Source organism: Argopecten irradians, chromosome 12, assembly GCF_041381155.1.
Source record: "Argopecten irradians isolate NY chromosome 12, Ai_NY, whole genome shotgun sequence".
NCBI classification, from domain to species: domain Eukaryota; kingdom Metazoa; phylum Mollusca; class Bivalvia; order Pectinida; family Pectinidae; genus Argopecten; species Argopecten irradians.
The window spans coordinates 33,352,976-33,425,064 of record NC_091145.1 but is presented as its reverse complement, the minus strand read 5'-3'; the positions used below and the strand labels follow the sequence as shown (position 1 = coordinate 33,425,064).

The 72,089-nt window shown below is 37.6% G+C and overlaps 1 protein-coding gene across 1 annotated transcript; it reads left to right on the top strand.

The window, feature by feature from the left end:
* The first annotated feature begins 26,242 nt into the window (after positions 1–26,242).
* Positions 26,243–69,793, top strand: LOC138304677 (uncharacterized). The gene is made up of 6 exons (XM_069244882.1): positions 26,243–26,473; positions 48,812–48,968; positions 52,615–52,769; positions 56,745–56,874; positions 65,518–65,659; positions 68,339–69,793. The coding sequence occupies exons 1-6, from the start codon at positions 26,383–26,385 to the stop codon at positions 68,477–68,479; spliced, it is 816 nt and encodes a 271-aa protein (XP_069100983.1). The 5' UTR covers positions 26,243–26,382; the 3' UTR covers positions 68,480–69,793.
* Positions 69,794–72,089: the final 2,296 nt, after the last annotated feature.

Sequence of the window (72,089 nt, the reverse complement as noted above, 5' to 3'; positions counted from 1 at the left end):
GGCGTCACATTACAGGTCATTCTGTTGGAATGGCGTCACATTACAGGTCATTCTGTTGGAATGGCGTCACATTACAGGTCATTCTGTTGGAATGGAATGGCGTCACATTACAGGGTCATTCTGTTGGAATGGCGTCACATTACAGGTCATTCTGTTGGAATGGCGTCACATTACAGGTCATTCTGTTGGAATGGCGTCACATTACAGGTCATTCTGTTGGAATGGCGTCACATTACAGGTCATTCTGTTGGAATGGCGTCACATCACAGGTCATTCTGTTGGAATGGCGTCACATTACAGGTCATTCTGTTGGAATGGCGTCACATTACAGGTCATTCTGTTGGAATGGCGTCACATCAAGTCATTCTGTTGGAATGGCGTCACATCACAGGTCATTCTGTAGGACATCACGGTCATTCTGTTGGAATGGCGTCACATTACGGGTCATTCTGTTGGAATGGCGTCACATTACGGGTCATTCTGTTGGAATGGCGTCACATCACAGGTCATTCTGTTGGAATGGCGTCACATTACAGGTCATTCTGTTGGAATGGCGTCACATCAGGGGTCATTCTGTTGGAATGGCGCACATCACGGTCATTCTGTTGGAATGGCGTCACATCACGGTCATTCTGTTGGAATGGCGTCACATCACAGGTCATTCTGTTGGAATGGTGTCACATACAGGTCATTCTGTTGGAATGGTGTCACATTTACAGGTCATCTGTTGGAATGGTGTCACATACAGGTCATTCTGTTGGAATGGCGTCACATCACAGGTCATTCTGTTGGAATGGCGTCACATTACAGGTCATTCTGTTGGAATGGCGTCACATCACAGGTCATTCTGTTGGAATGGCGTCACATCACAGGTCATTCTGTTGGAATGGCGTCACATCACGGGTCATTATGTTGGAATGGCGTCACATCACAGGTCATTCTGTTGGAATGGCGTCACATCACAGGTCATTCTGTTGGAATGGCGTCACATCACAGGTCATTCTGTTGGAATGGCGTCACATCACAGGTCATTCTGTTGGAATGGCGTCACATCACAGGTCATTCTGTTGGAATGGCGTCACATCACAGGTCATTCTGTTGGAATGGCGTCACATTACAGGTCATTCTGTTGGAATGGCGTCACATCACAGGTCATTCTGTTGGAATGGCGTCACATCACAGGTCATTCTGTTGGAATGGCGTCACATTACAGGTCATTCTGTTGGAATGGCGTCACATCACAGGTCATTCTGTTGGAATGGCGTCACATTACAGGTCATTCTGTTGGAATGGCGTCACATTACAGGTCATTCTGTTGGAATGGCGTCACATTACAGGTCATTCTGTTGGAATGGCGTCACATCACAGGTCATTCTGTTGGAATGGCGTCACATCACAGGTCATTCTGTTGGAATGGCGTCACATCACAGGTCATCTGTTGGAATGGGTCACATCACAGGTCATTCTGTTGGAATGGCGTCACATCACAGGTCATTCTGTTGGAATGGCGTCACATCACAGGTCATTCTGTTGGAATGGCGTCACATCACAGGTCATTCTGTTGGAATGGCGTCACATCACAGGTCATTCTGTTGGAATGGCGTCACATCACAGGTCATGCTGTTGGAATGGCGTCACATCACGGGTCATTCTGTTGGAATGGCGTCACATCACAGGTCATTCTGTTGGAATGGCGTCACATCACAGGTCATTCTGTTGGAATGGCGTCACATCACAGGTCATTCTGTTGGAATGGCGTCACATCACAGGTCATTCTGTTGGAATGGCGTCACATCACAGGTCATTCTGTTGGAATGGCGTCACATCACAGGTCATTCTGTTGGAATGGCGTCACATCACAGGTCATTCTGTTGGAATGGCGTCACATCACAGGTCATTCTGTTGGAATGGCGTCACATCACAGGTCATTCTGTTGGAATGGCGTCACATCACAGGTCATTCTGTTGGAATGGCGTCACATCACAGGTCATTCTGTTGGAATGGCGTCACATCACAGGTCATTCTGTTGGAATGGCGTCACATCACAGGTCATTCTGTTGGAATGGCGTCACATCACAGGTCATTCTGTTGGAATGGCGTCACATCACAGGTCATTCTGTTGGAATGGCGTCACATCACAGGTCATTCTGTTGGAATGGCGTCACATCACAGGTCATTCTGTTGGAATGGCGTCACATCACAGGTCATTCTGTTGGAATGGCGTCACATCACAGGTCATTCTGTTGGAATGGCGTCACATCACAGGTCATTCTGTTGGAATGGCGTCACATCACAGGTCATTCTGTTGGAATGGCGTCACATCACAGGTCATTCTGTTGGAATGGCGTCACATCACAGGTCATTCTGTTGGAATGGCGTCACATTACAGGTCATTCTGTTGGAATGGCGTCACATTACAGGTCATTCTGTTGGAATGGCGTCACATTACAGGTCATTCTGTTGGAATGGCGTCACATTACAGGTCATTCTGTTGGAATGGCGTCACATCACAGGTCATGCTGTTGGAATGGCGTCACATCACGGGTCATTCTGGGATCACATCAGGGTCATTATGTTGGAATGGCGTCACATCACAGGTCATTCTGTTGGAATGGCGTCACATCACAGGTCATTCTGTTGGAATGGCGTCACATCACAGGTCATTCTGTTGGAATGGCGTCACATCACAGGTCATTCTGTTGGAATGGCGTCACATCACAGGTCATTCTGTTGGAATGGCGTCACATCACAGGTCATTCTGTTGGAATTGGCGTCATATCACAGGTCATTTGTTGGAATGGCGTCACATCACAGGTCATTCTGTTGGAATGGCGTCACATCACAGGTCATTCTGTTGGAATGGCGTCACATCACGGGTCATTCTGTTGGAATGGCGTCACATCACAGGTCATTCTGTTGGAATGGCGTCACATCACAGGTCATTCTGTTGGAATGGCGTCACATCACAGGTCATTCTGTTGGAATGGCGTCACATCACAGGTCATTCTGTTGGAATGGCGTCACATCACAGGTCATGCTGTTGGAATGGCGTCACATCACGGGACATTCTGTTGGATTGGCGTCACATCAAAGGTCATTATGTTGGAATGGCGTCACATTACAGGTCATTCTGGTGAAATGGCGTCACATCACAGGTCATTCTGTTGGAATGGCGTCACATCACGGGTCATACTGTTGGAATGACGTCACATAACGGGTCATTCTGTTGGAATGGCGTCACATCACAGGTCATTCTGTTGGAATGGCGTCACATCACAGGTCATTCTGTTGGAATGGCGTCACATCACAGGTCATTCTGTTGGAATGGCGTCACATCACAGGTCATTCTGTTGGAATAGCGTCACATCACGGGTCATACTGTTGGAATGACGTCACATTACGGGTCATTCTGTTGGAATGGCGTCACATCACGGGTCATACTGTTGGAATGACGTCACATCACGGGTCATACTGTTGGAATGACGTCACATAACGGGTCATACTGTTGGAATGACGTCACATTACGGGTCATTCTGTTGGAATGGTGTCACATCACAGGTCATTCTGTTGGAATGGCGTCACATCACAGGTCATTATGTTGGAATGGCGTCACATCACAGGTCATTCTGTTGGAATATCGTCACATCAAGGGTCATTCTGTTAGATAAATCCTCGATTTAAAATGATGGAAAACATCCTCAAATATTGGAAAAAAACCTTCAAATTCGAGACATTTCAATGACTACAGCTTCCAGATTTCAGATTTATTAAGGATTAATTTAAATTGATGTTAAGAAGATGTAACATAAAAATCTGAATGTACTCTAAATAGACCGCAAAGTGGGTGGTTTATGATGAGAGTACACTCAGAGTTTTGTTTTACATCCCCATAACATGAAAATCTATTCAAATCAGTTTTTATTATCAGATTTAATTTAGATTATCTCTTCAAATTTTCAAAATTGCTATTATTTTGGGACTATGAAATCATAAAGCCGTTATAACAGCCAAATAAAAACGGCGCTGCAAATTGCGACGTAACACATGTAAAGTTCCTTCATATAGGGATTGGATTTCGTTTTTTATGTTTAGCGCCCCCATATTGAATATATTCTTAGAGGAATTGCTCCATACAAGCATGGTTAACATAAAAACGAAATCCAATCCCTATATTTACACTCACACGACTTTTTATTTATATTTTATGCAATAAAATCGTCATTTGAAAGTGACGTAATTATTCAATAAAAGTCGGTCAAAAGTGGGAGGAGCTTACTCAATTGAACAGCGAATGATGACGCTTCACGTAAGGTAGAATTATTCATCCGCGACGACAAAAAAAATCAATATTTTAGTGTAAAATAAACATGACAAACAAAGTAAATTTCAGAGATAATTTTATTTAATCAGATCAGAACTTTAAATATATATTCAATTTTGCTAAAAGTTAATATATAGCGTAATAACATAAAGAATTTGTACACGGCCACATGTGTGAACTCGGTGACCGTTATTGTGCAGCGAGGCGAAGCTGACGCACGCTTACACACTTTAGTTTGCCGAAGTTGTGGAACACCGATTTTCAAGTAGCTCAATGTGTTTGAATTGTCGTCTGACTTGACGGTATTACATGCTTGGGAGCCATGTGATTATATAATCTACGCTTAGATCCATATTGCCATCGATAGATAAAACAAATTCACTTGTGTTCGATGGATACAATGTATTTGTGGTGACGCGGAACTGTCAACACGTGGATTATTAGCGGTGCATGTTTTATAATACACATGATTAGATACTCAAAGAACAAAGACAAGAGGATATGTTTATAACTGACCTCTATCACAGGGTCTCACACCCGTCTACCCCAAAGACTCGATCGAAGGACGAACATAGGCACAGAGGTAATGTTTACATTTGACACCCATCATTTTTAACAAAAATGAAAGCACGTCGCCCCGGTCGGGATATTTTTCCGTTTCTTTATACAATTGTTAATTTAAAAATTGTTTGAATCATATATAAATATAAAACATGTATATATTGTTTACATTTTTCCAAAATTCTATGAAAAACAACAATATACACGTAATGTTGCGTCAAAATGTAAACAAAGCCATGTGTTTCTTTTTAAAAAAAAGTAGTCCTTTTACGTTGCACAGAACATTTCCTTACGCAAGTTCAAAGTTCAATGTTACCATGCAGTTATGGTAAACAAAATCGGCTAGTATTAAAGTATAGTGACCAAGCCTAGTAAAGTTCCTTCATAGGATGATAACGTATTTTTAACCCATTGGGAAATGAAAAATAATTAAGATAATAAAAAGCATCGGGTTGTTCAATTTATTATACAATCCTTCATTTTACTTATGCATGACTATTTATAAGATACATATATTTTGTATATCCTTATACATATTGACGTAATAACTATTTATTGATATATTATTTACTTTGTATTACTCTTCTATTTAAAATGCTTTGTATATATGTGTTTATTGTTCATGCTTTTGTTTCATGTCCGGTATTTATTCGTGGAATGGCATAACGTCACATGTCAGATTTAAAAAAATTTAATATGATAGTTCACACTATGACAAATTTACATGTATTAAACAATGGTTTTCATTCTATTGACCGTTTAAATAAACTATGATCTGGACGTCATTCAGTCCACAACAATGCATACCCCCTGATAACATTAGTGGTCAAGGACAAACAGGGATTCATGGCGTATGTGGCATATATCTGTGGCCTCAGATACGGTACTGTTTCAGGACTTAAGATACGGTACTGTTTCAGGACCTCAGATACGGTACTGCTTAGGGCCTCAGATACGGTACTGTTTCAGGGCCTCAGATACGGTACTGTTTCAGGGCCTCGGATACGGCACTGTTTCAGGGCCTTAGATACAGTACTGCTTCAGGGCCTCAGATACGGTACTGTTTCAGACAGGGCCTCAGAAACGGTACTGTTTCATGCCTCAAATATAAACAGTACTGTTTAAGTGACTCAGATACAGTACTGCTTCAGGGCCTCAGATAAAGTACTGGTTCAGACAGGGCTTCAGATACGGTACTGTTTCATGCCTCAAATATAAACGGTACTGTTTCAGTGCCTCAGATACGGTACTGTTTCATGGCCTTTGATACGGTACTGTTTCAGGGACCCAGATACGGTACTGTTTCATGGCCTCATATACGGTACTGTTTCATGAACTCTGATACGGTACTGTTTCAGAGCCTCAGATACGGTACTGTTTCATGGCCTCAGATATGGTACTATTTCATGCCTCAGATACGGTACTGTTTCGAGGCCTCAGATACGGTACTGTTTCATAGCCTCAAATACGGTACTGTTTCAGACAGGGCCTCAGATACGGTACTGCTTCAGGGCTTCAAATACGTTACTGTTTCAATGCCTCAGATACGGTACTGTTTCAAGGCCTCAGATGCGGTACTGCTTCAGGGCCTCAGATACGGTACTGCTTCAGGGCCTCAGATACGGTACTGCTTCAGGGCCTCAGATACGTTACTATTTCAGGGCCTCAGATATGGTACTTCTTCAGGGCCTCAGATAGGGTACTGCATCAGGGCCTCAGATACGGTACTGTTTCAGGGCCTCAGATACGGTACTGTTTCAGGGCTTCAGATATGGTACTGTTTCAGACAGGGCCTCATATACGGTACTGTTTCATGCCTCAAATATATACGGTACTGTTTCAGTGCCTCAGATACGGCACTGTTTCACGGCCTCAGATACGGTACTTCTTCAGGGCCTCAGATACGGTACTGTTTCAGGGCCTCAGATAGGGTACTGTTTCAGAGCCTCAGATACGGTACTGCTTCAGAGCCTCAGATACGGTACTGCTTCAGGGCCTCAGATACGGTACTGTTTCATGGCCTCTGATACGGTACTGTCTCAGGGCCTCAGCTACGGTACTGCTTAAGGGCCTCAGATACGGTACTATTTCATGCCTCAGTTACGGTACTGTTTCGAGTTCTCAGATACGGTACTGTTTCAGGGCCTCAGATACGGTACTGTTTCAGACAGGGCCTCAGATACGGTACTGCTTCAGGGCCTCAGATACGGCACTGTTTCAGGACCTAAGATACGGTACTGTTTCAGGACCTCAGATACGGTACTGCTTAGGGCCTCAGATACGGTACTGTTTCAGGGCCTCAGATACGGTACTGTTTCAGGGCCTCAGATACGGTACTGCTTCAGGACCTCAGATACGGTACTGCTTCAGGGCCTCAGATACGGTACTGCTTCAGACAGGGCCTCAGAAACGGTACTGTTTCATGCCTCAAATATAAACAGTACTGTTTAAGTGACTCAGATACAGTACTGCTTCAGGGCCTCAGATAAAGTACTGGTTCAGACAGGGCTTCAGATACGGTACTGTTTCATGCCTCAAATATAAACGGTACTGTTTCAGTGCCTCAGATACGGTACTGTTTCAGGGCCTCAGATACGGTACTGCTTCAGGGCCTCAGATACGGTACTGCTTCAGGGCCTCAGATACGGTACTGCTTCAGGGCCTCAGATATGGTACTTCTTCAGGGCCTCAGATAGGGTACTGCATCAGGGCCTCAGATACGGTACTGTTTCAGGGCCTCAAATACGGTACTGTTTCAGGGCTTCAGATATGGTACTGTTTCAGACAGGGCCTCATATACGGTACTGTTTCATGCCTCAAATATATACGGTACTGTTTCAGTGCCTCAGATACGGCACTGTTTCACGGCCTCAGATACGGTACTTCTTCAGGGCCTCAGATACGGTACTGTTTCAGGGCCTCAGATACGTTACTATTTCAGGGCCTCAGATACGTTACTATTTCAGGACCTCAGATACGGTACTACTTCAGGGCCTCAGATACGGTACTGTTTCAGAGCCTCAGATACGGTACTGCTTCAGCGCCTCAGATACGGCACTGTTTCAGGGCTTCAGATACGGTACTGTTTCAGGGCCTAACATTTGAAAATCAATATAATATTTTTTTTTGAGTTTGGGAGAATGCCGACCCGAACATCTCCAGTTAATACCGTCCTATCATTTGTCTATGAGCATGTCTGTTTTATATCCAATGGATGATAGATAGTACTACACGCCCAATGCTTCACAGCTATGATCAATGAAAAAGAATAAAGATTAAAATAATCATATTATAGTAAAAATAAAAATATCCAGGCACGTACTGTATCACCGGGACTCCACAATAAAAAGTTACCTGTAGATACATGTATGTTAGTGGGGCACACATCGGCTGACTTGTGTCTTAGATAATCAGCCACAAACAGCACAAAATGCAGCCATTTTATACAACTGTAAAAAATTGTATTCCACCATGCAATCTTTGGTCTGTCAAGTGTTTCTGATAAGGAAGGTTGAGTGGAACCCGGAACATTTCAAACGTAGGCGATATTAATGTCGGCACCTCCTGGCACAGTCTTGTTCTCCATCAGAACCTGTTTTTGTTATCCACTGGAATTCTTTACCGATAAAAAAGCAGTTGTGTCCAGAAAGACCAGTGGTGTCCGCAGAGATCAGTGGCGTCCAAACAGATCAGTGGTGTCCATACAAATCAGTGGTGTCCATATAGATCAGTGGCTATTATGGACTGATGAAGGAAATACATTATTGTACCTTTTCAAAGAGAGAACAATAATTGATACACAGGTATACCACTTCACTTTGGTCGATTTCATAGATTTGACTGTAAACAACTGACAAGGAACTCTTCTGGGTAGAAGGTAGAAAACGTTGATTTAGTCACGTGACCGCGAAAAATTTAGGGCACATTTTCCGTCATGGCAGTGACACTTATAGGCAGAGAATACCAATGTCCGAGAAAAGGTCACTGTCGGTAATACTTGCTCGATAATGGAACTAAGATATAATGTTATGTTTTGTTTTTCTTATTTGTTATTGATTTTTGGAAAAAAAACCCAGGTAAGCTATGAAATATTTGTGAGTGAGACGTCAGATACCGGTGATTTCCAACTGCTAGGCGACAGCTCCATTTGATGCTGTAATTTACATATCATTTCCTTGTGAAGTGTCTAAATTCAATTTTCGTGCATATTTAGATTATATTTAATACAATTTGTTTTGATAATTAATTCTAAGTGTTCTGTCATGATATGTAATTTTCCACCAGTGTTCAATCATTACATATGCCGCCATTTTGTTTCAAATGTGTCCTAAATAAAGTCATGTGGTGATGAAAGTCACATGACTATACTGACTTAATGTTGTATCCCGGAAACGGCGTATTGATTCAATTTATGATTAGTGCCTGGTTAGATCAACAAACTGGAGGGAGATTTAACGCATTGGTTCCCTACATCTGTAAATCAAGGTGTTGTTAGATATCTAGGCACACATTTTTCATCTTCTTGTCCTTATCATAACCGTATTACTTACAAATAAAAAGAAAACAAAAAAAGACCGACCATTTGCCTTGTGTGAATACAATATATGGTATAATATCTTATTTACATATACGTGAATCTACTTTATTTCTAGAATATTCAACAGAGATACAAATAGTTCCATTATTTCTCAGACTAATGCAGTTAAAACTTTATCATCATCACATTGTTCCTTATATGTCATGGGCTAGGCGGGTCCCACATGAACTCCCCTCCCCTCCAAACCTCCGAACCAATATTTTTCTGAACTCTTATTGCCCATTGATCACAAATTAAAATGTTAATATTGCATAAGTTGGGATGAACTTCCGGTTATGACTTCATCATGATAAATTGAAACTAGTCATATCATTGACATTTTTCAGCCGAAGTAGACAACTGAGAAATCAAAATGACCACAATAAAACAACAAATACATATCAGGACCAAATAATCCTATTTATCCTGCAACTGCCCCAGACACTGACGGATAACTACTGCTTGATAAACTTGTGCTTTATCCGTCAATACGAAATGCTTTATCCATCAATACGATCACGTGAATTTGTTCCACATCTGACGGAACATTTTCTAACTTGACCCCGAACTTTAACCTTACGGTGAATGAAACGCCATTCAGTCCCGCTAAAAAGTGACGTCACATTCACCGGAATTACTTCATTTTTACGATATCGCAAATCTCGAATGGCGGTGTCGTCTTTTTCTTGGCTCATGGTAACAAAAAACTCTACAAGAAACCTTTTTCGTCTCAACTTGGCAAGAAATGTTTTCAGTAACAGGATAGTGGAGTCCTGAAATTCTCTCCCTGTTGATGTGGCCAATGCTGAGAACCTGAATATTTTCAAAAACAGACTAAACAAGCACTGGAAAAACCACGCCACGAAATTTTTACCATCAACCTAGGAAAGACAGTATATTATACATAAACCTAGGACATACTATTAAGGATTTTAAGCAATCACTTTAAATATTTTACCATTATTGTAAATATCACTTTACATCTCTACAAGCCTTTTGTGGCTTCTCAATAATGTTGAACTGATGAGAAACTGATGAGAATAAAGGTATGTACTGTAAAGTAACTCTTTGATGGGTAATTATTGTATTTTCAATGTTTTCACATTGTTTCAGGGATATTACACACTGAATAGAAATACTACTACTGTTTGCAAATGCGCTTATATATTTCCCACGGCAGTTAAAAGGACGATACTTTCATTCGGTTTAGTGAAAGCGTACTTTCATTCGGTTTAGTGAAAGCGTCTCGCTTCGAGCGAAACCATGTAAACAACTGGCAATTTGCTTTCGTTTTGAATGTCAAAATGGTTGCAGGATAAACAAAATACACAGCTAGTATCTTACAATACAAGGTTTATTTTGATGCTCGACACGCAAAACCGAGCTGACTCGGCAAAGCCTCGTCATCTCGGCTTTCCTATTGTAAGATACTAACCATGCATTCTCTAAGATACTAACCATGCATTCTCTAAATATGTAGTGATTTTTGCGCAGGAAACGAAAAAGTCGGATTTTTAGCTCAAAAATGGTAATTTTTTAGCATTTTTTTTTCATATTTAGCTTGATGCAGGAAAAATATTTCCCAACAGCAAACTACTATTTCTAATAAGTTTTTTGACCACTTATTAATCCGTTTAAACAACAACAAACCAATGTTAACATTGTAAAAGTTCCGGTTATGATGTCATCAAAATGTCCGCTATCTCGAATTTCACAAAAAAAAAAAAAAAAAAAAATGAAAAAAATATCCATAACATTGACATTTTTCAACCGAAGTAGACAAATGAGGTATCAAAATGACAACAACAAATACATATCGGGACAAAATTATCCAATTTATGTAGTGATTTGTACTCAGGAAATAAAAATAAGATTTTAAGCTCACAAATGGTAATATTTCAAAACAAAAATATATAGAAATGTAAAAGAGAATTAATGCTACACCTTGATGTCATTAGTAAGGTTTACAAAACATCACCGGTTACGTATTATAGGCATACGCTATTTTTTCGAGCTCCAAACCGCTGACACTACAGTTTCCTGGTTTATTATACATGTACTTTCCTAAAAAGAACATTGACTGTTGACGATTTATAAGTAGAAAAACAGTTATTTTTTGAAGTTGACAGATTATCTAGGCGGGACAAGTCACAGTTTCCTAACATAATCCATTTTCATGTTTGAAATTTTGTAGATTAGCAGCGTCTCAAAAATAACACCTAATGATAGCGTAACAAATGTAACCTAAGCTAAGCCTGTGTTTCCGTTAATATCATTAATTGATATCATCCATTTGGAACGGATTTGTATAGGCGTTGCCTGCTATCCAATGCAATTGCTAATGCATTGCACTTTATTATATTTATGATCTATATTAAAATTATGTTTATATTTATTGTATAACCAATAAAATATTTTTGAAATAATATCATTAACTGTTTCAAAAACGAAATCAGAAATGACTTTCATCTTCGAAGGAGTTCACAAAGGTCACAGAATTTGTTATTGGTTAAGTTGTAAGAATGTCTATGTTTGTTTAAAGCACTTAATACCATCCTTATTCTTGTGTGATTGATTTACCTTTCGCGTGTCCATATGTATATAAATAGATTTTTTGTGGAGTGGATAGATTTGACTGTGCTAGAGAGAAGGACGTAAGTGAAGAGCTATTTTGGCAGGATAGAGAGAATAGTATTAGAATTTCTAAAGTTGTAGTTTTGTGTTCTATGAGTCTGATTTGGACAGATAGTTTTCAAATATGGTGGACACAGATCATGCTTAATTTTAAATAACATTTTAAGTCTGCAATTAGAGTCCATTAGAGGCCAGAGTTCATATCATGAACAACAGGTTCAGGAATGCGGATCTCCTTAAGATTCTAACATATCATATATATATACTTCTCCGGCATAATTGAAATTACACCAGATCCACATTTTTTTGAATGGTGGAATTGGTTCTCCTTAGCACATAGCTCCATAATTCATATGAAGTAACGTTTATCAATATTGTGGAACCTCGTACGACCGTAAATGGCACATCAAAGCCATTAATGAGGTCAGAAATGTTAAATGTTTTTCATTGGTTTGACTTTTCCCACTCCCTTTAAGGTACTACTTGTATCACATGTGGTGTATGCATAAAGAGACCATTGGAGACTCTCCAGAAAAAAAATTCTCTTCAGTGCAATCAAGACATGGGAAAGAGTGGAACTTCAATGCAGACCTCATTTATGAGCTCAAAGAATCCACTTGTGCCATCTATGGTCACTGAGGGTTCACATTTGAATGAGGAAGTGTGGTTTATACGAATTAAGGGGAACCAACTCAACCCTTCGCATAATGTGAATTTGTATCTTGTCCATCATGCTGGGGAAGTCTGGAACATCATATACAATAATTGAATCACTAGGTTGGAAACATGAAGAGCTCCCACATCACTGAACCCGATGTTCCTGATGTTAACTCTGGCCATGGACGGTTGACAAGTTAAAACCAGGGTTCTAAACCAGGGTTCTAACTTGACAAGTTAGAACCTGTAATGTAATGTCACCTCAACTCATCAGCTCATCGACATGAACGAGGACACTGTGGCGAGAAAGCACGAACAATGATAATGATTATCAATGTTATATTCAGGAAATTCTAAGACATTATATTTCGAAAACAATAATAACCATATGCCAAATATACGCACCCGGAGATGTTTTGTAAACCAAATGAAGGTATAACAATGTTTTTGTTGTTGTTTTTGATAATTGGCAAGAGATCAAATAATTGATTACGAATAAAAAATTGTTGTTTGGAGACATTTTTACTGCGTCAAGCCAAGTATGAAAAAATTGCTGAAATATCACCATTTTTGAGCTTAAAATCTTATTTTCTTATTTCCTGCGTACAAATCAATACACATATTGGATAAGTTTAAAAATGTTCCATCAGGTGTGGAACAAATTCACGTGATCGTATTGATGTTTAAAGCATTTCGTATTGACGGATAAAGCACAAGATTATCCGGCAGTAGTTATCCGTCAGTATGTGGGGCAGTTGCAGAATAAATTTGATTATTTGGCCCTGATATGTATTTGTTGTACTATTATGGTCATTTTGATACCTCATTTGTCTACTTCGGTTGAAAAATGTCAATGTTATGAATATTTTTTTCAATTTTTAGTGAAATTCGAGATGGCGACCATCTTGAAGACGTCATTACCGGAACTTATACAATGTTAACATTGGTTTTTTTGCTGTTGTTGTTTAAACTGATTGATACGTGGTCAAAAAACTGATTAGAAATAGTAGTTTGCTGTTGGGAAAGATTTTTGCTGTGTCAAGCCAAATATAAAAAACAAATTGCTAAAAAATTACCATTTATGAGCTTAAAATCCGGTTTTTTCGTTACCTGCGTAAAAATCACTGCATATATTGGATAATTTGGTCTTCATATGTATTTGTTGTTCTATTAGGGTTATTTTGATACCTCAGTTGTCTACTTCGTATGAAAAATGTTAATGTTATGACTATTTTTCAATTTTTAGTTAAATTCGAGATGGCGGTCATCTTGATGACGTCATAACCGGAAGTTCACCCTAACATATGCAATTTTAACATTTTGATTTGTGATCAGTGGGTCATTAGGGTTAAGAAAAATATTCGTTCGGAGGTTTGGGGGGTGCATGTGGGACCCTCCTAGTCCATGGCCTATAAACTTTGATGTCATCATCAGTATAATAAAATCCGTTCTATACTAGAGGTGTACCGATTGGTTCGTACAGCGCCGAAACAGCACGGAGGGACCCCCAACTGAACCAATGGCCATATGGTTTGTGTATCCCCTGAACACAACAGACGGCCAAAGATGACAGAATGTATGTATCTTTATTTTATTCCAACATTTCTCCCAGCTCCCGATGATGTGATTATCTGACCTTTGACCTACATGTCCAAATTGACTCACTGGTGAGTTATATAGTTATGTAGAGTTCATCAGTGCTCCTGTATCGATCTGTTAAATATATGGCCTGCATACTTTAACTGTGGAGGTCTAATTACCGACATAAAATGAGTGGTCGGGATGCACATCCGTCACGTGCCTAAAGGACACACTAAAGGACACGTAGCTTCTACAGGAGCAATTCTCAGCCACATCATTTTCACTTGGTTAATAAAGTATCGATTTTAATGGTATCATCATAAAATAGAAATTTTGTAAAGTCATAAAACTTCATTTCAGGCGTATATTACCGCTGACAGTCTACTTTAATAGTACGACGAATGACGGGCTCGCCAAGATGTCAACTTCATGAAATCCGAGAACGTAACAATAGTTCGCTAATAATAGGATCTTACATGACTGTTCATTTCATATGAGATTTTATGAAACGAATCTAAGAAGTTTTTTAATTTTTTTGCAAGCCTTGGCGACCAAAAATTAAATCTTTAAGACGAGTTTCATAAAATTTCATATGAAATGAACACAAATTTAAGATACTTTTTATCACATAACTACAAATGCCTACGTAACAAAGAGTTTCACTTCAAAATGTATTCTGGAAATCCAGCAAATACCGCCATTTTGTCCCTCCGTCCTCGTAATTCTGATGTCACGTCATTTTTCCTGACGTCATTTTATTGTTTCTGTCTGACGTCACAATGAATTTCTTGCCAATGAAAATCGCTCCAGGTCATATTACACTAGTGACATAAGCAAAAATATTACACGGGCGAAATCACTGGATATCAGGCGGATTATGTGATAAAATATTTTACTACTCATTCCTCACACTCACTCCTCACTCACTCACTCACTCACTCCTCCACCCACTCACACTCACCATCACCACTCCCCCACTCACTTCCACATCTATAACTCACTCCATTACACCACCTCCCACACGCTCCCTCCTCCACTCACTCATTCACACACTCACTCGTCATTCGTCATTCACCCATCCACTTACTCCCTCAACTCATTTATATAGACCTCCCTTAGTAATGCCATGTCACTTGCTCTCTCATCAGGTCACCGTGTCCTCACATGACTCTCGAGTACCACATACATCAAGTCCCTGTGTCCACCATAGCTTCCCATGGTTTATAACATAATATTGATCTGTTTCACAAGATCTCGAGACCCTGTGTCCATATCAGGCTTACCACACATAGCCAGACTGTCGTCACCGCTACTAATCAACAGTATATCCCTATAAACGATCACAACTAAAACACAGTCTAATTAAGCGTTAACGATTTATTTCAACACATACAAAATGTATGTGTGTGTTAAATGACCGAACACAATCAAGTGTTTTCATTCACTGTACCGACCCTGTCCCAGACCATTTCCAATGTCCTTCTTACGCACGAATGACCAGTACACAATACCTTTTTTTCAAAAAAAAGTTTTAGACGATTTAAGTTGAAACAGTTCACCCGTGCCTGTAATAGTAAGGAGCGAGACATAGCTTCACTATTACTATAGCTCAGGGCAGAGATTAATTCAAATAGTCGGCTTGTGTGGTAGATATAGTCCTTGTCGGGACAAGACCGCTTAAAGTTATATATGTGCCGTAACTGGGCGAAAAATGCTATTATCTCTTCAGTAACCTTTTGAAAACCACAAGGTTTGAGCTGTGAAAATCATTCAAATGGGCAGTCAAACATGTATGATGCCTTATAAACATTAGTTATAACACAAAATTTATGCATAGTAAAATTATTTGTTATGCCTTATGTATGTTTAAATGGAAACATCTATGCAGAAATCACTTTACAATTATCAATATATAACACTGTAAAAATTCAAAATGAAATTGTAGACCAAAACTTGACCGTATGCACGACATTTCACTGCGCTGTAGATGTAAATCTGATTTTTGGCAGAACATCATTGTAAGTATTTTCAAAATGGTTGTAATTTGTGATGGTGCATGTAATATTAAGCGAGAATAAAAAATACGGCATATATCTGTTTGGTTGACAAAGATACACAGAATTTACATATATACACGTACATGTAACCTACGATGACACATTTACACAAATAGACCAGGCGTTAAGGAATGGCCAGTTCTTTAATGAATTCATGTATCACAATCACCGTTTAAAATCATAGGATATGCGTGTTGAGATTTTACTACAAAAATGATTAAAAATTGCAAGGGGAATATTTCATATTATCATATTCACCATGTCTTAAATTTATAATCGACTGTATACACAAGTCTTACACCGTATTGGTACAAAGGTAGCCTTCACAGGTGATAATGGCTAGGGAAGAGTTCATTAAGCGGGATGCTACACGCCGTAGGGAGCATCCTGAGCGCCGTTGAGAGGTATTTTCCTTATATTTTATGATGAATTTTTAACATTGAAGATTTAACTTCCGAAAATCACGTGGTCGACTGGTTAATCCTCACAGTTTAGGTTCATTAGTTCCCATGGAACCCATTATCACATCCCGATATCTCTGATATAGTCGGTCCAGTTCTGGCGTCATCTCTCAATCCGATCCGCGGGGGTCGGGGATTTCCTGTGTATGGGACATATCATCACCTTTAATATCACTCATCATCCCCAGGATTTATCACAGATATCTAAATATAATTATTTTATACCGACTCGTAGTAAACGGATTCCTGGTTTATAATAGACCCTTATCAAAGCTTTGAGGAAAGAGGAATAGGTCTATAACATTCTTTTTAAACAATGCCAACAATCGAGGATGAAAAATTGCATTGTCTGGAAAAAGAGCAAGAGGCCAAACGGGTCACCTGTTCCTAGGGCTTTTTATTTGAACTTAATCTATTCATTCCTAAAGAAGGATTTTGAAGAATTTTCTACATTTCCCATATTTGGCCCGCCCCTTAGCTTCCTGAATCACCAGATCAACCGTTTATTCAAAATTGGTTCATCTTTACCCAATGAAGCTTCAGATCAAATTAGAACAAAACCGTTCATTCCTATAGAAGAAGATGAATATTAAAGAAAATGTTATATTTCCACTATTGGAACCGCCCCTCATGCCCCTTGGGGGACCAGACCAACCGTGAATTCAAAATTGGTTCCTTATTTCCAATGAAGCTTCAGACCAAATTAGAATAAAAACCCTTCATTCCTACAGAAGAAGAAGGATTTTAAAGAATTTGTTATATTTCCCCTTTTGGGCCCCGCCTCAAGCCCCTAGGAGCAAGGCACATCAGTTTTACAAGATTAGTTCCTATTCACCCAAGGAAGCTTTAGACCAAATTTGGTCAAAATCCATGCAGCCATTTATGACTAGTAGGGATTTTTGAGAAAAGGTGACGGACGACGGACGCCATGACATAAGCTCGCCGACCCTTCAGGCAAGGTGAGCTTAAAATAAAGTGTATTGAAGAGAAGGGAAATCATTAGATATCTAATTATTGCAATACGCGCGGGAAATATGACCGTTATTTTACCGTCAGTGGGACATTGATGTTCTTAGAGTGGGGCGGTGAGGAAAGAGGATGCCACAGCCAGCAATGACGTTAGGGAATAACAGAACATTAATGGCCTTAGAGTGGGTTATGAGGAAAGAGGATGCCACAGCTAGCAATGAGGTTAGGGAATCACAGAACATGTATGTCCTTAGAGTGGGGTGTGAGAAAAGAGAATGGCACAGCTAGCAATGAGGTTAGGGAATCACAGAACATGTATGTCCTTAGAGTGGGGTGTGAGAAAAGAGAATGGCACAGCTAGCAATGAGGTTAGGGAATCACAGAACATGTATGTCCTTAGAGTGGGGTGTGAGAAAAGAGAATGGCACAGCTAGCAATGAGGTTAGGGAATCACAGAACATGTATGTCCTTAGAGTGGGGTGTGAGAAAAGAGGATGGCACAGCTAGCAATGAGGTTAGGGAATCACAGAACATGTATGTCCTTAGAGTGGGGTGTGAGATTAGAGGATGGCACAGCTAGCAATGAGGTTAGGGAATCACAGAACATGTATGTCCTTAGAGTGGGGTGTGAGATTAGAGGATGGCATAGCTAGCAATGAGGTTAGGGAATCACAGAACATGTATGTCCTTAGAGTGGGGTGTGAGAAAAGAGGATGGCATAGCCAGCAATGAAGTAAGAGCATTACAAACATTGATATCCTTAGAGTGAGGGTGTGAGGATGGCACAACCAACAATGTAGAGAACTACATTTTTAAGTATTAACTTTAAGAGCTTTAGGATATTCAAATGCCCATAAATAATATAGACGTTCAATAAACAGAATAGACTGATATAAATATAAAAGTTTCATTAGGAATAAAACAGAGACATTTTGTCACATTGAGATGAATATCCTTGGGGACGTGTAACCCAATGCAATTAGCAATGTGATCAAGAAGCGCACCACAACATACATGGTATTGCTACAGTTCATCCGTAGACTGTTAAAAATACAGGGATCAATGGTATACTGGAAGGATAAAGGAATTATGCTAATCAAAATATCCTTACTCCAAGTTTGCGAACCCTGGCTAATGTTAACAGTTATCTTAAAAAGTGGAAATATTTTAAAAAATCAAAACATATTGTTTGTATCTTTGGATACGCTTATAGGTACTCATATGAAAGATGTATCAGAACTTACATAAACAAGGTGTTTTGGCAATTATCAGGTCTACTATGTAAATGTAGGCTTCAAACTTTCTAATATATGTTTGGTGTGAAGCGTAAGAGTTCCATCTTCCCCTTATATGGAGTATCGGAGGATACACATAGTGAAACTTACTGGAACAAAGAGACAAACTTTGTGAGACGGAAACTGAATGTCAGTGGCGTCAAGTTGTGTAAATGACAAGAAGATAGCTAGGTCTACACCAGATAATTTTACAGGAAGAAGGAACCGTCACCGGTGTTACTCAGTGCACACCGACAGTCATGGTACATTGTATATGGCGTAGGACAGGTCTGAGTGACGGCAGCGTCATATGATAGTGTAATATTGACAATTATGGGAATCATCATCGACTTGACGCGGCCTGACAGGTGAGATAGCATCATCATATGTACATTACAAATATCACCTACTCGCCTGTATCGTCCAACAGTCCGTGCCAAGCCCATGTGATACCTTACAACACGCCAAATCAACACTAGACCTGACGATATGTCATTAATTGATCACAATTAACACATAGCATCACAAAACTTAGTTATGAAGTTCATTTAAGTTTAGACCTAGCTACCATACCAAACACTATTGGATGTGACAAAACCTTTTATTGATGTTAGGGATGGGTCATAACAACAATGTATATCTAGCTATACAGTTCGATGTTTTCTACCTGTTTTCATTCCTATTATAGGCCAGGAAGATAACTTGTATATCAAAGGCACATCTTTTTTTTAAATAATTATTTCTTTTTTCATATAACATTACGAAAACCTTTGCTGACAATGAAGATATTGTCTTGTAGAACAACAAGAGAGCCATTTTGCATTAAAAACAAAACTATTTCATTGATGAATAGTTTTTTATTTGTAAATCTATCGGAAAACAAAACAATTTTATAAATTCTCTGGTACCCCAATTTGTAAATCAATTGAAGAACTATGTTTTAAATCAATTGTATTGTGCAAACATATCGGAGAATCATATTGTTAATTCATTGGAAACGTATTTTGTAAATACATGTATATCAGAAAACTGTGCTGTAAATTTATCGGAGAGCCTTTTGTAAATTCATTCAGCTATAAAAACCCAGTTTATAAACAATACGTAAACAGATATGGCAAAACTATTGGAAACCTTATTTGTAAACCTTTGATTTTCGAAACATTTGTAAATCCTTTGAAAACTATCTATTAAACCCATTGGAAATCTTTGAAAATATATTGGAAACACACTTTGTAAAAATTTTAGAAACAGATTTTGTATCTCCATTTATGAACCATGTTAACCTAGTGGCGACCCTTTTTACAACACTGTAAACCGCGCCAGAGTATATCATTACTAAATATCAACAGATTTTATCATGAACAGTTGTTCGATAACAAAAGAAAATTTTAATTGAGAAGTTTATCACCATTATTTTATAACAACAAACATAAAGATATCGCCTCGTCCATATTTTGTGCTATTTTTCTAGCATCCTAACATTAAATAATGAAAATACCATAAAAATGCTAAATCGTACTTAACTGTACCAAAACAATCTTTATTGTACAGAGAGCAATTGTAATAATATTCTATCACCTTGCCCGTATTGGCCCCAATCATGAAGAGTCGTTATGCGCATGTACTCTTGCCTAATGCGCAGGATCTGTGCGCAGTATGTTGCCTTGTGATGAATGGCTGTCTCGTTTAACTACACGTGCTGTGGATTCCAAACCAAATGAAATGGCAAGCCGCAAAAACTTCAAGGGGCAGACCTTTCTTTTAAAATAAGATGTATACGCGTGCAATCCCCCGTATTATGCGGAATGCTTTTGTGGTGGCGGGGATGTTGGGCTGCTGACAGCAAACTCAATTGGTTAGTAGGTGAATTATGGCCTTTATACCTGCACGTTAGATCATTCCTCTGAGTTTAAGTAAACTCAACGGTATTGTAAGAGGTCTTTTATTTATGAGAGAAAAACCCAGTAAGGTTTATAAACACATTTTCGTAAATTAGCAAATTCCTTATTTAAGCAAAAACCGTAAACTTAAAAATGTGTGGTTGGGGATGAACTGGCTGTTAATACTTCACATGGGCTGCGATTTGAACAGCGATATTACCATTGGTAGTGAGTGGGATGTTTGTGTATGGTTTAGGCAGTGGTAAATCAGCTGTTAGTGTCATTTTAAGTCACTAACAATGTAACTACACCTTGGTCATACACATACCAGTATGATGGCCACTTTATCATTGCTCCGGCCCAGCTAACACATGACGCACACGGAGAAAAAAACGCTCGTTTTATGAGCAAAAAGATTTTATAAAAAAGATTTAGAAACTAAACTTTTTCTACTTGTCCAGAAACTGAACATTTTTCCGGAGGCTTGATGTTTAGAATCTGAGCTTTGCTTTTACTACAGCTTGATTTTACAAACTGGATCATTAGAATTAATCTAGCCTATGTTTACATGGACTGGATGTTTAGAATCTGCATGATTTTACAATGTTTTGATATTTTAGAACCTAGACTATGTTTACGAGGAATGGATGTTTAGAATCTGCATTATTTTACAGTGGCTTGTTATTTAGAACCTAGACTATGTTTACGAGGAATGGATGTTTAGAATCTGCATGATTTTACAGTGGCTTGTTATTTAGAACCTAGACTATGTTAACGAGGAATGGATGTTTAGAATATTTAGAACCTAGACTATGTTAACGAGGAATGGATGTTTAGAATCTGCATGATTTTACTGTGGCTTGTTATTTAGAACCTAGACTATGTTAACGAGGAATGGATGTTTAGAATCTGCATGATTTTACTGTGGCTTGTTATTTAGAACCTAGACTATGTTAACGAGGAATGGATGTTTAGAATCTGCATGATTTTACTGTGGCTTGTTATTTAGAACCTAGACTATGTTAACGAGGAATGGATGTTTAGAATCTGCATGATTTTACTGTGGCTTGTTATTTAGAACCTAGACTATGTTTACGAGGAATGGATGTTTAGAATCTGCATGATTTTACTGTGGCTTGTTATTTAGAACCTAGACTATGTTTACGAGGAATGGATGTTTAGAATCTGCATGATTTTACTGTGGCTTGTTATTTAGAACCTAGACTATGTTAACGAGGAATGGATGTTTAGAATCTGCATGATTTTACTGTGGCTTGTTATTTAGAACCTAGACTATGTTTACGAGGAATGGATGTTTAGAATCTGCATGATTTTACTGTGGCTTGTTATTTGTAACCTAGACTATGTTTACGAGGAATGGATGTTTAGAATCTGCATTATTTTACTGTGGCTTGTTATTTAGAACCTAGACTATGTTTACGAGGAATGGATGTTTAGAATCTGCATGATTTTACTGTGGCTTGTTATTTAGAACCTAGACTATGTTTACGAGGAATGGATGTTTAGAATCTGCATGATTTTACTGTGGCTTGTTATTTAGAACCTAGACTATGTTTACGAGGAATGGATGTTTAGAATCTGCATGATTTTACTGTGGCTTGTTATTTAGAACCTAGACTATGTTTACGAGGAATGGATGTTTAGAATCTGCATTATTTTACTGTGGCTTGTTATTTAGAACCTAGACTATGTTTACGAGGAATGGATGTTTAGAATCTGCATTATTTTACTGTGGCTTGTTATTTAGAACCTAGACTATGTTAACGAGGAATGGAAGTTTAGAATCTGCATGATTTTACTGTGGCTTGTTATTTAGAACCTAGACTATGTTTACGAGGAATGGATGTTTAGAATCTGCATGATTTTACAGTGGCTTGTTATTTAGAACCTAGACTATGTTTACGAGGAATGGATGTTTAGAATCTGCATGATTTTACTGTGGCTTGTTATTTAGAACCTAGACTATGTTTACGAGGAATGGATGTTTATAAGGCTTGTTATTTAGAACCTAGACTTAACGAGGAATGGATGTTTAGAATCTGCATGATTTTACAGTGGCTTGTTATTTAGAACCTAGACTATGTTTACGAGGAATGGATGTTTAGAATCTGCATGATTTTACATGGCTTGTTATTTAGAACCTAGACTATGTTTACGAGGAATGGATGTTTAGAATCTGCATGATTTTACTGTGGCTTGTTATTTAGAACCTAGACTATGTTTACGAGGAATGGATGTTTAGAATCTGCATGATTTTACTGTGGCTTGTTATTTAGAACCTAGACTATGTTAACGAGGAATGGATGTTTAGAATCTGCATGATTTTACTGTGGCTTGTTATTTAGAACCTAGACTATGTTTACGAGGAATGGAAGTTTAGAATCTGCATGATTTTACTGTGGCTTGTTATTTGTAACCTAGACTATGTTTACGAGGAATGGATGTTTAGAATCTGCATGATTTTACTGTGGCTTGTTATTTAGAACCTAGACTATGTTTACGAGGAATGGATGTTTAGAATCTGCATGATTTTACTGTGGCTTGTTATTTAGAACCTAGACTATGTTAACGAGGAATGGATGTTTAGAATCTGCATGATTTTACCGTGGCTTGTTATTTAGAACCTAGACTATGTTTACGAGGAATGGATGTTTAGAATCTGCATGATTTTACTGTGGCTTGTTATTTAGAACCTAGACTATGTTTACGAGGAATGGATGTTTAGAATCTGCATGATTTTACTGTGGCTTGTTATTTAAACCTAGACTATGTTTACGAGGAATGGATGTTTAGAATCTGCATATTTTACTGTGCTTGTTATTTAGAACCTAGACTATGTTTACGAGGAATGGATGTTTAGAATCTGCATTTTTACTGTGGCTTGTTATTTAGAACCTAGACTATGTTTACGAGGAATGGATGTTTAGAATCTGCATGATTTTACAGTGGCTTGTTATTTAGAACCTAGACTATGTTTACGAGGAATGGATGTTTAGAATCTGCATATTTTACGTGGCTTATTAACCTGACTATTTACGAGGAAGATGTTGGTTTTAGCTTGTTATTTAGAACCTAGACTATGTTTACGAGGAATGGATGTTTAGAATCTGCATGATTTTACGTGGCTTGTTTTTTAGAACCTAGACTATGTTTACGAGGAATGGATGGATGTTTAGATTGCATTAACTAGTTTTACGAGATGGATGTTTGACTTGATTTTACGTGCTTGTTTTTAGAACCTAGACTATGTTAACGAGGAATGGATGTTTAGAATCTGCATGATTTTACTGTGGCTTGTTATTTAGAACCTGGATATGTTTACGAGAACTCGCTTTTTACAAAATGACGGTTTTGTGTTTAGAAACTGAACTTTTTATCACTATGATTTGATATTTAGAAACTGAAATTTTCATTTGCCTGACGTTTGGACAATACGAGGACTAAATGGTTAATACTGGACTGTTATTACGAGGTTTGGAGGATAGAAGACCGAAACCTTAGAGGCATACGAATGCTGTGATGTTTGAATGGTTACATAAAGACGGTTTAAGAGAAATCGTAGATGCTTGTTGATGTGGTATATGGGTGGGCTAGACGACTTCAATCGTTGGTCTAGATTTATATCGGCCAACTCGAATTCAAACGATGATCCCCTTCTCTGTGTTAAAACAGATTATAAACCTTATAACGGCTGCGTTTGTTTTATCTCTATTTCTACAATTTCCGTATAGTCATGTCTGGAGTTTCCGTGCATTCATGGTACCTTGTTATTACGTAACATCTACTCTTTTGACAACAATCCGCGAGATCATATCGGCAACCATATTGAACAGTGTCATGTGATCAACCAATGGACCGCCATTAAATCAGCCTCGTTACCAGTCTCGTCGGGGCAAAGGTTAGACAGGAAACCCATAAAGGCTATGTTACGGTAAAACTGACATTGTCTGGCACTCAAAAGTACAGAAAATCACTAGATTGTGACAACGATAAAAGTTTCTTTTAATCTGTAAATCGGTTTGGAGATACCATATTCGATCCGGGGGCGGGACAGTCGAGGTACAGCAAGGAAAAAAAACATGTCTTGTTTTACAGAGTGACAGCGACCTACAGTTAAGACTATTAATTAATAGCAGTTTATCAGGCTTGTGGTTGTGCCACTCATCTTTAGATTATACACTACACTTAGATATTTAAATTGCGCGGAAAAAACGCTAGCCAGTGAGAGAGGATTCCTAGTCTATTTAAGTGGGCAGGTAAGGAGATGGAGAGATAGCAGTAAGAAGGATCTGTACTTTAATCTGCAAAACTATACCAGAAAATAAAATCACGAATAGCGGTTTATAATTCGCAGGCCGGCTTCTATGGTGTGAGCGTTATTCGCTTGTAACCCACATCAGACCTGCCTATCTTCTGACAATTTACAGTACATTTGTTTCATGTTCCCCTTACTCAAGTTTTAAACGCTCTCCCATAATCTACATACACACGATTTGTGCAATGGTTTACTGAGAATCTTCCCACAGAAGCTATCCAGTACATTTGTTTCAAATTTCAACCAATAAAACAGGGCTTTATAAGGGGTATCGGAATCATTCGCACTCGCGCTCCCTCATCAAATGTCACGTGAGGCTGTCAGACGCTTCATATAACCTTTAAAAGACATCCCTCATACCAACTCTAGCTCATTTGTAAAACATGATTTAATAGAAAATGTGACAAAAATCTTTGTACTAACGAGATTGCTATTCTCGCTGGAATCTTCTATCATGTAGATGTCATGTTAACTCTCGTTTTACCCTGACAACAGGGGAAGGCTCACAAAACCCAAAACAAATTTCATCAAATTTCACCGAGAAATTAAAACAACACGCAGTCAGTTGATGCTTCCCTCGATACCAAACCTAGTGACAGAGGTAAATTGTTTCTACAACTCTAATAATGCTTACTCTGATCATCAAACAAAACAAGATAAAACTGCACAGAGGTTCCACTGAACCGGCACTAGTATTCCATGGTGGCACTTTCATTGTGGCACCGCAGTGGCACCAGAGGCCACACGCATATTAACAACACACATTGCCTAACAGTATTATAAATCATAAACAAGCTATGATGAATGCTTGTTAAGTTGCTAACCTGAAAGGTTTCGGGTCAGTTACTATATATCAACACAGCCTGACAGCGGTAGTAATAAGGCGGGCTCTGATTGGCTGACTGCCTGATTGCTGGCTGTAATAGCGGGCCGTCTGACGAGTACTACAGCACACTACCACGAGTCTCCCACACGAGGACAACATGGTGCCTCCCTGATCCTGGACATGAATTCGGACGATGACACTTAAGTGATATTGGATATAATTATATTTCTTATTGGAGTGTTGAATGTTATGGCTCTGGAACGAGGTATATTGCGGACTGCAGGACGGGTACGATCCGGACTTTACCGTGAACTTATTGTCGTAGCAGTTATACTTCAGCGTGAGTATTACTTTCGCTTTCCACTGCTGACAGTTGTCGCGGCAGATAACAAGCTTAGACGGAGAATTTGACAAATGGCATCACGCATGTTCATTAGACTCTAAATAGATCTTATAAACAAAGGCAGTAACATATTCATATGCAAACAAATTATTAAACTTATTTAAACTAATATCGCACGTTAAGTTATTTCCAGTGTATCGAGATAAACATCAAATCGATCAATCATTCTTTATTTACAAAACATGAAATTCAATAAAAACGGTCAACTTTTTAAAGCATTAAACCATTCATCAGTATTTTAATGTAACTTTTACCTGTATAAAACGTGAAATATGCAACAATTATCTGAAAACAATTAACACTAAGTAATCGTTAAATTATTAATGATAAATAAATTCCGAGAAAACCATGGCATTGTTCTGTCAGAAAAACGTTGACGGACTTTCATTTCAGTTATTTCTGGTGGTATATTTATCGGGACGTTTAAGTAGTTTAATATGTTCTATATAAATACTGCTTTGTTGGGCCCTATAACCTGACTCCAGTTGTTTAGATACGACATTCTAGTAAATCTCTCACCTGTTGAGAGGTTGATCTGCCAACTTGTGGAGTGTGAGGGTGACGGGCTTGCCCAAAATATTGACTTTTAAAACGTAATTAGACCTTTATCAGATGTACTGGGATATCTTGAGTAGATCTAGGTGGGCCATGGCAGCCTAAGCTAACTATTTTATCACATGGCATTTATCAGATTGTAATTCCATCAAGCAGACCATTATATACCGACGTTTTAGTACGAGTGTCAACGCCAGTCTCTGCTGGGTGCCAGGTATGCAGTGCGGATTACACACCAAATCTGAATGCAGGCAACAGAACCGGTTCTCTGTCCTACTACTGACATACGTAATGCTGTCAAGTTGAGATGGTGGTCAAAATTCTCGTTAATTGTCTACACTCACTGACCAGTCCGAAATGACGCTGACCATAACCCGTGTCACCACAGGATTTATCTACAGTAGATGCAATAACTCATCCGTTATCTTACCTTACGTCAACCACATGAATGAAAGAGGATTATGCTGGAAGGTAATTGGGCCAATATCTTAGATACCGAAATCTCAAAGTGGACGAGTATCTCGACAAGTGTATTTACTCGGATGGTCAGTAGACATTCAACACGGTGTGTCCAGTATACACCTGGTCAGTTCACATAGCCTTGGATTGACTCAGCAGTAACCATGAAAACAAATAGTTTAGCCATACGTCCATTTCAGATGAAGTTTGGGCACGTGAATGGGAAACTCAGTGGTTCGAAAGTGGAAAAAATGTTTGGCGAGATAAGACGAAATCTATGTAGTAGTATTTTGAAATCCTTCATTTCACATGAAAGTCAAGAGGAATCTCGTTCCTGTATCTTTTCAGGCTCTTGACTTAATGCGAGACGATCTGCCTGGATTATCGCGCAAATCAGAATCATCTGCAATCTTCGCATAATTGTGTAACTGTCGGGAATGTAAAAGCGCAGACAGTCTTATATATCTGACGGGTGTCTGGCTTCGGTCTGTTTCCCAGCAAATAAAACCCCTAATCAGAATAGGGGTCTGGCTGTCCATCTGAATGATGGTACAAAAGGAGTACAACATACACAGGGTTGTTTATGTAATGGAGCCCGTTACACCAAATCTAGTGTTAGAGCATGCAGCACACATGGCGTTCATCAGTCGTTAACGTCATTTTTATACACAGCAAACGCTTACTTCATACAAAAAAGACGTCATATAAGAATACGTCTGCAAATATTTCTCAACTGCAAAGAAAATACCAGTACAACAATTTGTTGTGTTTACTTGAACGAGATAGGAGTTGAACGAAATTGCTTTTTGGACGATGATAGTTTATTAGAGCGTTTGCCTTTATTACAAAACGAGTAGTTATTTCCCCGTTGGTATTTAAAAGTATAACAATACCAGTCATGTCACGTGATCCCTATCAGGAAAAACATTCGCACTTAAATGATGACGTCATCATTGTCATGACAAGACTAACAAGTTCGATTCCTATCTCGCGAAGCTCGATACAAACTGTAATTGCCCAATATAGCATTACACAATCTATTACATAGGAAAAATTAAGTAGACAAACGATCGGAATCGGTAACGCACAAACAATAAAGCTTATCTGTGATCTCCACACTGTACAAAATACACCGACTCACCCTGATCCGGTGACAAGCAGTGTTTTGTATCATATGTAATTCGTTATATTTAAAGAAGCTCATCTTTTTTACTATTTACATACCAACAATTCATTATAAACCACTCTGTGTTGCGCTTGTTGTATAAAGATTAACAGATACCGACCCTTTTAAAAACACCTCTCTCTTAATTCGGCTTGGTGGGAGTTCATTTCCTGGTCCGAAACCAGCTGCACACATTTACATTGAGTGATCCTGATGCTAAAGTGCATTATACAGGCACATTAAGATACCTGTGATAAAACGTGTTGGAATGAAGTATGTGTGTAGATGTCAAACCCAAACCTGTCCATCACAGCACTTTGATGGCTTCCTGACAAAAGTCCATGAATGACACGGTTTATGAGCTGTGATACCCTTCACGTGCCCGACTCTGATTTTTGCTGGTTTATGAAGATGACGGACAGACGTTTGACAAATGAAAGATATGGTCTCGTCAGTCTCATAAATTTTCATATGTAATTGAATTACTTCTACACTAATTCTCAACGCTTAGCATGTCGGGCTTCAAAGAAAGCGCATGCGCAATGGCAGTTTGACGGCTATAATTATAATCAGTGTTTATTCCTTCGCCTGGAAATAAGTTAACATTAACGCCTGATACTGACAGACCCTACTTGATAGTAATTATACTTACATCGCCTGCTAGTTTTATTTATCTCAATACGTATGCGTTTCATATACAGCAAGTCTACGTAAAGACATAACTGCAGTTAAAGTTACATAATTGTACTTTGAAGTCCCCAGATATTATTTTGTAACTCTCAATTAATTCAATAATCAGAAAATCGTAAATGCTCATTACAGCCAGTGGAAATTATCAAACATGACAATAAATATAAGTGACAAAAGAATACTTACATTTTAGTATAGAGGAATGACTATGCTCCAAACGTTTTAAGAGATGAAATATTAATTATTGTGAAGCAGTTGAACGAGTTCATAACTTCAGACATCACGCAGGCATTTGTTAAAGTGAACAGTCGGGCAAGGGTGGCTAAAGTCGGTAAAAATGGTGTGAATGTATCCAGTATAATTTCTTATGAAATAGAAAAATAAAATCTCTAGTCAAAATCTGTCTGCGTACGAAGAAATTAATTTAAAGTATAGCAATCCTAAAACGTCCTCGGGGCTAACTCTGTCCGTGGTTACATTTCCACGCAGCCTCGCTTTCAATGCTTTCAACTTTCTTTATTTCAATGGTCAGAACTGGGAAACGTAAGCAGAACTTGACCGTCGTATTAATATGTGAGAACTTTTGGAAGGCCAATGAACGCATTTGGACTGGTTTTCTTTGCCCGACTATTCACTTTAAATATCAAACCAGCATCTTTTCTCTTCTATAAAAATATCAGATATGAAAAATTAATCCTCTAAGAAAGTCAAACCACATACATATAAAATGTACTGAATTTATCAAAATAAAGTGACAATTTGATTGTAAATATAGTCTCATTGTTTGTCTAAATTCCACGAACTGTTTTATGAAAACCAAATCATCAATAATTCTATGAAAAGTCTTTGGGTAGTAACTAATGGATATTAATTATAGTGATACAATCTTCAGAGCAAACGTTATCAACGCTAGACCAAGTCTATTTTACTCCAATCTCGACAGATATTAGTGTCGTTAAGAATCGCTGATGTACCTACCTTATGCTCACACAACCCTGTATGACTATATATAACTACACACCAACAACATGATGCTCCAGATAGTATTAATATCTTACTATAACAAACATCTAGTTATTGCAAACAAACGTACTTTAGGCGTTTAAATAATCGAAATTGAAAATTGAGAAAAGTTTTATTCAAATTTGAATCATAAAACTATGTCATGTAATGATCTAAAATTATCTGAATTGTATGCGCATATCCAAATCACTTCTCCACAGTATTTACGGAAAGTAAGGGTTAACAGCTGCCCAAGTGGTAATTATCTATTTACTAAGATTAATAGGTAGTGATAATTAATCTGACAGAATAGGTGACATGTGAGTTATTTGGCCTAGTGGACCCTTTATCAGGGCCTAGTTGACCCTTTATTAGAACTATTTGAGCTGTTGTAGAATTTCTTATCAATATTGAAGTTAGCAATTACTTTAACAAACTCCGTCGATTCGTTAAATGGGGATGAGACATATTTATATCGTTTGTCATCTCAGAGTGTATGGATAAATGACCGGCCAATGCACCACAGTGATATAGTTTATGTTTGCCAGACCTTTTCATAAAAAAATATACTGTCTGCATATAAAGCACTTCACATAAATGAGATTTTCGCTGGTATTAGACCACGCCATGCGAGTGTTGACCATCAAATAGAGGGCCTTAAATACTCTATTGATCTTCCCCAACATTTAGAAGTGTGGAAATGCCTTTTGTTTTGAAGTTGAGAGTCTGATAGATCAGTAAGAGTTTGTTAAAACTTAACGTTGCTTTTTATGACAGAACATTACTGTCGTATTTTACCTAAACCAATTTCATGGGCATGCTTACACAAGGAAGCTGGAATGTCAGACGCGGACAGTGCGGAATAAGTATTATTGGGCTCCGTCAGTGTTAACTAGACCTGATGTTTAGTGGGCTAGTAAGTCATGTTAAGGTATTTTAACTGAAATAACAGCGGCGGTGCCGTTTCCCGTAGAAATAACTCAGAAACGAGAGATTGTCTTGGTCTCAAACGGTAATAGACACGATTTACGGACGTCTTTAGTCACGTGAACCAATTTGAAGTCCTGCTTCTGGTTGTGACATCACGCACGTGTGGCAACAAAAGGTTTCCTATGTGTGTAATTTAATTAACAGGGCTAATTTTCACTAATTTACGTTTTCATTGTTGATATTCCTTTTTGTTGTTTGGAAAGTCAGGGTTGACACGATAGAACTCAAATTTATTGTTATGGCGTGAAATGGTGACGTTCAGAAATTGGGCAGTTGCTGATGAAACGGTCTCATTCGATACGATGTGAACGGAAGTAGATTCAATCTCCTATAGTTGATTTATATTTCGAATCCATAGATTTAGAAAATATTTTCTTAAACTACTGTGCAGAACAGGAATGACAGTTGGGGATGTTTAGTGTGAATGATGGGGACCTGGTTTGGCTTTGTGGCTAGCCGAGAAGCAGTTTATGGTGTGGCAGTATTGCTAGCCGAAACTAAGAGGCGTAAGTCATACGTAATCGGATTACCGTAACCAGGCCTTTCACACACGGCTGACAGATAAAACGGGGTGTCTTCGAATTGAAATAATGAACTGATTTAACCTTAAATTATTTTGTGAAGACGTCTGTTTTATGTTTAAATACAATATAAAGCCAGTTTCGTTTATCTGCTTAGTAAGTCGGCCGTGATATTACTTATAAAGTTAATCCCCATGATATCTAACCTATACACATGTACTTAACGTATAGTTCACTGACAGTACAGCGAAAAATACACAAATTACAGTGTATGTTTAATATGAAATATTAAAGCTGGCCATGTCCTTTACAACCTGTAATCATTAGTTTTTAGCCTTGCCTTTGACAAATGGTGTAAGTCGTTTTATCCTACTAGAAGTGGAGACAAGGTTGAAATAAAGCGATGTACAATCAATTTGTATGCATTTATAATGGCATAAATTTATGCCTGATTTTTTGTACTTTGATTAATAGTTTTGAAATAAGCAAATGTTTTTCTACTTACAAATTTACATACTGCGAACAATTAAGATAAACAAGATAGTATAATAAACATATTTGATGATGATGATGATGATGATGATGATGATGATGATGATGATGATGGTAAATTGGAATTTAGAGATTGGGCGCTGAACTTTTAAAACAATGATAATAATAATTTTGAATTAACTATATAACTAAGAATGCAATGCATAATTGCAGTAGTGGACACGCTGAAAGGCGCCATGGTACTTATCTAACTTAGACGTGCTAAACAAAATAAGTATATGTTACCACTTAACTCCACGTAATCCGTTTAATATTCGGATTATAAGCCCTCTTGACTTGGCCGATCGACTCCAGTAGTACTTGAGAGAGGACACTCTAAGCCACCAATGTCGGCTGATCTCGTCAGGGTGGCTAGTAATGGGATATCCCAAATAAAACGTTATTAGTTAGCTTCAATCTCCGAGCTGGTATCTCATAAAGTTTCTACATAACGAGGAAGTGGCGAATACCTTGAGCAAGGGCTAGTGTTGTGTTTTGTGCTTTTTATCTTGTTTTTTTTTCTCTCTCAGGCGATGGCATATTGATTTCTAGAGTAGAGGTTCTTTTATAAGTATTGGTTCACCATTTTTTCATAATCTAAATGTTACATTTTTCCACTAACTTAATCCTTATTACAATTTAGATTGTTTAATAATTTTGTGCAAGCTTCAGTTGTTAACATTTCTGACACCTTTTTACTAACGTAAACCTATTAAATTACGTTTTAGTTGATGTTAAATTGGGTTTAAGCTTCAACAATCATCTTAAAGCCTATCCACTACCTTAAACTTAATTACAATTTAGATTATTTAATACAAAGTTGTGAGTTTTCTATTCTTCTTTATAAATCCTTCACGAACAATTTTCCACAGATTTCTACTATCGGAACATTTATTCATGGACGATTTCATTATTTCGATTTAACCATAGTCCAATATATACAATTGAATCATGCACATTACGTTATTACAACTTAGTAATGCCAACTGTGGGCTGATATTTAATAATGGATTGACTACAATGGATTGGTTATACAGTATCTATATTCATCTATATTCTGTTGTTTATTAATCCATATTCTGTTGTTTATTAATCCATATTCTGTTGTTTATTAATCCATATTTTGTTGTTTATGAATTAAACTAATACATGATATCAGAAAGAACATGTTTCTACTGAATGTCACATTTACTTTATCTGAAAAATATCTGTTTACAAAACCTATGATTTTCCATCGATATTTCCGTACGAGATAATCTTTAATTCTGTTTTTCCGTATAATCGTGTCTTACGAAGAAAATTATATCAAGTTTCTTTTGTCATTGGCTTTCGTTAGTCATTGGAAATATTAATATTTTGTTTCTAAACTCACTTTTACACATTCTTATATACACGCCAGTGATCGATTGTTCCCTGAATTTTGCCCTCGTTTCCAGCTCAGCTTTACAAACCTTTATCTGCCGTCGTGATACTATATGTTTCACTTAGCAATAGTAATTACTCATTACAAATTTCACACCGCCATGATAATTACCATACAGCCTTGATAATATGATCATCACGTAGACTTGTCTATTGGTTTTACTAATAACTAGGATCCCTTTCTCAGGTCTGTATTGTGTACAGAACAGTAAATCAGCCATTGCCACTTCAGGTGTACCTAATGAGAAATGGTTGCCCTGGAATATATACATTCCTAAGTCGACCTGAACGACACAAGTAAAATAAACCTGGCTTTGCCTTATCGTTTGAAATATGTATCGGCCATTCGGATCTGATAAAATATGCCTGATTCACGAATAATCCGATTTCTACAGGTAAATACATTAAGGTCAGTTAGATGGCGATGATAACTGACCAGTCTTGTTAGAGAAAAAAAAAACTTGGATGACCACGGGCCAAGATTTGACAAGTCGGTGTACTTAGTCTTACGGTAAATATGTATAACAAAACGCTGTCCAGAAATGGTTGACTACATGTTACTGGAGGGGGAATGAGTGAAATATCATCAGAAATACTCAAACTAAATGACGATTTCGCGGTAACATTGTTGTGGGTTTATGAAGGTTTTGTATTTTTCTCAGTTCTTATTTTTATTAATATTAAAAGAATAGTAAGTAGAAAAAAGCTAACCATCCATGTTCTATTGACGTTAATTGTGTATTGACTCATCAGTTACACATACAAGACGTCACTACACGACATTCAAATGGTATATCATATAATACAGGCAGTACCATAGACACTACGACATTCAGACGAGTATGACTGCTTGACAAATGACAAATGTTATTGCTAATATCTCTAGATATTTAACATTAAAATGTTGTATTGATTTATTCATAATAGACGTGTTGAAATATTAGGTTTTTTTTTCATAATTTCTACGGATATCAAAGTAAACTAGACATTCAAAACAAAACGAAATTCATCCTCAACATCTTTTAAATTACATAAAGTATAAATTCTTAAACGCTGTGGCATAATTTGTTGACGACCCTTTCTTCATTGAAGCTGAGCTCAAAGATTCGCAATTAGGAAATTTACTTCAGGTCACCTTTCAAAATTGCACATGTAATCTCAAAAAGACATCATGGACTATAGTGAACATACGACTTTCTGTGGTAACATCGTTGTAGAACATCTACAGCCGCCTATGTAAGTAGACCATTACTGTCCGGCCGAACTTGATATTAATGACTGAAGTGATACTTCTGCAATGTTGTCGGCGGAATGGGTCCACGAAAATACATTTATCCGAGATTTTTATCTCTGAAATTCGTCTATCTGATACACAGCTCTCGGAAACGCATTTATCTTTGAAATATATGTTGTGGATTATGACAGTCGGTCAGTGATTAACTTCTGGTCAGTAAAGGGTCAGACCACAAAGGCAATGTCCATTATACCGCTCCTAGGCTCTCATAAAATACAATGACCGGTATATCAAATTGGTCATTTTTTATCAAAACTAAACTGTGTATCCAAACCACTGAGTAGCATTGGAAGGTTGTGATATAGAGGTTAATGAAGATTCAGTGTTAAACTCGAGTTATTTAAATTATATATCTTGAGACTGTAATGTAAACGGACAGGAATTGAAATATGCATTATTATTTATATAGATGTTTTAAAATGTATCTATGTCGAAAATTCAATTGATATGTGCAAAATATAAAGCTTATAGTTTTTAAGCATTGTTAGTTTGATTTGATAGGTAGCGCCCCCAAACTCAATTAAACAAAGTATTCCTGTTGTTTTTTACAGTATCCTATAAATTATAAAGATGAGTAAACAGTACCAATTTATACATATAATGTTTTCTAACGTGGTAGCGGGTAACTTGCTATATTAGGGAGGGGGTCGAATTCGGGGGGGGGGAGGGGGTCAGACCGTTGACATGGAAGATGGATGCTCTTTTATGGTGGGGGGTATACAGACCGTCGACATGGAGATGGAGGGGTATTGTCGGGGAGGAAAACAAGAAACAGGAAGTCGGAACATGTGCACCAATTATATACGATCAAGGTACAGATTAGAGAAAGGCGGAAGACTCCAACCAAAATTATACGTACAACCTAAGCGACCATTTTCCGAATTAAATAATAATTAAATAATTGTATTCGTTAGGTTTGCTCTGGTAAACATTACCATGAAACAGTGAGGGGGTGAATGGGGAGGCACATTTCCGCTTGTACGCCGTCCCGAATCATCTTGTCTTAACTGTGCTTTACTCGTCGTCTTCAAGATGCCTTTATATTTTTAAACATGAAATTGATAATTAAAATCGACAGTTTCAATTTAAATTTCTCACTGAATCATCGTTGAAAATTTCAAAAGTTTTGGGGTGAAATGCAGAGAGTAGTTTTTTGGGCTTGTGTTAAATGCATAAACATGTTCTATGTTTTAGTTATAACCGTTAGAGTTTTTGCTATCGCTGTTTTCCTCAGACTATTCCACACGAACGTTATACGCTTTACCAGACTGTCATGTCTACTTTATACTTCTAAACAGCATGACACCTTCGATGATGGTATAAACACGAAAACTATAAGGCGATTATATGGTGTAAACACTTAAACTATAAGGCGATTATATGGTGTAAACATGTAAACTATAAGGCGATTATATGGTGTAAACACTTAAACTATAAGGCGATTATATGGTGTAAACACTAAACTATAAGGCGATTATATGGTGTAAACATGTAAACTATAAGGCGATTATATGGTGTAAACACGTAAACTATAAGGCGATTATATGGTGTAAACACGTAAACTATAAGGCGATTATATGGTGTAAACACGTAAACTATAAGGCGATTATATGGTGTAAACACGTAAACTATAAGGCGATTATATGGTATAAACACGTAAACTATAAGGCGATTATATGGTGTAAACACTAAACTATAAGGCGATTATATGGTGTAAACATGTAAACTATAAGGCGATTATATGGTGTAAACACTAAACTATAAGGCGATTATATGGTGTAAACATGTAAACTATAAGGCGATTATATGGTGTAAACACGTAAACTATAAGGCGATTATATGGTGTAAACACGTAAACTATAAGGCGATTATATGGTATAAACACGTAAACTATAAGGCGATTATATGGTGTAAACACTAAACTATAAGGCGATTATATGGTGTAAACATGTAAACTATAAGGCGATTATATGGTGTTAACACGTAGACTATAAGGCGATTATATGGTGTAAACACGTAAACTATAAGGCGATTATATGGTGTAAACTATAAGGCGATTATATGGTATAAACACGTAAACTATAAGGCGATTATATGGTGTAAACACGTAAACTATAAGGCGATTATATGGTGTAAACACGTGGTAAGAAACACATTCAACAGGTCATGGAAAGGATGAATAACATAGCGATACTTTCAACGATGAAAACTATTTCATTCAAGCTGTAAGGTACACACATTCAACAATGGAGATTTTGTAGGGCGATTTAGTGTGTAAAATCTTCGTTTTAGTTTAGGTGAACGTCATAGTTATCACTAGCACCTGTTCAAAGTTATACAGCTTCTGTTAGCTAAATATTACCAGTAATAATATTCAACAATGAAATTATCGCTATTTCATCAATACTTTTAGTGATTTGTTAAACGTAAGTATTACATCATTATTTTAATAAATATCGTTTATTGTACTGCTTTGAGGCTTCCTCAGTACTATCACGTCAATTGCAAGTGGACGCTAGTTCAAAAGTTTTTTAATTACTGGTGTAATTGTATCACTTGAATTACTGTTTGAATGATTTATTTTTTTAATGTTTGACAGAGATTAATCACTGATATTTTTCGTAAAGTTTGACCATTTTAATGACTGATGTAAAAGCCATTAAAATCATTTAAATTAATGTCATAGATAAAGTTCTATTACTCTACGGCCTTATGTGAACCTATGTATAAATTTCAATTTTCGTCAATTCCATACTAGATAGCTGCTTAAGTTTCATTGACGTAACAACAACTTTCAATTTCATCCATTTGATAACCTTTAAAAATTCCATCAACATGATAAATGCTGCGTATACGTATCAATTTAATATATGTAAATTTTGTCATCAATTTGATAGTGAAAATTGTCATCAGGTTAATTAAAATTCATTTTTTATCAATTAAATCCGTGTTAAAAACTTTCATCAATTTGATAATTGTTAAAGATGCTCCACCGCCGACAGAGCATAAATGATATTTATCACTTGAACAATAATTGATGTTTAATCGTGTTTATATGTGTCTAATTTACACAAAAAATAATATGAAATAGTTTATTTTGCATTTAGTGCATGCGCAATCAGTACTTCATTCCATATATAATATAGTGCCATGGAATTTTTTCGGGATGCAATTAATTATTTCTTGTAATTTTAACTTGAAGTTAAAGTGGAAGCTCAAACTTTCCAATGGTGGTAATGGTGTAAAGTAATTAAGTAACTTTTGTAACTGAAGAAAAATACTAAATCGTCTGCTCCTGTTTTTGATAGTGAAATATACCATTTGTCAGCGGTGGAGCATCTTTAACATGTTCGTCAATTGGATAAGTGTAAAAACTTTAATATATTAATTTGATACGTGTTTAAACTTTCTTCAATTGGATACTTGTAAAAAACTTTAATTAATTTGAAAAGTGCTATTTTTTCTTATAAATTTGATACGTGCTAAAACTTTTATTATTTTGATACGTGTTTAAACTTTTATTATTTTGATACGTGTTAAAACTTTCATCAATTAAATACGTGATAAAACTTTTATTAATTTAATAAGTGTTAAAACTTTTATTAATTTAATAAGTGTTAACATGTTTATCTACTAAATATATGCTAAAACTTTAATCAATTTATTCTGTTGGTGTTTTACATTTATAAATTTTCATCAATTCAGTTAGTGTTACCTAACTGCTACGATTTTCATCATTTATTGAGAACTGATGCTAAGTATAGTCAATTTGTAACTGCTGTAAGTTTCATATACTTTTATTACTAAGGATGTTACGTTTCATGTTTCATTAATTTAATGAATTCTATAAATATAACAACTGTACAATGGAGGATGTTAATGACTCCTGCAAATTTCATCACTTAAATGTTTATGAAAATTCCATTAATTAAAAAACTGCTCTAAGATTCAGCATTTCATTAACCGCTTTATTTAAGTTCAATAGTTATGACAAATTCTGTAAATGCCGCCACTTTCATATTTGTTAGTCATGAATTTAAGGATTACTATGAGTTTCATTAACATAAATTGTTTGATGAATTTTCCGTCATTTTAATGCCCGCTATACCTTTCACCAGTTGATGATTGCTATAGTTTTTAACTACTGCTGTACATGTTTCATTATTTATTCCATCACTCGCCATTTAATGCCCCATTAATCACTGATTTAGTGTGATCGCACTCTCTGTAGATCCCCTCCCCACATGAGATTATTTTGTTAATGTTTTGTACCGTATGAATTTAACTTGGTGTGGTGTTGCTATTACGTCCTGGTGAGGAGAGAACATCTCCAGCTCATTATCATTAATCATTATTTACCATGTACCCAAACTCACTGTAATCTCACAGCGTGTAACCTTTAACTGCTAGCTGTGCCTCTTATACTGAACATAATACTCAATTTTCTGGAATTAATGCTTACCAATAGATGTAGCGCCCGTTTATACTGTTATGTAGATAGCGATGTATTATACTTGGTAGGGTTGTCAATCACAGCGATCACTGTGTGCCGACCACTGTCACCAACAACTCAGCCCAGACAATCAGCTGGTCTGCAAGGGGTGGAATTCATAATTTGGAAATACTAACAAAATTAATTTTGCTTCATACTGAAAGGCTATTCAATATAATCATTGTGTGATATAACTAAAATATCTAGGCAATACATCACTATCATTCCAATGATGTAATCTTTCGAATAATGGTGGGTTTTTTATTTAACCAATTTATATTGGTTGCATTTTCATCCATCGAAATGTATATGCTATAACGTTACATTTAGACGAACTCTTACCATATGGGATATCCATTTACTGGCCAATATTAAGAGTAATGTTATTTTAAGACAAGTAGTTTATGATATAACACTGATCACTAGAGCCCTAAATGAATCCATCCCTTTCGCCTAAACACTGCTCGCTAGTTCCCTTAATTAGCTCCCCCTCTTAAATGAGACTCCGCTCGCTTCTTCCCTTAACCCTTCCAAACTCAGAAACCATACTGGTGTTGCAGTACACCGTCGAGATGTCGAACAATGGGGATACTGGCTCTAAAAACATCTGTCCTCATTTCCCTTCCATAAATAAAAATTGAATAGGGTTTGACTTTAAAGTTTAATTGACGACATGATATTACATTTCCCTTTTCAATATGGAAGAAGATCATAAGATCTAACAGTCCTAATGATGGCACTAAGTACAGTATAGATGTACATTTCATGGGTTCTGCGTCACCTCACACCGTGTGTAGTCGACAGACATACCAGTGTTAACATTAAAATTAACATTTTAAAACGCATCTTAAATTTGTCTCAATTTAGCGGGGGTTGTTGACGATCATTTTCACAACATGCCCGAAAATCTTGCTCCGGGCGACAAGTTGACGGTTTATGTTTGGCGAAACACGCTGCGCTTAAACAGTAGCGAGCATTTATAAAAAAAAAATGTCTGAACAAAACCACTGGCTGTTGTAATTGAAATATGTAGTAGATTAGTTGATGATAGGCTTGGTGAGCGGTGATTTTTGTAGGACGATTTGTCACGCATGTCAATCAACATTGTACCATGTAGAAACAAGTATGTTTAATGACAAAGGCACAACATATATAGCAGAGCCGTATTAACACTCAATCTGAAATCGCTGACTGTAAAAATAAGAGGACTTTGTTTAGAGTCGCGGACTTGGATCCTTGTTTAGATATGGTGACCCTCAGTTCGTCGTTTTGGTATGTTGGTACCAGTGTCCCATGGTTGTTGTAGTTTTGAAGAGATTGTCCTCAATTTGTGTTGAACAGTAAGCAATTATCTCTCCAATATTTCTTAATAAAATAAACAATAACTTCTCAACGTACAATGTTGAATATTGCTGTCTAAGGTCTTCAACGACGAAGTTGTATTTCATTTCGTTCGAATGAAAATCAACATTGAATGCTCGTGATTTCACTTAAAAGTCCTATTGTAAGTCATCATGTTTACAAAGTGAATCGTCACGGTTGTTGAATCAGACATATTATGCTGATATTTGACATACAGTTATTGCTTTAACCTAGGACAATGCACTATTGTACTGTACCAACTGTGACCTCTCGCACAACTGACCATCAGGATTATTTCATTTGACTTTGACAGTGAATTGTGTATCCCATCTAGACAGCCTACCTTAATCTGCATGTTGGCAATATTATATCAATGTGTGGAGGCCACACATGGCCAGATGTGATTACGGACGTCTGTTACCTGACAAACGTATGTCCACCGTAATCAATATTTCACGATGGGTCATATTGTATCGTCAGTATAATTGTTGTTGCTATGGTGATAGTGATATTCCAAGTATAATCAGCTGACCTACCTGTGGAAGGTGATTAACCTAGTTACGGACACACACTGTATTATAACATACACTTGTAATTTGTCAAGCAATTGAAATTCTTTTCTCTTTTTTTGCCAAGTCATAAAATGCCTTTAATGAGTTTACTGGTGATTTGAGTGGTGCTGCTATCGTGTTGTCTTCGTAATTATCGGTGATCTTAATATGTGATCTCTATAAATACTACCTATATCATTGTCGTGTGACAGATCACTTCCATTGTGAGCTGTCACTAAGCCGCGCCACTTGTACTTCATTACTCGGGCGGAGGTATCTTTAAATATTCTCTCTTGTCTTCAAAGGCCAGTTCTACCCCATGTGGAGCTCTTGTATGGTCATGCGTATAATTTAAAACGCATGAAATAACATCTATTGAATGTTTGACGGGTATTGAGGTCTCCGAGGAATGGTCCGCAGCTTTCGTAGTAAACCAAAGTGAACAAGTAAAGCTTCGGAAATAATAAAAACAGGAGCATGGCTGGTGTGCAGCGTGTGGTTATTTTGCCTTAACTAACAATTGTAAACAGACAACTTTTTCGATAATATATAAGGAGTAACCCTAACTTTCTCTCTTCATCCGCTATTTTTACATGAGGGGGTATGTAGGCAGTGACAGGGACATTTTGTGTTGTATCAGGCTATTTGTAGTTTTATCTACAGCAGTGTGGGAATATGGAGTTGAGGTGATTGATATCCCATTTTAGTACATTAGGAGAGCTTGCGAGCAGGTAATTGTACAGCTCCGTCACCCCTAGACCGTGTCCATCTTACGTTGTGCATTATAAATGGCCTCGCACACGCGAGACATGCACACTCGAATAAACAAAACGCTCACCTAGGGAGTGTTTACATCTTCGATAGGAATGATGTGAGATTATAAACGGATAGAGTAGCTTTATAGTCCTACAGCCTTTTAGAGTTGTATCGAACTGTGTACCACAGAACTTCGAATGGCGACTGTGTTGGTTCTCTCTCTTCTTCTGATAATTTCTTGTCTGAGCAATATTTCTTGTGAATCATTGTAGATAGGGTGATGATCAAACCCGGGACCTACTTGTTAATATCCTGTACACTACCGTTAGGTCTATAATGACTTTGACCATGACATTGAAGCCAAGGTCAAAGGTGAAATAGGCTCATTGATTTTTTTCTTGATGAAAACTTAGTAACCATGTGGAGTAATAGTTGGTATTTGTGACCTTGCTGTAAAGGTCAAAGATAAAGTGCCATTTTAACGGTAATATGATCATGATGGAAAAAAAATCCAATGAAATAAATGTACTTTGCATTTACAAATGCATCAAATTTACATATACACAGACAATGACCATAAGGGGAAACAAATGTTTTGTTTGCAAAATACTCTATATAAATTTCGTTTATGAACTTTTTATGATCACAAACCATCTGATGTATACAGCGTTTTGGTGGCATGACACAGCCAAAAGTAAGTTATGTACTATTGAAGCAGCATCACTGTTGCTTTAATATAAAAAATCATTTGGAAGTCTGTATCAGACCCCCTCACGTGACGATGACGTCATCCAGAAGAGAGACAGAGCACTCGATAAGATCACAATGATAATTGAAATGAGGATATTGTTTCATAGCCTGCCATTCTTTACACCTGTCATCCAACACCTGTGTGTCTGCGAGTTCTTTACACTGTCACAAGGGGGCGATCAAGTCGCGTGTACTCCGAGTATTAGTGTAGCCGGAAGCCCAATAAAAGATAACATTTATATTGTAGTAAAGTCTCCACGATAGTTTTACTGGTAGTCTGAGAGGGATTGGTGTACAGAACGTCCATTACACCCTTCTCTCGTGTTATTTCACTGTCTACCGAACCCGATAATGGCGCTTATGTAACAACATTCCCGGAGAACTTAAAACGGCTGAACTACGGGCCTGACATAGTACGCTTTCATCTGCAGTACTAAAACGTCACAATAGGCGCGAGGCTGACAGTTTTACAGTCTCTCCTTCAAACTGACGGTATTTACTTGGCCAAAGGTGAGATAATTGGATTGACGATACACATATCTATTTACAAAACACCCCAATGATCAGAACAGGCTGCACACGTAACATGACAGACTAACGCACGTAACATGACGGACTAACACACGTAACATGACGAACTAACACACGTAACATGACGGACTAACATACGTAACATGACGGACTAACATACGTAACATGACGGACTACAGAAGCAAGTCTTGCAAGACTGGGATATCATTGCAGGGCATTGTACCTGATGCCCCTATATTTGTACAATTAGTATTTAGTATTCATGGATCGAGCTGACGAGTCACCAAATAACACATGCAGCATTTATAATAGCCAAACGTTTGGTGATAGAAATCGTGCGTCATTTCGTCGTCGATATCAACACCTACACGGATTTGTCATCTGTTCAAGGAACTAAGACAAATTCTGTCTTAGGTATAGAAGAAAAAACACGAATAATGCAAATGTTAATTAGAAATATATTCAAATTAGCATTTCAGGTATGTGTCACTTTCGCTTAATTATGGTGTACGCATAATATGCTCTTCGTTAGAATATTACCAGTGGAGTCATGTTACTTTTTGTGTCTACCTTGGCCTTAAGTGACTTCCAGGTTTAGGTGAGTTGTTTAATAAAGGCATATAAAGACAATTCTAACCTTCCCCATGGCTTCCTGATATATCAGCCGATATTAAATACAATGTTAATGTAGCATCAACAAAAATATGTCTAATTCCAACAATAGCGTGTCATTTTGCAATAGGGTTGAGAGGCCGGCTACATAAAAAGTATTTTTGCGGGGAAATTATGATTTTTCAATACACTGTAGTGTCGCGTCCTCCAATGACTTGGTGCCAGACAGCGGTGGTGAAGACAATCTGATGTGTCTAGTCGGTCCTCACACGAGATGACTCTCATGGGACGATGAACTAGGATAATGGCACATTAGCTTGTAGCATCTCGCACCTGTTCTGCGCGAATGGCTCTTAGTACTGTCTTGGAAAAACTCCTCAATGATAATTATGAACAAAGTAAATTTGCCTCTGCTTTGAAGAAATTAGTCTAAAGCATGTTACCGAGTAAATCAGCGCCATTTTATCGAATAGCTGGCAGGGTTAAATGTGTGACGGATAATTTTGACGCTGTGTAAATCAGCGGAGTGGTGACCGCAGGCTTTTTGGTGTCGTTTCTTAGCAGAAAGGTGGCTAAACGTAACGTCGACACTTCGACAAGATACTGCATTGAATACAACTCCATCACGACTGGTTCCCGGTTTTGGAGATTGCGGCTCCTTAGGGATTCCAGCGCGAAGTGTTTCAGTGCTGTTTTACGCAGGTCTTTCGTGACAAGCGGACATCCAAGTTTCTGAGACATGTAGAAGGCGAGCCAAGATGCAGTACAATATATACCCCAGGCTAATAAATGGACCTGTCGGTCAACGGTTTTTATCCCTCCTCTCTGTCCACACATCGTAAATCAAGGTCAAGAACAAACAGGTTTTGTCCTATCATTGCCCAGAAACAATGTGACAAAATATGCTGCAGTATAAAGAGGTATACTATTGTTTAAGACTTTATGGTGAAGTGTTAAACAGGATCACCTGATGAGCGTCCGCCTGTTTCATTTGATGGCAGCGGTGGGATCACTTTCCGCTATCAGCCTCCACTACATGATACGTGTGTCCATGCATTGGTTACTTAAAGGGACAATTCAGTCTAAGAGAACATTAAAATTTGTACATATATCAGAAAAAACTCAGTTCTAATGGAAATTAGATCAGTCGGTTTTACTGTGATATGCCTGAAAAGCCCACGGTGGCGACATGTGTGTGAAATGTTCAAACTTGCTCGCTGTCCGCCATTACACATTGTGGTCGAACTTCTTGTATGCCGAACCCTGTCCCTTGCGTGTAGAGTAATGCAACTTTTGTCTAGAACTGTTCAAATCGCTCTGACAGTAGTGTGTTTACCTTATTAGGTGAATTGTCTTGCCTAAAAATCATTTTATCACTATCTCTGTGGTTATGTAGTTTATTTGTTTAACGTGCGTGACTTTGGCTCGGGTATGGGTACAGAGTCCATATTGTACCTGCTTAATCGTATTGATCAACGATTTGATATTTCAACGATATTAATTAAAATACTAAACAATGACGTGGAATTTGTCAATATTTTATGTTATATGTTTCATAAGAAATGTAGAACAATACATTTATGCCATATTTTGCTTCTTGGTTATGTAAAAGAATTAGCCTGAGTGAATTGTCCCTTTAATAGTGAATTAATTTTTAAGGTTTTCGTTAACATCTTTTTGTAAAATTGGGGATGTTGTGATATATTGATTTGTTTTGTTGTTGCTTGACACAAATCAGTAAATCACTTTTCGTTAATGTTGCTGAGGATCATGCATTGCAAGCCAATTATGCCACCTGACCTTTCGCTATACACTTGTTTAATATGAGAGAATAGGTATGCATATACTACTATACATTTCAAATTCATAATATTTTTTTCTAAAAAGGTAACAGTGTTATTTTATTGGTACTACTCATCACAGCGGTACCGTCAGTCTTGTTTTTTTAGTTCTTCGACAATGAGCTCCATGAATGGACTGACATTAGCCATGTGTAAGGAATTACAAGCTAACTCTTGTATAAAGAAAGTTTATTTATGTTTGACGTATCGCCCTGCGGTCACTGGTCTGCATCAATTGCGCCAACTTCTAAAAGAGACATTTTTACAATACTGGATTAGTACACTAACGGCACCGCATACTCCTTGTTTACGATCGTCAGAAGAGCAACAGCGGTACAGGGATCGGAAGATACCGCACAGTAAATACCAGCTCCTTCCGATACCTATCTTAATGTATATACACGTGGTCTAGCGTAAAACTGATATATATGTTTTATTTAGAAATCGAATCGATTTGCCGAGGTTTTATTTGAAAAGTATGTTATTTTCAGAGATGCCATAGAAAATGTTCTGATCAGTTGTACGTGGCACTGCCTGGTAAGTTAGTTATAGATTGACGGTGGTTTTCATACACACAGCGGTAGAAACAGATAGTACGTTGTAATTCAAATGATGAATTATAATTTTATGATCGTATTCAACACTAGATCGTTCGCATGAGAGTTTTATCAACTATTGCTTTGAACAGGATATTAGGACGGCTGATAGACGCTTGTTCGAGATTTGAATTCTGGTGGTTCGTGCCAGAGGCAGAGTGAGTTCTGAGCTTCCGCCGGTAGCAAACGTACTGTACTGATGGTTAGACGATTGTGAAGTGTTAAATAAAGCTAAATATTTTGTTTATGCATCAAACTTATTTCAAGGTTAAACTAGGAATCATGCAAATTCACATAAAACATATTTTCACTTAAAATATTTGCATCCAACTTGTATCTTCGATACCAGCTGGCGGATTATACATCAATTCTAATATTTAGATTGCGCCCTCCTGATGAAATACTCGTGCACTTACTGTAGGAGTTTCCCCATTCTCTTTAGATTTACATTGTCATCAAAGTTGATCAATTTTTGTTTCTCAGCGTTAGACAATAAGTAAATGATTACCTCTCTAGTTACATGTAGTAATAAAATTTCCTCTGAGTTGGTTTAAATAAATTTAGTAATAGTCTAAATATTTTGATCAATCTAAAGAGAATGAGTACCATGTGTGAAGGAACCCGAGAAGCTCCGAAATAGCATGGCAATGATATACGAAAGGAACTCCTCTAAACTCTACATTTTATCAATTCCCCAAACTTTTAGTCATTTTTCCGTTTTGATAGATTGTATTTTAAATTGGGGGTTTTAATGCATACGATATTACATGCTATCAACGTCAACCGCCGACTGCGGGACGCCACAAATATCGTACATGTATTAACTATTACCTATATTTATTGCTGTTTGGTAAATGTCTAGACCAATAGAACTGATTTACAGAGAAATCATTTTGGTGTTTATGTCCAGATCGATATTTAATCGGGCAGGTTTCATACATTCACTGTGACCAAACGTTTGCAGTTAACGGACTGAGACAAGAGTCTAAACGACTGGCGCTGTGTTCTTCCCGGCAGGGGCGCTCGTATCAAACGGGTTTCTTTTCTCGACTCCATAACAAAATCAATTGGTTGAGAATAAATTCTACAGTTTATTACTTTTAAAACATTTTCTGTGTCGGATCTAGACATTTGCGTCGTTTTATTTAGCTGTGGTTCTACCTTTATTACCTTGTAAGTATGTGTTGACATTGATCGCGATCGGGGGATGGCTGTTCCAATCACCGTCCATCACACGGTCCTACAACAAACCTTTCGTCTGATCTGGTGGCAGGGAAGATTTTAGATGATTTGGTATATAGCTGGTATCTAAGTTTCTCCTTTTCTGTGTTTTGTTCCTGGGGTTTAGTATATCCATATCTGATATAATGGTGCGTACGATCCGTCATATCTGGTGATGGTATCGCGTTCTGCAGTATTTCTGTATCATAGTGTGCCATGTGATATATCTCAAACTACGTTGATATGTGTTGAGAAATGACGTGCACCTACATGTGTCTGAGAAACATTAAACTGTCAGTCTTACTGCCCGCCACCAGCCCCCTGAAATGACAGCTTGTCATTCCGCTGTATTGACATCCACTTCTTGAAATATTTGAAATTCCTTTAATCTACTTATCTTAACATTTTCCTGATGTATTCCGCACGATGTCTAACCGCCTGTCTGCGCCTCCCTATTCACCACTTTTAAAGCATTTTTTGTAGTGACGTTTCGTTTGATGCTTCGTTCCTCTTCGCCAGAGACAATTTATACTTGTAGATATATTGGTTCCCAATGGGATACAGAGCTGTCTGGTATATCGAACATTGATATATGTTTCTGTTATAATTACTCTGACTAGCAATAGGTATGATAGTAGCCCGCCAGGCGCAGATGTTTGCAACCAATAAATGCAAACAGAAAATGACGTTAAATTATTACTTTGAGACATTTCATACATATTATATTGGATCATTACATTAAATTACCCTCTAAATCACATCTTTAAAAACAGTTGATGTGTATTCATGCTATTGCATGTTTAGCTGGACAAGTTCTCAATGCTATTGCATGTTTAGCTGGACAAGTTCTAATATGTTTTTGGTTTGTTTCAGTAGTGTCAATTGTAAAACCAGATTCTAAGCTCTAATTGTTCTGTTTTCTGCATTGTTTCAGTGATAGCACACGTTGACGGGACAGTATGCCCCCAGTATGTGAAGACCGCTGCGTCCAATTGCTTTAGTGATTATCGAACTCAACTCCATAGTCTACAGGAGAGTGATCACGCCCTATTTTCGGGGGTCAATGTCGAGTTACTTCGCTCATTCTGCACGTAAGTCATCAGCAACAACGTCATATCTTATTGAAATGTTTCTATGGTACCATTGTAGGCCTAACAGTTCATGATCCAAAGTTCTAGCCGTTTCATCTCCAACAGATTCAAAACACAAGATTAGCAAAAAACAAGGCCAATTTACAGTGACGTCATATCTTATTATTCTCCCAATCAAATTTCGATTTGCTGCAATGTACTTAGTGCACATCTACATAGTCAAAGAAGGTAGGGTTACGTGTAGATTTGCACACCACGATGCGACAGCATAACAACACAAAAAATGTCTGCATTCCCACGAAATTCTTTCATGGTTATAGAGTCATAATTGCATATTAATTGATGAGGAATTATTTAATTATTGTTTAATCGTAAATAAGACATTTCCCCATCCAACTGGTTTGCAATGAAGACACGCGCTCGTGTCGTAGAGTGCGTACTGTGGATTGATGATGGAATGTCTTACAGTGAAACTCCATTTAAACTGGTTCCCTGTTGCTTTTATGTATATATACTACGTAGCCAAATTGCATGGATACTCTATCACGAATAAAGAATTCCCGTCGAAAATGATATTTGCCGTTTTAATGAATAGAGGGTCGATGTGTTGACTTGTATCATAATTTGTATCTGTAGAACACCTGCACACGTGGTGGTTCGGGCACTACACGCCTCACTGAGGGACCCAGTCGAACGCACCCGGTGATAGCACGGTTACTTTTGTCGCCCTATCTGATCCTCGCTAGCTTTTACTAATAACTTACGTCTTCTACTTAACGATGTTTTATAAAAATTGTGAGAATAACACCTGGGCACCACTTTCGATTTTTTCGTCTGTCAGGTAAATCTGAATGGTGGAATTTGGATTGCCAACAGATGGCATGGCGGCTATATCAGGATACAAGTGATATTTTAATTTAAAGATGGACTAATGAATCACATATATAAGTGTAACTTATCCTACTTGGCATAGCTACGACCCAGGATGACCTCTGTCACACAAACTTACCATACCAAACCTGTTAATGAGGGCCCTGGGGCTGAGCCTGTCATCCCGACAGTCGGTGCCCGGATGTTAGTGCTAAATACACCTTCATGACAACACATACAATGCTAAGTTTAACCTATATAGGTCATGTGGTAGGTTTACAGAAAATTATACATATTTTATGGAACATGATGTTACGGTTTTGTGCTGTTGGAAAACAGATGTGTCAGGTGAAGACACTATTTGACATAAGAATCATATCTAAAGAATCGAATGATGATGTCATTGGAAGTACATTTAGTACATTTAGTATTTTACTTCTTACTTGAAAATTGAAATTCCTCTTCCTGATGTCTTTATTGGTTCAGTTTTGAAATTTGATATTACCGTTCAACCTTAAAAAGTAAGCCCATCCTTCCACAGTCGGTATCGATGACAGTTCTACCCATACTAAAGGCTCGGTTTTCAGGAATATGATTTGTATTAATGTGTTATTGGTGTTTGTGGCGATATTTCAGTGAGATAGCACTTAACTGTTTTTATCTTATATATCTTTGCGTGACTCTCACATGATTTCCAAAATAGGACATTCCCTTAATACCGAAAAGAATTGATGGAACAATGACATCATTTACTCCTTTTGGGTGCAGGATTTGAACATAGTGTCCTTCGCCTACGAAAGTTGTTCATGTTTGGCTAAATAAAAAAATCCAATATCGTCTATGTTGTGCTTTGTTATGTAACAACGATGTAATCGTCAGTAATGAAGAGTTTGGGTACACGTCATTACCAGCCATACCTAACCTTTACCATCACACTTTGATGTGTAGATGATGGTTGTCTATAGTCTCTCTACAGTCAAACAACTAGTTAACATGCTCATTCCTTTAGACGCGTTTCCCATGCTTTTTAATATCGTTTTAGTTGTTGATAACTTCTGAGAAATTCTACATTATATGTGCGTAGATTGTCTGTATCCAATGTAATGGTGGTATATGATCAAACAGTACCATGGTAGCACCCCTTACTTTGATCAAACACTGAAAACACTGATTAGTCCTGTAGCCAATAGCTGTAATAAGGAATCGGCTCTCCTCCACATCTACACAGGATCAAAATAAATCCTAAAGTTCATCTTAGGGAATGATCGTCTTCAAAAAATTGTTCTCTTCTGTGCACTCGCTCTTAACACAGATAATGTAAAGTTGTGTTTTGTAAACAAGGAATATATATTCATTGTTTGTACGCTTTACCAGTGTGTGGGGCGGGGATTGCTGGACGACCATACCCTCAGATCAGAAACATTAGTATCTTCATGTAAAGCACTATTTCTGTATGTGGTTGTATATGTAGTAAATGAATTGTCGTAAAAACATCAACAATGATAAAGAAAGAAATAGCGTGTAAGCTGACTGTTTCGTGAGAAAAGTCTAGCCGACTGATCTCTGAAGAATCAATCTATCTTTGTGTCTGTCTCAATAGTCTGGTCGTCCGAATGGTCGCCTCGAACCTACGAGGCTTTATTCTGATAGCTTATTCATCAACGATGACAGTTCACTATCGATGGCATTACGTACAGTACGGTTGTCTACGCGTCCGTTTTTGGACAACTGATGATCAAATAGATAATTCGTATCACTTGTAAATCGTCGGAATATCAGATACGGTAATATTATTTTTGACTTTATACATACAAAAAGGTCAATTAGAGTTTCATCAGAAGAGCAGATAGGGTTTCACAGCTTAGCTTGAAGTAGAAGTTCGAGTCGCTCCTGTTACCACGGCAGCCATTTTTGTAGAAGTATGAGACGCTCCTATCACCATGGCAGCCATTTTTGTAGAAGTTCGAGTGACTTCTGTTACCACGACAGCCATTTTTGTAGAAGTATGAGACGCTCCTATCACCATGGCGGCCATGTTTGTAGAAGTTCGAGTCGCTCCTGTTACCACGACAGCAATTGTTATTGAAGTATGAGTCGCCCCTATTACCATGGCGGCCATGTTTGTAGAAGTTTGAGTCGCTCACCACGGCAGCCATGTTTGATCACTCCATCACTCTTCTTTTTATAACCGTTAATGGCTTTAACGTTTTTTACAATCAACCTTTTTGAAAAAAAACTTTTTAAGAGTACATTTTATCATTTTCCAAAACTAAGGGACGAATATTCTATGTAATTGGTTTTATCGTGTGATCTGTCACATGCTGTGATGCGAGACAAACATGACAGAGCGAGTCTACTCTATCCATTCGCGTCTTTTGTCGGAGGTTTAGGAAAGAAATTGCTGTATTAATTGAAAATCAGTAAAAGTGCAAACACCCATGCCACGTGTTAAATACAGCCATGCGCATGCAATGTTGTGGCTTAATTAAGCTATCGCATAGTTAATAACTGAAAGACGGTTTGGAATATTTGCATCTTTTGTTGTATCGGATAAAAATCACTTCCAACCGCATTCCTTCGGAAAGCGACGACACTTTCCATTGGTTGCTGAACCATTTGCTGATGACAAAAACTAGACTCAGCGTTTCCTTTCTTACAATTAAGTGCGAATAAGTAAGGATTGTAAAAGTCTGTTTTTGACTCGAATGGTCATTACTTATTTATATAACGTAAGACCACAGAACCTGACCTGTATATATACACTTTACTCTTACAGAACATACAACGATGCTCTCAGGTGTGTTCAACAACTGTTTGACAGCTGCCCACCTGAAGCGGATGCTCAGATCACAGAATCGCTTAAAAATCAGGATGCTTATGGTGCTCATGAAGAACTGACACAGCTCTGCCGTAATGATATGATATACGAGGGTAAGATTTACACTTATAAAAATATTACTGTATAAAGACAGTCTTACTTGTTCATGGAGCATGAATATTGCATACCTAAAATAATGCTTAAACAATGTCATATGATATCTAGATATATTTCATTAGGTTTGTAGAATCTCGTATTGGGTAATGGTCATTATGATACAGTTATAGATTTTGTCCATTGCGTCATCAGCAATAAGATGGCGGCCAAGAAGCGTCATGCAGACGACGCTCGGAAAGTTATAAGGTCAATGAGACGACACCATCAAAAGCAGCGATAAAGAAATCGACAAGAAGGGTTTGTTTTACAGAAATGTAAGGGGTCATTTTTGGATTATATAAACTTTACATTTTTTATACAGAACTTTTTCTACATTCCAAAGTGCCCTCGACGAGAAGTATTGTAAATCCATCAAACGCTTTACTAGAGACCTAATACCAATTATATTAGGCCAATAAGAAACTTGTATCGAGCAAGACTTTGATTGATTTATTTTCTGTATTTTGGTCACTGTAGCAAATTGTAACAGACTAAATACGAAACGGTATACAACGCTTTTAACGTACCTTTCCAGGGCGATACGAAAAAAAAGCTAAACAAAACATGAAAAGAAAAAAAAATTAAATGTGATTAAATTCTTTGGATCGTGCGTAACCAAAAGTGTTATGCTGAATTCAACAAAAATGCGCTTGTCATTTCGTGTTTAATTTACGAACATGAGTATAATGAGAAGAAAAAACTCACAAGAGACAGAAGTGTCTTATAAAGTCGATTATAAATCATCGTTACCGAGCGACACACGCAGAGAAAGGCAGCCCTGTGTAGTGTGGCCTGCGCTTTTGACATCCATTAAAATTATCATTTATTACAAAGTGGCACCCGAGTGCAATTCAGTGTTTCAAATATCTGGGTGACTAATGGTTGTATTCCCAGCGAGGAGTGAAGTTAGGATCTCTTAGCAAGGTTCCTTTATTGTATAATGATGTTTGCTTGTCGCTAATGAGGACAGGTCACTCAAATAAAAACCTAAACAAGTTTTTTGTCGGAGCTCAGCTAATATATCTTCTGTCTTAAAGCTAAAGCCACAGTTACCTGTGTGGATTCAGATATAACAGGCTAGGCTTGTTTACCTGTGAAATCTGGTTCAGAGTGAAGAGTTTATCCAATGGAAATTCTGAGTAGTTTGCACGTGTAGAAAACACTTGAATATGACAGAGAGAGAACAGGACAGGACCCCAGGGAAAGCACTTGAGGTGCTATTAGCCTCCGCCCGTGTTTAAACATCGAGCGAGCACGTGGTACCTGCGTATCCCCGAATAAACGGAGAACAGGACGGACACTAACGCACGTGTTTACATTGTGTGTTTGTCGATCATAACTGACATAAACAGCGCGCTCCACGTCAGATCTAAGACGATCACGGCATTCCTCCCATCCATTAGAATTCCAAAGTGTCCTCGACGAGAAGTATTGTAAATCCATCAAACGCTTTACTAGAGACCTAATACCAATTATATTAGGCCAATAAGAAACTTGTATCGAGCAAGACTTTGACTTGATTTATTTTCTGTATTTTGGTCACTGTAGCAAATTGTAACAGACTAAATACGAAACGGTATACAACGCTTTTAACGTACCTTTCCAGGGCGATACGAAAAAAAAGCTAAACAAAACATGAAAAGAAAAAAAAAATTAAATGTGATTAAATTCTTTGGATCGTGCGTAACCAAAAGTGTTATGCTGAATTCAACAAAAATGCGCTTGTCATTTCGTGTTTAATTTACGAACATGAGTATAATGAGAAGAAAAAACTCACAAGAGACAGAAGTGTCTTATAAAGTCGATTATAAATCATCAGTTACCGAGCGACACACGCAGAGAAAGGCAGCCCTGTGTAGTGTGGCCTGCGCTTTTGACATCCATTAAAATTATCATTTATTACAAAGTGGCACCCGAGTGCAATTCAGTGTTTCAAATATCTGGGTGACTAATGGTTGTATTCCCAGCGAGGAGTGAAGTTAGGATCTCTTAGCAAGGTTCCTTTATTGTATAATGATGTTTGCTTGTCGCTAATGAGGACAGGTCACTCAAATAAAAACCTAAACAAGTTTTTTGTCGGAGCTCAGCTAATATATCTTCTGTCTTAAAGCCAGAGTTACCTGTGTGGATTCAGATATAACAGGCTACGCTTGTTTACCTGTGAAATCTGGTTCAGAGTGAAGAGTTTATCCAATGGAAATTCTGAGTAGTTTGCACGTGTAGAAAACACTTGAATATGACAGAGAACAGGATAGGACCCCAGGGAAAGTACTTGAGGTGCTATTAGCCTCCGCCCGTGTTTAAACATCGAGCGAGCACGTGGTACCTGCATATCCCCGAATAAACGGAGAACAGGACGGACACTAACGCACGTGTTTACATTGTGTGTTTGTCGATCATAACTGACATAAACAGCGCGCTCCACGTCAGATCTAAGACGATCACGGCATTCCTCCCATAGTGTTTTGACAATTAGGGAACGTGGTATATGCATCATATAGGTACCTTTCACCTAACCACCCTGTAGACTATAATGTTCTCCATAGACTCCCCAATGCCGGTCAGCAGTAGTCCAGGTATGCACGCGACACCATCATTACCAGCACGTTCAATAGTACATGTATGGCGTCATACACTATGCACATAACCGTAAAAGGTTGCCAAGCAACCATATTAGATATCGCTGATATCAAGAAATTCCCCTGCAATGTTATATATGCCGACACAATGTCTTGTAATTTCACTTGTCAATTACAGGTCTCTGTCGTAAAACAGAGTTAGAGAGCCTACACCATCAGTAATTTAACCACATCTATAAGGTCATTGTTTCATTAGAACATTGCCATCACGTCGTTGAAATTTCTGGTACACCAACTAATGTATAAATTTTCTCCTTGACATCGGTTAAAGTGAACAGTCGGGCAAGGATGGCTAAAGTCAGTAAAAATGGTGTGAATGTATCCAGTATAATTTCTTATGAAATGGAAAAATAAAAATCTCTCGTCAAAATCTGTCTGCGTACGAAGAAATTAATTTAAAGTATGGGAATTCTAAAACGTCCTCCCGGCACACTATGTCCGTGGTTACATTTCCACACAGCCTCGCTTTCAATGCTTTCAACTTTTCTTTACTTTAATGGTCAGAACTGGGAAACTAAGCAGAACTTGACAGTCGTATTAATATGTGAGAACTTTTGGAAGGCCAATGAACGCATTTAGACTGGTTTTCTTTGCCCGACTATTCACTTTAAAACTAGACTTATTGACTATTAGAGGATTACAAGAATCATTATATATATAAAGGTTCCCCAATAAGTGACAGTGCTGTTTATCATGTTTATAAAACTCGAGTTAGTTAATTTTCAATTTTTTTAAAAGACACGAGCTTTGGCGAGTGTCTTTTGAAAATTTGAAAATTAACTAACGAGAGTTTAAATAAACATGATAAACAACAGTCACGCGTTGGGGAACTTATTCATCCCATAACTTTAACTCTATTTATACCGAGGTGACCAATTTCTCGTCTTCATTCAGGGAAACTTACCACAATACAAAGTGTAAAGATATCTTTCGGCCATAAATATAGTGCCTAAATAGTGAACTAATATTCTATTGTTTAATACTTTGAATAAGTATCTACCTGTTATACAGTAAATACAATGCCATTTTAAAGAAAATGTGCTATGAAAAGTAGCCTGAAGTTGAGAGCCAATCGGAATCAAGAGATCTTGGCATTGACCAATCAGAGGCGCCGTAGGTGTTTACACACTGGAGAGTGTAAACATAAACGAAAACCAACTGCTATGGAATTTATCACATGGTTTTCCATTGTGAAACATGCAAATTTATGGGATTAATAACAATACACGCTTTTGTTCGATATTGGAATTATATTTATGATTGTGAAAAAGATTTTGTTTTTTATTTGAACAGTTTATGCAAGAAACCAGAATTGTTTACAAGCCGTTGGCGGTAATTCCGAGAGATGTTTTGAAAATATAATGCATACGACAGTTCGTTTGATGCAGCGGATAGATTCACTCCCCCTTCAGGAATTATGTGGGTAAGTATGGCATGTAACCATCCAGCAATGGGAAGTTAAACCATTTGACATTGTATAGCAATGAGATGTTACAAATTTATTGTTACAATAATTGTCAAATGATTGAAGTCAGAACAGAGGACAAAACAACAAATTGACCGTAATGGTTCAATAGTGAAATAACTTGGAATAGTAATGCATTCTTACGAGTTCTGTTTTGTTTGGCACGTGTGTTGGAATTGGATGTTTATGACATACAAATAGCCGCTCTTTACCTGGTGAAATTGCGCTACACCAAGTATACAATCCATTGTAATATTTGTGACAAGGTTATTCAGCGTGATGTTTCACAATAATAAAACATTCCTATATCCTTACATAGAGTGCATTGGAATTTGACAATTAAGGATTTATCAATCACATTGCTTAGATGATAAACCCAATGGAGCACGAAGTAAACTGCGTAAACGCGATCTGGTTAATCCTTATATTTACAATATTTTCTGTGAACAATAAAATCAATCAGAACGTCCGATGCAATCATTTACCACGTGTCATTCGCGGTCAAAATTACACTGCCGTCATGTTTGTCTATTCACAACAGCCATTCAGAAAATGCGCGCCGTTGACTGCAGCTTAATCCCGAAATTTATCGATGACATCACCGTAAAAATAATTCCTTTATTTCAGTTATTTTATTCAGGTCAAATAGCAATAACACATTTAAGAAAAATTAAATCTGTTTTATTGTATATCCCCGATTGTTTCGAACATGCGTTATTTGTAAACATTGACATGTGATTTTGTACAAATTGTATTCATACGCACTGAATCGGGTCATGTTCCATACTCAAGTTATTAGGAAATAAACAGATCTGTCCCAACTTATTTTATTGATACATAAACAGTGGCAATTTACATATTGAAAAACGAAAGAAATATTGAAGCAGCTGTTCGTACTTTACGAAACAACATCAATGTTTATATGGCAATGTCACGTACAAATGGAACATTCAAAGGCTATTGTACTTTCATAAGGTAGCTACACAGTAACTATTATGTAATTTGAAAACTGAAACACTTCTTGTATGTAAGTAAATTTGTGATCAATGGGTTTAATCTCACTAATACCAACTGTAATAATCTATGGAAATCTAGATAATCAAACAAAACCCACCCACCAAACAATCGATCAGTTGTTTGTAATGTTAACTGTAACATACGGGGCCTGGATAACCAAACAAAACCCATCACCAAACACTGATCAGTTGTTTGTAATGTTAACTGTAACATACGGGGCCTGGATAACCAAACAAAACCCATCACCAAACACTGATCAGTTGTTTGTAATGTTAACTGTAACATACGAGGCCTGGATAACCAAACAAAACCCATCACCAAACACTGATCAGTTGTTTGTAATGTTAACTGTAACATACGGGGCCTGGATAACCAAACAAAACCCATCACCAAACACTGATCAGTTGTTTGTAATGTTAACTGTAACATACGGGGCCTGGATAACCAAACAAAACCCATCACCAAACACTGATCAGTTGTTTGTAATGTTAACTGTAACATACGGGGCCTGGATAACCAAACAAAACCCATCACCAAACACTGATCAGTTGTTTGTAATGTTAACTGTAACATACGGGGCCTGGATAACCAAACAAACCCATCACCAAACACTGATCAGTTGTTTGTAATGTTAACTGTAACATACGGGGCCTGGATAACCAAACAAAACCCATCACCAAACAATGATCAGTTGTTTGTAATGTTAACTGTAACATACGGGGCCTGGATAAACCAAAAAAAAAACCCATCACCAAACACTGATCAGTTGTTTGTAATGTTAACTGTAACATACGGGGCCTGGATAACCAAACAAAACCCATCACCAAACAATGATCAGTTGTTTGTAATGTTAACTGTAACATACGGGGCCTGGATAACCAAACAAACCCATCACCAAACACTGATCAGTTGTTTGTAATGTTAACTGTAACATACGGGGCCTGGATAACCAAACAAAACCCATCACCAAACACTGATCAGTTGTTTGTAATGTTAACTGTAACATACGGGGCCTGGATAACCAAACAAAACCCATCACCAAACACTGATCAGTTGTTTGTAATGTTAACTGTAACATACGAGGCCTGGATAACCAAACAAAAACCATCACCAAACAATGATCAGTTGTTTGTAATGTTAACTGTAACATACGGGGCCTGGATAACCAAACAAAACCCATCACCAAACAATGATCAGTTGTTTGTAATGTTAACTGTAACATACGGGGCCTGGATAACCAAACAAACCCATCACCAAACACTGATCAGTTGTTTGTAATGTTAACTGTAACATACGAGGCCTGGATAACCAAACAAAACCCATCACCAAACACTGATCAGTTGTTTGTAATGTTAACTGTAACATACGAGGCCTGGATAACCAAACAAAACCCATCACCAAACACTGATCAGTTGTTTGTAATGTTAACTGTAACATACGGGGCCTGGATAACCAAACAAAACCCATCACCAAACACTGATCAGTTGTTTGTAATGTTAACTGTAACATACGGGGCCTGGATAACCAAACAAAAACCATCACCAAACAATGATCAGTTGTTTGTAATGTTAACTGTAACATACGGGGCCTGGATAACCAAACAAAACCCATCACCAAACAATGATCAGTTGTTTGTAATGTTAACTGTAACATACGGGGCCTGGATAACCAAACAAACCCATCACCAAACACTGATCAGTTGTTTGTAATGTTAACTGTAACATACGAGGCCTGGATAACCAAACAAAACCCATCACCAAACACTGATCAGTTGTTTGTAATGTTAACTGTAACATACGGGGCCTGGATAACCAAACAAAACCCATCACCAAACACTGATCAGTTGTTTGTAATGTTAACTGTAACATACGAGGCCTGGATAACCAAACAAAACCCATCACCAAACACTGATCAGTTGTTTGTAATGTTAACTGTAACATACGAGGCCTGGATAACCAAACAAAACCCATCACCAAACACTGATCAGTTGTTTGTAATGTTAACTGTAACATACGGGGCCTGGATAACCAAACAAAACCCATCACCAAACAATGATCAGTTGTTTGTAATGTTAACTGTAACATACGGGGCCTGGATAACCAAACAAAACCCATCACCAAACAATGATCAGTTGTTTGTAATGTTAACTGTAACATACGGGGCCTGGATAACCAAACAAAACCCATCACCAAACAATGATCAGTTGTTTGTAATGTTAACTGTAACATACGGGGCCTGGATAACCAAACAAAACCATCACCAAACACTGATCAGTTGTTTGTAATGTTAACTGTAACATACGGGGCCTGGATAACCAAACAAAACCCATCACCAAACACTGATCAGTTGTTTGTAATGTTAACTGTAACATACGGGGCCTGGATAACCAAACAAAACCCATCACCAAACACTGATCAGTTGTTTGTAATGTTAACTGTAACATACGGGGCCTGGATAACCAAACAAAACCCATCACCAAACACTGATCAGTTTGTTTGTAATGTTAACTGTAACATACGAGGCCTGGATAACCAAACAAAACCCATCACCAAACACTGATCAGTTGTTTGTAATGTTAACTGTAACATACGGGGCCTGGATAACCAAACAAAACCCATCACCAAACAATGATCAGTTGTTTGTAATGTTAACTGTAACATACGGGGCCTGGATAACCAAACAAAACCCATCACCAAACAATGATCAGTTGTTTGTAATGTTAACTGTAACATACGGGGCCTGGATAACCAAACAAACCCATCACCAAACACTGATCAGTTGTTTGTAATGTTAACTGTAACATACGGGGCCTGGATAACCAAACAAAACCCATCACCAAACACTGATCAGTTGTTTGTAATGTTAACTGTAACATACGGGGCCTGGATAACCAAACAAAACCCATCACCAAACAATGATCAGTTGTTTGTAATGTTAACTGTAACATACGGGGCCTGGATAACCAAACAAAACCCATCACCAAACACTGATCAGTTGTTTGTAATGTTAACTGTAACATACGAGGCCTGGATAACCAAACAAAACCCATCACCAAACAATGATCAGTTGTTTGTAATGTTAACTGTAACATACGGGGCCTGGATAACCAAACAAAACCCATCACCAAACAATGATCAGTTGTTTGTAATGTTAACTGTAACATACGGGGCCTGGATAACCAAACAAAACCCATCACCAAACACTGATCAGTTGTTTGTAATGTTAACTGTAACATACGGGGCCTGGATAACCAAACAAAACCCATCACCAAACACTGATCAGTTGTTTGTAATGTTAACTGTAACATACGGGGCCTGGATAACCAAACAAACCCATCACCAAACACTGATCAGTTGTTTGTAATGTTAACTGTAACATACGAGGCCTGGATAACCAAACAAAACCCATCACCAAACACTGATCAGTTGTTTGTAATGTTAACTGTAACATACGAGGCCTGGATAACCAAACAAAACCCATCACCAAACACTGATCAGTTGTTTGTAATGTTAACTGTAACATACGGGGCCTGGATAACCAAACAAAACCCATCACCAAACACTGATCAGTTGTTTGTAATGTTAACTGTAACATACGAGGCCTGGATAACCAAACAAAACCCATCACCAAACAATGATCAGTTGTTTGTAATGTTAACTGTAACATACGGGGCCTGGATAACCAAACAAAAACCCATCACCAAACAATGATCAGTTGTTTGTAATGTTAACTGTAACATACGAGGCCTGGATAACCAAACAAAACCCATCACCAAACAATGATCAGTTGTTTGTAATGTTAACTGTAACATACGGGGCCTGGATAACCAAACAAAACCCATCACCAAACAATGATCAGTTGTTTGTAATGTTAACTGTAACATACGGGGCCTGGATAACCAAACAAAACCCATCACCAAACAATGATCAGTTGTTTGTAATGTTAACTGTAACATACGGGGCCTGGATAACCAAACAAAACCCATCACCAAACAATGATCAGTTGTTTGTAATGTTAACTGTAACATACGGGGCCTGGATAACCAAACAAACCCATCACCAAACAATGATCAGTTGTTTGTAATGTTAACTGTAACATACGGGGCCTGGATAACCAAACAAAACCCATCACCAAACAATGATCAGTTGTTTGTAATGTTAACTGTAACATGCGGGGCCTGGATAATCAAACAAACCCATCACCAAACAATGATCAGTTGTTTGTAATGTTAACTGTAACATACGGGGCCTGGATAACCAAACAAAACCATCACCAAACAATGATCACTTGTTTGTAATCTCAACTGTAACATACGGGGCCTGGATAACCAAACAAACCCATCACCAAACACTGATCAGTTGTTTGTAATGTTAACTGTAACATACGGGGCCTGGATAACCAAACAAAACCCATCACCAAACAATGATCAGTTGTTTGTAATGTTAACTGTAACATACGGGGCCTGGATAACCAAACAAAACCCATCACCAAACACTGATCAGTTGTTTGTAATGTTAACTGTAACATACGAGGCCTGGATAACCAAACAAACCCATCATCAAACAATGATCAGTTGTTTGTAATGTTAACTGTAACATACGGGGCCTGGATAACCAAACAAAACCCATCACCAAACACTGATCAGTTGTTTGTAATGTTAACTGTAACATACGAGGCCTGGATAACCAAACAAAACCCATCACCAAACAATGATCAGTTGTTTGTAATGTTAACTGTAACATACGGGCCTGGATAACCAAACAAAACCCATCACCAAACAATGATCAGTTGTTTGTAATGTTAACTGTAACATACGAGGCCTGGATAACCAAACAAAACCCATCACCAAACAATGATCAGTTGTTTGTAATGTTAACTGTAACATACGGGCCTGGATAACCAAACAAAACCATCACCAAACATGATCAGTTGTTTGTAATGTTAACTGTAACATACGGGGCCTGGATAACCAAACAAAACCCATCACCAAACATGATCAGTTGTTTGTAATGTTAACTGTAACATACGGGGCCTGGATAACCAAACAAAACCCATCACCAACAATGATCAGTTGTTTGTAATGTTAACTGTAACATACGGGGCCTGGATAACCAAACAAAACCCATCACCAAACACTGATCAGTTGTTTGTAATGTTAACTGTAACATACGAGGCCTGGATAACCAAACAAAACCCATCACCAAACAATGATCAGTTGTTTGTAATGTTAACTGTAACATACGGGGCCTGGATAACCAAACAAAACCCATCACCAAACACTGATCAGTTGTTTGTAATGTTAACTGTAACATACGGGGCCTGGATAACCAAACAAAACCCATCACCAAACAATGATCAGTTGTTTGTAATGTTAACTGTAACATACGGGGCCTGGATAACCAAACAAAACCCATCACCAAACACTGATCAGTTGTTTGTAATGTTAACTGTAACATACGAGGCCTGGATAACCAAACAAAACCCATCACCAAACACTGATCAGTTGTTTGTAATGTTAACTGTAACATACGGGGCCTGGATAACCAAACAAACCCATCACCAAAACATGATCAGTTGTTTGTAATGTTAACTGTAACATACGGGGCCTGGATAACCAAACAAACCCATCACCAAACAATGATCAGTTGTTTGTAATGTTAACTGTAACATACGGGGCCTGGATAACCAAACAAAACCCATCACCAAACAATGATCAGTTGTTTGTAATGTTAACTGTAACATACGGGCCTGGATAACCAAACAAACCCATCACCAAACACTGATCAGTTGTTTGTAATGTTAACTGTAACATACGGGCCTGGATAACCAAACAAACCCATCACCAAACATGATCAGTTGTTTGTAATGTTAACTGTAACATACGGGGCCTGGATAACCAAACAAAACCCATCACCAAACAATGATCAGTTGTTTGTAATGTTAACTGTAACATACGGGGCCTGGATAACCAAACAAAACCCATCACCAAACAATGATCAGTTGTTTGTAATGTTAACTGTAACATACGGGGCCTGGATAACCAAACAAAACCCATCACCAAACACTGATCAGTTGTTTGTAATGTTAACTGTAACATACGGGGCCTGGATAACCAAACAAAACCCATCACCAAACACTGATCAGTTGTTTGTAATGTTAACTGTAACATACGGGGCCTGGATAACCAAACAAAACCCATCACCAAACACTGATCAGTTGTTTGTAATGTTAACTGTAACATACGAGGCCTGGATAACCAAACAAAACCCATCACCAAACAATGATCAGTTGTTTGTAATGTTAACTGTAACATACGGGGCCTGGATAACCAAACAAAACCCATCACCAAACGCTGATCAGTTGTTTGTAATGTTAACTGTAACATACGGGGCCTGGATAACCAAACAAAACCCATCACCAAACACTGATCAGTTGTTTGTAATGTTAACTGTAACATACGAGGCCTGACATCACGGATCTGAACTCTGATACATCTCGGACATCTTAGCCACTCGCCCGTCACATAAGGATGACCTTAGCAGGTCAATAAACGACGTACAAATGTAACATTAGGTCATGGGTCGATATCGTAGGTTATTTTAAATATTCAGTCTGATCTGTTTGAACTTGGTGGCGTGTAGTTTGCTGGAGTAACAATCTACCCGTCATCATCGTAATGGATTAGTGCTGTCAAATTGTGTTTGAATATTTTAATGATAAATTAGACTTATTATCTTTATTTAATGACAAAAGAGAAGTGTGTTATTGACTGTGCCTAATACACGAACTTAGTTGGAGTGGACTCCTTGTTTGCTCGCGCTCATGGCTGGATACGCTAGGTAAACACTCTTGTTTGTGAAAACGCTTTCTGCTCATATCGCCATTGGCTGACTTCCTTGTCATGCTCAAGTACCATTTCCGGTCACCCAGGCGACAACACTGCCTCAATGAAATTTTTACTTCGGTTGGTTTTTACTCTCAGATAAACTTCAAACATGTTAGATCCATATAATGTTCATCCTGATTTACATTTGGGCGTTAAGTCAAATTCGAGGATTAGTATCCAATAAGTAATCCCTGTTTAAGAATACTGTGGGATTGGGGAAGTCTGAGATCCCGGGCGGGTGGTATACAGGGGTTGAACAAAGTAAACTCCTCCTGGGTACCTTAGGGTCCTGACCGGGTGTCCACATCGCGCACCTGCTGGGATGTCATCCCTAATTACAAAACAAAGCAGATAATGCTATATTAATCTAGTCAACCCAGCAACTAATACGCTACCGATAGGGGGCGCTCAGTAACAAAACAATGCGGTGTTGTGATCAGTGTGACGGGAGAATTTGGCCCTCCTAAGAGACCTACATTTTATCGCGGAATGACACACAAACCGTAGAAAGGTGAAACGGATATATCACCGGTCCATCAATTCCTACTCAGGGTGGTATTTCTTTGTTTAATTAGATATATTGGTCTTATTTTTTCTGCTTAAAAGATATATAATTACTTCTCATTAATGGCATTATCTACTGTGCTGGTCATGGTACCAGACAATCGTAATAATATATTGCTTTTGTTTTACCACAGGGACATTAAACAATTGATAAAGTGTATAAAGACAGGCGTTCTGATGAAGTGTTCCCCAGAGGCTGCTAAAATTGTGGAGATCCTGGTAAAGCCCATGGTGCGACGATCAACCCAGTGTGACTACAGCGTACCGTCCACTACGGTACGGTAACTCTAGGGATTCTTACAAACACACATCCTCGAAACCTCAGAGGTTACTATCACTGATGGCATATCCACGACAGTAATAGTAACCCTTAGTATCGAGGCATAACGTACTGTAAATAAATAATAGCAAAATAATGGGATTCAGTGTAATTGATATTCCTGACTTTAAAATTCCTCATAGGAACGAATTACAGAAGTAAAAGAAAGCTCCTTAAATTAAGATATTCCCTTTAGTTTCTGTAATGCTTTCTTTGTATAATAGTTAAAGACATTCATAACAATTAAGGAATAATGATAACACTGGACCCATTACAGTCAACCAATTTCACAATATATTATTACATGGGAAATATTTATTTCTTAGCATGTTTGAAATGACAAACCTGAATATTCTTACCCTCCAAAACCATTTTGATTTAGGCTATCGTAGAAACGTTGGTACCATGACTTCAAAATATAATCACTGGCTAAGTAGACAATTTTTTTTAGATTTGTTCTCTATATATACATTTGTGTGTAAGGTCTCTTTCTTTTTTAAATCATAATTTAAAAATAGTATGTTACATGTAGCAAAGTGTCTGGCGTTTTGAAATGGTTAAGGTTTTGATAAGGTAGAATTTGCAGTAGATGATATGGATATATATTATTATTTGAGTATGTTCAATGCTTTTGAAAAACTGAAGTAGATGGTGGATTCCTTTATGATGTCTGTTGTACGCACTATATTAATCAGCAAATGCCACGCCTGTAGATTATGTCCAGTGTCGGCCGTGGTGCAATTGTGACGACGTCCTTGCGCTGGTGAGGACAGTAGTAAACATAGATATGCAGTTAGGTTCTCTGTGATGAGACTAGTAAACTCAGATCTACAGTTAGGTCCTCTGTGATGAGACTAGTAAACACAGATCTACAGTTAGGTTCCTCTGTGGTCTGTGATGAGACTAGTAAACACAGATCTACAGTTAGGTTCTCTGTGATGAGACTAGTAAACACAGATCTACAGTTAGGTTCTCTGTGATGAGACTAGTAAACACAGATCTACAGTTAGGTTCTCTGTGATGAGACTAGTAAACACAGATCTACAGTTAGGTTCTCTGTGATGAGACTAGTAAACACAGATCTACAGTTAGGTTCTCTGTGATGAGACTAGTAAACACAGATCTACAGTTAGGTTCTCTGTGATGAGACTAGTAAACACAGATCTACAGTTAGGTTCTCTGTGATGAGACTAGTAAACACAGATCTACAGTTAGGTTCTCTGTGATGAGACTAGTAAACACAGATCTACAGTTAGGTTCTCTGTGATGAGACTAGTAAACACAGATCTACAGTTAGGTTCTCTGTGATGAGACTAGTAAACACAGATCTACAGTTAGGTTCTCTGTGATGAGACTAGTAAACACAGATCTACAGTTAGGTCCTCTGTGATGAGACTAGTAAACACAGATCTACAGTTAGGTCCTCTGTGATGAGACTAGTAAACACAGATCTACAGTTAGGTCTCTGTGATGAGACTAGTAAACACAGATCTACAGTTAGGTTCTCTGTGATGAGACTAGTAAACACAGATCTACAGTTAGGTCCTCTGTGATGAGACTAGTAAACTCAGATCTACAGTTAGGTTCTCTGTGATGAGACTAGTAAACACAGATCTACAGTTAGGTTCTCTGTGATGAGACTAGTAAACACAGATCTACAGTTAGGTTCTCTGTGATGAGACTAGTAAACACAGATCTACAGTTAGGTTTTCTGTGATGAGACTAGTAAACTCAGATCTACAGTTAGGTTCTCTGTGATGAGACTAGTAAACACAGATCTACAGTTAGGTTCTCTGTGATGAGACTAGTAAACACAGATCTACAGTTAGGTTCTCTGTGATGAGTGATTAGCGATGATCGCCATTACTACAGACTTTTACCGGTGATTAATTGTTATTATAGTCACAACGAGGTATCGATTATACAACGTTACTGATATACACTATGGAGTTAGGCCAGTTCAGAAGACTTAACATTGACGTTAGGCCATTTCATTTTAGAAACATTGGTATTAAAATAATGAAGCTACATTGAAGTTATGGTAGAGCATTGAAACTAGACTATTTGTCAAGCCTTAATGTTAAAACGTGTATTTAAGTTGAGGGCTTCACTTTGGAAGTATGAACACTTAAATTATATAACACAGCAATACCTTAACAAAACGCTACAAACCTAGTATATAGATATCGTTTAACGGATCTTTTCTATACGTTAATCAGATGATTGTGTAGTCGAGGTCACTGAAGTTCCCAGTCTGGTGGTCATGCATTCTAGCCAATGTCCGCTGTATAGACTGCGCTGTCGACCTCTATAGGCATAACTACCAAGACTGTCCAACATTGTCTGTTTCCTGTAACATACACGGATATCAGTAGTCATTGTTTTGTGAACGGAAGTCGATAGCCTTTAGACACATTTATGACCATCCCTTGTACTTCCGGTTATCAAATTGCATTGTCATGTACCAGAGGGACATTCATTCCAGCAGCATTTCCGCCGTTTCATTGCCATTGGACAAATTAGTTTACTACTATTATTATCCATAGTGTTATCCTCAGTTATACTAGAAGTAGTGGTTGGAAGAAACTACGTGTAAGATTTGCTTTCATCAAAAACTATTTGTTTTTATTTTCCAGAAGAAGACAGTGGAAACGAAAGTGACGCGGGCGCCACACCGTGATAAAACAGAGCAATATGTGTCAGGAGAGAACGGAGCGACGGCTATACTTTTTTCTTATTGGTCAATATTAATAGCTTTAGTGCTTATTGTTCTATGACCAAAATAATTTTGAAACCATTAACAAATATTTCGGATACCAAGCAAATTCATCAGATGAAATCATACAGAATTTGCTATTTGACACGTTATCCTAAACACGGTGGATCGGCTGTGATTTTAAAAGACAATCAAATCCGTAAAAATACACTTCGTCAAATCTCATTCGAAGGTTCCAGCATCAAATTAAACCTTACGAGTACATATTGGCGTTAATCTTGCTGTTTGACCGGAGCTCTTCCAATGCGTGATATTAAATAATTTCCGTTTTGACGCTTGTGTAATAACGATTTCAATTGATGATAGTGGTTTTAGTGTTAAAGGATTGTAGAGACATCCTTTGAGTAATTTAATGGGGAAATCAAACTTAACAGATAGCTTAATGTGATCGCATGTTGATGGATCTTTGTCTTGTGATAATTAGTGCTAGCAATTATTTGATTGACAATTACTAACATTTTGACATTTTTAGGATGTTTTGTTTTCTTTACAGAAATATGTATATGTCTTCACAAGAAGTAAATGGGTATGGTATCACCCCAGCCTTTTGTAGTGACTTTCTATACCTAGCATCTTGTCTAGCGTTGTTTATGAATTAGGACATAACAAGGTCTTCAATTGTGACAACCGTGTCATATCTCCTTATATGGCGGTGTTACCTTTACCTTTCTCTGTGTTGAAGCAATATAGACGTTGTCCTGATCAGCTAGGCGTTACCCAAAATGGAATGATAGATCGTCATGTCAGAGCTCGGGATTTCTGTTTTATTCGGATGACAAAAAAACTTAGTTTACTCCTGTGACGTTATGTAACATGGGGGACGTTATTATAGGAGCCTCCATTTTAGAAATGGCAGAATTTGGGCAAGGTTACGAGTTCCGCGTGTGCTTCACGGGTTTCTCTTAGATAGGCATGTCCCTTTGTTATTGTCCACAATGTGATAACAATACACGTAGTCTATAGATGATACTGACTGCACCGCCTTAAATGTTGATTATATCCCACCCGGCGGAAGTGGGCGGGGTCACAACTGATGGGCGTGGTCGTAGAAAGTGGGTGTGGCAGATTGTGGTAGTGGTTGAAAGCTATAAACTAATGCATAAAAATGCAATTGTGAGGAGTGTGGGAGGGTAAGAGTGCTTGATAGTTTATGTTGGGTGTATGGTTGTTAAGAAGTGTGTCTGACTGTTTAATGGACAAAAAGGAGTATGGGAAATGATGTTATTGATAATATATATTTGTTATCCGAGAATTTGTTATGTACATATTTTTGTAAATATAATTTATGTACAATAAATATATGTGTCCAATCATATTTTACGTCTTTGATCTTTATGTCGTCAAGATATATTTTGACAGAAAAAAAATAGAGAACAACCACTTATCCGGAGTCAGAATCGTAAATTGCTTTTATTCCGCCATTACGTATTACAGATTTAGTTCACCATTAGGTATTCATTGTGAGGTCATTATTTTGTGAGCGCAATTCACGTCGTTTTCCACACTCATAATCAATACCTACCCACAAGGGCAGATAACTCTGTAATTAGAAAATATGGAATACATTATATGTCAGGATGTATCAATCCTCATTTATAACTACCTACAATAAATACTGGTAAAAAATGCAGAAAAAGAAAATGAAACACAAGCTACCACACTGACCTAACGAGTAGAATGAATGTGATATTGTACATACTCGTAAAAGTAGTTAGTCACACACTGCCTTGTTTATTATATCTGATGTCAAAATACAACGGTAATACAATACTGTACAATACAATCAACAAAAGAGGCCGGGTGGATTTATTAAAAGATTAATTGGTCAAGTCAATGTACGAATTAAAACGTTTCTAAACTAGTCAATAACCTGGTATTTTATATTATTTCTCTGGCCAGTTTTGTTTCAACATTCATTCTTCTACGTCACTTTCATTTGAAGTAGTAAGGATAACAAACCCATCATTCTTCTAAATACCAACGTTGGAATAATAATCACTATAAGAATGGTATCTGTACAGATTTAAAAAAAAACTCAGCTGCTTCACTTCTAGTAAACCCAAAAAAGCAAGAGTTTTATGGATAAAACTGAACATTTATTCATTTATCTTAATATGTTGAATAGAACATCAGGTTAAAAGTGTATGTTTTTATAAGTAATCTGAAGAAGATAACAAATCCTCATTTGGATGACGACTGTACTAAGAGACACTGATCTGATATATGAATTGAGACTAGGTTGTAGCGTGAATCAATCGTCAGAGATGGGTGCAATATATGGTTTGTGGTAGGGCAAGCCGTACAATTCAAAAGAAGTTCGCGGAAGTGGCACTCATTGTTACAAAGATGTCTGTGTGCGTGGTCCCAGAAAGATTCTCATCATCGCCCCAGTAATATCATTATCCCCAGCGGGCGACGATTCCAGTTTATTGTTTGTCTCCCACGAGCGAAGCATTGTCTTATCTAAATAGAATCATCAACATAGCCAAATTATACGGCACTAAAGATAAACGGACGAAAATTACCCATCGATTTCCTCAGCAGAAACATACGTTTTGAATATGTTTAAAATGTTTGATAGTTTTTGGAGAGTTTCGGCGCACAAAATGCCTACAGGCAAGTTGAAAAACCTACAGGAACAGTAAATATACATTGCATTGATAGGCCATTACTTCAATATTGACCCAGTTTAAGTTATTTAATGCATACTCCCCATCCCAAAATATCTGTACGATACACACAGTTTCAAAATTTATCATAACGCACTGTGAAATTGGGAAGATTTACCTATAAAAGTAACAAAAGGTTGGACGTTTTGAAAGCGTTTTCAAACCAATAGTTCGTATCTTTATCTCCGAAGAATGAATGACGCTGATTGTGATCGACTATATGAATTGATAACTCAAACGTGTATTGTCATATCAATTGTTCTTTTTTTTTTAGAGTTTTGATGACCTGAAGTGTTTATAAATAGACGCATTCAAACAGGAATTGGACAGGGGAGATAATCGTATGTGTGCTATAATGAAAATCATGTTGGTAATATCTATATTAAGATCGGGTTTGTTCATTGGTTGACTATCAAAAGCCATGATCAATTAATGGCAGATCTCAAAAAGGCTAGAGATGGACGTGAGTTTTGTGAGGGTGATGGTGTGAAAGTGTCCCAATACAGTTAAGAATAAAGCAAGATTAGAGTGTATGTTACGTTAAAGTATGATTGAGTGTATATTACGTGAAAGTAAGATTGAGTGTGCGTTACGTTGTAGTATGTTTGAGTGAGCGTTACGTTGTAGTATGTTTGAGTGTGCGTTACGTTGTAGTACAGTGCATGTTTGAGTGTGTGTTACGTTGTACAATGTAGTATGTTTGAGCGTGTGTTATGTTGTAGTATGTTTAAATGTGTGTTACGTTGTAGTATGTTTGAGTGTGTGTTACGTTGTACAATGAAGTATGTTTTGAGTGTGTGTTACTTTGCAGTGCGTTTGAATGTGTGTTACGTTGTATATGTTTGAGTTGTGTTAAGTATGTTTGAGTGTGTGTTACGTTGTAGTATGTTTGAGTGTGTGTTACTTTGTAGTATGTTTGAGTGTGTGTTACGTTGTAGTATG

Bases quoted from the DNA above. Each gene is read 5' to 3' on its own strand.
- LOC138304677 (XM_069244882.1), top strand. From the start codon at position 26,383: ATGGCTCTGGAACGAGGTATATTGCGGACTGCAGGACGGGTACGATCC. The intron at 48,969-52,614 runs GTAAGTCATCAG...TTACTCTTACAG, and splicing joins TTACTTCGCTCATTCTGCAC to AACATACAACGATGCTCTCA. The intron at 65,660-68,338 runs GTACGGTAACTC...TTTATTTTCCAG, and splicing joins ACAGCGTACCGTCCACTACG to AAGAAGACAGTGGAAACGAA.